General features: G+C 49.1%; 3 protein-coding genes and 2 pseudogenes across 3 annotated transcripts; 4 read left to right on the top strand and 1 right to left on the bottom strand.

Moving 5' to 3' along the window:
• The first annotated feature begins 355 nt into the window (after positions 1–355).
• On the top strand, positions 356–2,084 carry LOC149369564 (uncharacterized). Its single transcript, XM_089574922.1, has 2 exons — positions 356–1,348; positions 1,496–2,084. The coding sequence occupies exons 1-2, from the start codon at positions 366–368 to the stop codon at positions 2,082–2,084; spliced, it is 1,572 nt and encodes a 523-aa protein (XP_089431048.1). The 5' UTR covers positions 356–365.
• Positions 2,085–35,711: 33,627 nt separating this feature from the next.
• LOC149369563 (4-vinylphenol methyltransferase 2-like) lies at positions 35,712–49,447 on the top strand. Its single transcript, XM_089574889.1, has 4 exons — positions 35,712–36,032; positions 41,925–42,182; positions 43,926–44,094; positions 49,251–49,447. Exons 1-4 carry the CDS (start codon positions 35,712–35,714, stop codon positions 49,445–49,447), a joined length of 945 nt encoding a protein of 314 aa, XP_089431015.1.
• Positions 49,448–51,278: 1,831 nt separating this feature from the next.
• LOC149369562 (uncharacterized) lies at positions 51,279–60,648 on the top strand (annotated as a pseudogene).
• Positions 60,649–60,681: 33 nt separating this feature from the next.
• Positions 60,682–61,809, top strand: LOC149369561 (uncharacterized; annotated as a pseudogene).
• A 4,951-nt stretch (positions 61,810–66,760) lies between these two features.
• On the bottom strand, positions 66,761–70,591 carry LOC149369560 (uncharacterized). Its single transcript, XM_089575909.1, has 2 exons — positions 69,669–70,591; positions 66,761–66,791 (listed from the first exon to the last, which is right to left on the bottom strand). Exons 1-2 carry the CDS (start codon positions 70,589–70,591, stop codon positions 66,761–66,763), a joined length of 954 nt encoding a protein of 317 aa, XP_089432035.1.
• Between the last annotated feature and the right edge of the window lie 855 nt (positions 70,592–71,446).

Here is a 71,446-nt window from a genome sequence, read left to right as displayed (position 1 = left end):
GCGAACGCATGGCGCCGGGCATCACATCAGGCGACGCTGCGGCGCCGGCAACCAGCACTACCGCCGAACTCCCAGCCGTCGAGACCTTGACAAAATCTCGAACACGGGCGCTGTCGGACGCTAACGAAGAACGAGCCACTTTTCCACCTGCCGGAGAGACCAGAAGGATCTCAGTTCGTTTAGATCGGGAACCGATAATTGGCGATGGTCGTGCAGCAACTGACTCCACAGGAAGGCCTCGGCCAGCGAGAATAAAGTCCAGGCGGCAATCTGTTTTTGACCAAGGATACAGTGCCACCGGAGCAGTCGATGCAACCATGCAGTCCACTACAAGAGCTCGGCGTAAGTCCGGAAGCGCGTCTGAGATGGATCGCGCCGCCAGCAACTCGAAGTCACGGTCGCCAATCAACCGCCCACAGAAGCTTCAGCGTCAGACCTTTGCTGCAATTGCCTCCATGCTGAAGTCTGGCCTGTCCACTGGCAGTACCGCTGCACAGTCCATCGCCAGTTCTCGTCGGCAGTCCGTCAGCAGTAAACGTCGACAGTCTATGGCCGGTTCTGCTGCGAACGAGACCACCGGCTCTAACGTATCCCAGACGTCACCACGCCGCTCGCCCCCAGCGCAGCCATCCAGCGGTAGCGCTCAACGGCAGGCCATAGACAGCGTAGGCATGAGTGACGTCTATGGCAGTACCACTTCACGGAGGTCAGGACGCCTAAAGCGGCGGCAATCCTTCGCCGCTGTTGCAGACAAAGCGACAGTCCTGCCATCAGATAGCAATGCTCGGCGGAAGTCAATCTTCGGGGCAGGCACGGATGGCGTCCCCAGTGATAGCCCATTCCAGAAATCACCAGCCCAGACGCGACGGCAATTGACCGCTTCCAACAGCGTAAGGCGGCGCCAATCAATTGGTGCCTCACTTAACACTGAGGCCGCCGACACCCCCCGGAAGTCAATTGGCCGCTCGCGGCAGCAGTCTGTGGGTATGATTGGAGAGACTGCGTCAGCTCCGCCAGCAAACGAAAAAGCTCGGCAAATCACCGGGAGCGCTAGCGCAATTGACACCTCGGGAGCTGAAGCTCACCGGATGTCACCACCCCCGCCGCGTCGGCACTCTGTAGCCACTCTCGGCTCCTTAGGAGCGGCGCCGCCGTCAAGGGTGAGTACGCGGCGCCACTCCACTGGCTATGGGGGTGGCAGAGAAGTTTCCGGGAGTACTTCTCGCAGGACACCACACCCGTCGTTACGACCATCTGACTCCAATCTTGGCGCCACAGGAAGAGCCCAGCGGCAGTCCCTTGGTGGAAGAGGTGTCAGTGAGACCTATGGAAGCGTCAGTGACCGGAAGTCATCACTCACGGCGCGGCGCCAGTCCACCATCACCGCCGGTGCTATAGGAGAAGCCACACCACCAAAGCGAAGCGCTCGAAGGCAGCCCGCCGCCACCGCCGGTGCTGCAGGACCAGCCACACCGCCAAGACCAAGGTCTCGGAGGCAGTCCATCGTCACCGCCGGCGCTGCAGGACCAGCCACACCGCCAAGACCAAGCTCTCGGAGGCAGTCCATCGCCACCGCCGCTGCTACAGGACCGGCCACACCACCAAGACCAAGGTCTCGGAGGCAGTCCATCGCCACCGCCAGTGCTGCAGGACCGTCCACACAACCAAGACAAAGGTCTCGAAGGCAGTCCATCGCCACCGCCGGTGCTGCTAGACCGGCCAAACCGCCAAGACCAAGCTCTCAGAGGCAGTCCATGGCCACCGCCGGTGCTGCAGGACCGGCCACACCGCCAAGACCAAGCTCTCGGAGGCAGTCCATCGCCACAGCCGGTGCTGCAAGACCGGCGACACCACCAAGGCCAAGCTCTGGGCGGCACTCCATTGGAAGCGCAAGTAGCAGTAAGGTTTCTGGGAGTGGCATTATCCAGAAGTCAGCGAAGTCGTCGCGAAGACAGTCCGAAGCCGTCAGCTTAACGGCAACGGCACATCCACCATATGAGGAGGAACAGCGGCCCTCTGATGATGGTTCAAGCGCCAGCGAAACATCCTCGCCGCAAAAGCCGACCGACCAGAAACAGGTGTAACACGGGGACACAGAGTACGACGCACCAACTTTAACCAGCGAAAGACTGCGTAATATCGTTGCATATTACTTCGTATGCGCTCAATGATATCGCAGTACTCTTAAGGTCGCATGTCAGTGATAAGTAGAGTAGTGCGAAAAATTTGCAACGTACCCACTGGATTTTGTTAGGGGTCTGTATTATGCTTCGTAGCAGGGACCCCTAATATTTTAAACCAGAAATATTTTACATGGATGATTTGGAGCCAGGCCTTTCAACTCGCAGTTTACCCTCTAAGAAAAGGTTGATGCGTCATTACCACTTGATCGGTAAATATACGTGGTTTTTGCCTTGCATCTTTCCAGGCATTAATAATGTGCGCCGAACGCAGGCTCGACAAACAGCCCTCCTATGGTGGTTGTGAAGCTTAAGTTTCTGAGCTTTGCTTTCATTGTAAAATGAGCTCTGACAGAATAGCGCCAGCCCGCTGACTCTTGGCAGTCACATATTTGCCTTATATGTCGTTATAAAGAGCACGAACGAAAAAAAAAACACAAAACATATGCAGGCGTATGTCCCTTCGTTCTGTTCTGGGCGTTTACGGACCGTGGGTTTTAGTACCAAGCATTACATCTTAGCTTTTTTCGTCTTAATAAAGCAGTGTGTATGTTTAAAGGATTGGTTTGTCAATGTTTATTACGGCTTTAGCATGATTGTCACCGATATCGATTCAGTCTCTTTTAGGACAGGCGAAAGCTACTCCCAAACATTTGGTGCTAACATTGTGGTGGTCAGGGCACGACCACTCCATTAAAGTTGTGGGGCGCCACAGACTGCAGACCAATTACATTCTTAGCCATTCTAGACTAAATATCATCACTGGCGACGGATAAGACCCTGTCTCTTAATTGCGACCACGGAGTGCTCGCCACTCGGTCACTCATCTTCTGGGGATGCGAGGGTAACCCGCCTCCACAAACATTACCTCCAACTCCCTCCGCGGAGGATTGGAGCCATCTTCTCGCAAGACCAGACAAGAAGACACAAATGGCACTCGTCTCGTGGGCCCCGCACCTGGCCCACCCTCCATAACCTAATGTTGAAGTGACAAATAAGGTAGTTTCTCTCTTTTTCTCTCTTTGGGAGTTGTACCACGCGGCTGAGAGGGGGTGTGAAAGACCGAGGTCGGGGATAGAATGATGACGATATGCTGAGACCTTCGCAGCAGGCAGCACGGGTGCGGTAACAAGTTGCAGCTGGCGCAAATGTATGTGTTTATGCAGTAAACGGCTCGTCTTCGAGGTTGTGGTGTATCGTTATTTAACATAGAGAGCACTGAAGTCACCAGTTAAGAGGGGAGAGTGAGATGGAAGCAGATTAGATGCATATTGGAAGATGGCATCTGTGATATGACAGGTTTTAGGGGCGTTGTAGACGTTGAGCGTATAAATCGCTCTGGCAGCAGGTTAGATAGACGGCAACCGTCGCTTGATGTTCTTGTAGTGTGTGGAGAATTTGAGGAGCCCCAAATTTGAGGTCTCTGCGAGCGGAAGTTGAGGTTAGTCGGCACTGATCCGAGGAGCTGGCGTGAACTGCGCGGCAACAAGGCAGTTTTGCAGCTTCGCAGGTTTCTGGTAGGAGTATACAAATGTGGAGAGGGGAGACCTATGGCGTAATGAGGCTTTAGCGGTTTTGAAACTGTGGCATTTCCATTAAAGAATGATAACCTACCGTGGGGAGAGGGATGGGATTGGGATTCTTTATGGGAGGAGCAGAGGGGGCTACCAGAACAGTTTGGCAATTTAGCTTAGTAAACGGGAAGCCTGAGGTGCTGCCATTTGCTTATTGACGGCTTCGATTAAACGAGTGAGAATATATGCCTGTGCGGGTAGTTGATGTTCTATGCTTTCTTCTTGGCGCAGAACTGAATTATAAAGACCCGTGAGAGAGTTAGCGCGCTGTTCAAAAGCCTAGAGATCCGATTCAATCTGAGAGAGTTGAGTAGTAAGGGTAAGGAGAATGGGCTCAGCTGGCTGGCGTTAGGTGAGCGGAGAGCGGTTTGCCTGAGATGCAGGCTGAGACCTCGGTTGGGGATCCGGGTACGTGGAAAGAAACAGGAAGGCTTCTATGGTTCGACATGGCGCACTTGGAGCTTCTCCTTACGCACGGTGCGAGGAAGGCTGGTGTGCGAGAGCCGAAGAGTGGTGAGGGGTAAGCTTGTCGCTCGTAAAAGGTATTGAGGTTGATAATTTTATGACCACAGGCACGTGATCACTTCTCAGTGGTCGTTTAAAACAATCTGTTTAAAACCGTGAAAACTGAGCTGAACTAAAACAAGGCAGCTAGTTTTCCCCAGGTTGGGCAACAGTAAGTTCTATTTCCGGTGTTCAGTAATCGTGCATTGTTGGAGGGTATCAAAAACTTTTTGTCCCCTTGTATCAGCCTGCTTGCATCTCCAAAAAGAGGCTAAAGAGCAAAGAAATTCCCGACTGTAGTATAGTTCAGGCAACTGTTCAATCCAGTCATCTATAGCGTGAATTCTTATTGTATGGTGTGGCGGTACACTCTAATCATAGCAATCTTAACAAAGGTGCACATTTTCACATTTTGGTTCACCTATAATTTAAACATTACAGCGATGTAGTATTTACACTTATAACCTTTATAAAGGTTACAATTCTAAAGGATACTTCTGATTTATATAAGTTACATGTTTTTTTTAGGAATGTAACCTACAGAAAGATATACAGCCTTCAGAAGGAAATAGGTTACTTGTTCCGACATGTGTAATCATTGTATAAAGTGTCCTTTCTTTAAAAATGTCCTATGTGCTGCTAAAGGTCGGAAAACACAGAAATCTTCTGGACTGCGATTTGAAGTCTACCAGTATTAACCAACCAGCAAAAGCGTATTGAAACAAAAAAATATCACTGGTATATTAATATATTCAAAAAGGCTCATTGACTTCGATGTCTTCGAGAATAGATATAAATGCGCAAAGAAGCTCAGCTTGCTAAGAAATAATACGCTTTGTGGATATGTACACGCAAAGCGGATTATTTCTATTTGGCGGGTAAGGGCACTAACCGGAACAGCTGAAATTTTGTTTTTACTTCTGTTTCTTGTGCAGGGATACCGATTCCTATAATTATTGCGATATTCCCTGAAAGTATATTAGGCGGCCTCCGTTATTGACGGAAGCTTTTATATTGCTGTAAATATGCACGAGTTGCGGGCCTACATCGTTTACTTAGGGCACGTTGCGGGTAACATTAATTATAGCATATCTAATATCAGTGTAAATATTCAGTAGGCTATGTCAGTCTCGTGGTACTGCAACAGCCGTATTAATCCTTTTTAGGTTTTCTGACTTTTCCCGCTCCCTAAAGCTGTTGCCGCCCTTGCAGCGGAGCCGTGCTGGGGGTTAAGTCTATCGCCTCACTGGTGGCGCTGGATGTCCGCGGATAAGCTGCTGGTGGAGGAGTTTCAGTGCTCCCCCGAAGTGAAGCTTTCTTTTGGGTCGGGAACCTGGGGACTAGAGGCTCTGAGAAATGGCTTTGGCCTTCACTGCCTCTGCCTGGAGCGTGGATAGCCCTACCGGAGACTTATGGAACCTGGCCTACACAAGTGGGGGAGTCCGGTGTGTGGCATCACCACAGTGCACTTAATGAGTAGATGTTGCTTTGGCAATGAATTTAAATGCGCTGGTTAATGAGAATGCGTTCTTAGTCGGCGAGATTTGTCTTTGTTCCTCTTAAAAGATGTGTTCTTTAGTCTTGACCGTTGTGATCTCACTCTCATTCTTGGAGGTTGCAGACTACCTGTAGTGCTCCTCTTCGCAGTTTGCGCATTGCGATGCAGCATCGCAGTGGACGCGGCCACCAAACATGTTCTAAACTAATCATCTTCTAAACTAAACTAATCATGTTCTAAACTAAACTAATCACGCAGTCCGACTACCACTTCTTAAATCCGCTAAACAAACAGGCAGGACGCTTTTACCTACTTCCCAAAATCCATAAGGTTTCCGCAGAAGACTTGTTTACCGCAGATATCCCCGGCAGACCTATCGTTTCAAACAGTAACACGCCCACAGAGAACTTATCAATTTTCCTGAACAACTATCTTGCAGATATTCCTACCCACCTCCCTTCCTTTGTCGAGGATACACCGCACTTTCTCCGCATAATAGAGTCTCTGAATGACGCTTCCATTATCCCAGCAGATAGCATACTTGTCACACTTGACGTCGCCGCTTTATACACAAATATTCCCATAAATGAAGGTATCGACGCACTCTCCAAAATTCTAACTCAAAGTCCTCACCCGCACGAAACTGAAGTGTACCTCACGCTACTTGAATTGGTACTAACACTCAACTACTTTGAATTCGATTCTTCTTACTACCTTCAAGTATTTGGAACAAGCATGGGCACTCCCTTCGCACCCACTTACGCGAACATTTTTATGGGGCTACTAGAATCTAAACTTCTAAATTCATTTCTAAAAAAACCACTTATATACCTGCGTTACATAGACGACATTTTCATGATATGGGAGCATGGGGCTGAGACCCTGAAGACATTCGTCACACATTTCAATTCATTCCACCCCAGCATTAAATTCACCTTCAACTCCTCGAAAACGCAAGTCAATTTCCTTGACACCACTGTCCATTTAGAAAATAGCAAGCTCAAAACCACACTTTACAGGAAGCCCACTGACCGACAACAATATTAGATTTCACTAGCCATCATCCAAGACACTGCAAACAAGGTATATTCGTAGGACAGGCAACGAGACTAAGAAGAATATGTAGCGACGACGATGACTACCTGAAACACCTCCACTCGCTAAAAAACACACTAATCACCAGAAACCATCCACAGACAACCCTCAATAATGCGTTCCAACGAGCAACCACTTTGAAACGAGATGTAGTTCTTTAAAAACGAACAAAGCTAACAGTCAACGACCTCCTGCACTTATAACGAAATACTCAAACGCACTTCCAAACATAAACAATGTCCTGCGGAATTACCACCCCATTTTAACTAGTAACGACCATCTCAAGAAAATATTTCCCGACGCACCAAGGGTAACATACAGACGCAACACAAACCTGAAGGATATCCTGGTGCATGCTAGGCTCGGTAAGAAACCACCACCGACAGTAACTTCATGCTCTCGACCTAGATGCAAGACATGCAAACATTTACGAAGGGACACTACGGTTAAAAGTACGGCAAGCGATTTCAGTTTCGATATAAAGACTAGTTTTGACTGCACATCGTCCAATATTATCTACATGCTCCAGTGCTCCTTCTGCCAGAAACAATATATCGGAGAAACCGGGCAAACAATGAGTGCCAGATTAAACGGGCACCGGGCTGACACAACACGGAATGAACAGAAGGCAGTGTCGACCCATTTTAATCAACGCCATCACAAATTCGACGAACTCAAATTGTTCATTCTTCAGTCAGGCTTCAAATCGACTAGGGACAGAAAATACAGAGAAGCATTCCTAATCCACAAATTTAAAACACTGTATCCAACAGGGATTAACATGTCTAGAGGAAACCTGGAATCTCTCAGGTACATTCCAGGGTTAGCATAATTTTAAATTAACAAATGTCTTGCACGTGCTCAGACCATTTCCTAGAACCTCGCATAAGTATATTATCTTCTCAGGAGGACACAGGGGCGGGATGGGGGGCGCGGGCGTGGAAGTGGACAGGGAGAAGGGCTTGTCACTGTCTGCTTCTATGTCCGTGTCTTTTGTTGCGCCCCTGTGTCCTCCTGAAAAGTTATGAACCAACACGCCCAAATACAAGTACTTCTGAGTATACTATCGCTCTTTGCACCCTTCCCACGTCATATCTTCCACCACATTTCCGGCCTTCTCACCCTCTCCCTTTGTTCACCTCTTTTTTTTTGTTTCCTTTCTTTCTCCTAAACCCCTACTACCAGTTCTCGGAAAACATGACATTCCTGTTACCCCCTCCGCCCCCACCTTTTGGCTTTCTCTGAACTCGAGCCATTCCCCCCCCCCCCCCCTGCCTTTTCCTTCCTTGGAAATGCCCCCCCCCCCCCCCCTTTTTCTTTCTCTTTCCAGGGTCAGCCTATTTTGTTTGCCTTGTTCTCATTTCCCTGTACCACGCTGACTAATCCTCTTATCTCAGTTTTTCAGGTCCATCCAGCGCCAACCCCCCGTCGCAGCCCCTTCAAAGCCTTTGTTCATTACACACCCCGTGGATATAAGTTTTTCCGCTATTTCAGCTTAACGAATCAGGATTCACCTCCCTCCCCTTTCTGACACACATCCCCTCTCACACCACTTTCCTTCCCCACTCCCGGGGCCTTCCTCCTCGGAGCTAAGGCCCTATATAATCCCTGCCGATGATGAACGCTTTGCCCAGACGAAGACAAGTCCCCTTGTCGAAACGTTGGCTCTAGCAAACTGAGGTTTTCCCCTCCCTTGTTCATTTTGTGATCGCAAAGGACCATCTACCCCACCCTCTCTCCACCATGCCACCCAGGAAGTGAAAACTGTAACTTGTTTTTTTTTTTTTTGAGAAAAAAATGGTGCGGTAACTATCCTTCTTCTCGGTGCACACGAGCCCATCGTCAAAGAAGGAACGATGCAGAGAGTGAAAGAAGGGGGAGAGAAATAGGAACCATAGTGGAGAGCTCCGGGAAAACTTCAATCGCCATGGGCCACTATAGAATTAATGAAATAGGTCAATCCTTAATTCCATCCTATATAGAAAACGTGTAAGCAAATGGTAGTTAATGACCATAGTTCATCAACATTAAAACCTCTTTTTTATGAGCATCATTTTAAGCCCATTTACTCTTTAATATGATAAACAGTATTTATTCTATAACATAACACGTTACCTTAACATTCTGTAAGAAAATAAAATATGCATAGAAGAAATCTCACGCAATCAGTTGCTGCCCGCCACGTGCATTTTTGAATGTTTTGTGGCGTCATTGTAGATAACTGTGGTTTATTCTAATGCATGTCGTTTTTTTATTTTTATGTATGTCTACTTTCTTCTGCTGTGTGCGCGGTGAGTGTTACACAGTTTGTTTTTCTCGCGTTCCTTTTTTCTAGTTAGATATTATGTTGTACTCAAGCCTGCTGTATGCTAATATACTGCTGTCGATCTGTACCTGGGACACCATGTGCTGCTTCAAGCTGTGTTAGGCAGCTTTTTGCCCCGTGTCCCCACCCCCCTTTCTAACTGTAATGTGTGTTAGAGAAATTTTCACCTTTCACCGGGGGATCTTTAGCGTGCAATGAAATCACACAGCACACGGGCGCCTTTTGCCTTTCGCATCTGTCGAAGCGGGACCGCCGCGGTCAAGTTCGGACCGGGGTAATCCGGCTCCCCGACTCATGTCACGGCAGGAAGGTGACGAGCTTGCGGGAGTGGAGCATGGAGTGCACAAGAGAAATGAAGGGTCAGGTACCTAAATATGACACTGCCATGAGCTCTCAGTCGACAAATGACCGGATTGAAAAAAAAACGTCAAAATATGCTACTCTCTAGCTCCATAGAATGACTACAGCTGCCAATGCTGTCAAAGCCAATAAATAAGTGCAAGATAAGACATAGGAGGTATAGTATAGAGAGAATCGAGCAGTCCCCTAAAGAAGGTAGCTTGAAGCAGTCAAGAGAAAATTATCCATTGCCAAAAAAATCAGACGTACACCTTAGAAGACCAGGAGGTCATTGGCATTAAGTAGCATGCACTAGCTAAAATAGCCGAAGAATTGTACAAAGATATCCGGTGTAGTCGAAATCATCAGGGCACTAATGATGAAGCCAGTAGGCTGGAGGAATCGGACGTCTCGCCGGTAACAAAAGAGGAAGTGAAGAAACTCTTACATGCGATGCAAAGCTACTGGTGAGGAAGAGGCTATAGCAGATTGGCTGAATGATGGTGAGCACATTATGCGAGACAAATTTTCCGCCCTAAAAGCGCAGTGCCATAGGCGCCGAGTTAGAAATGAGGACAGCCCATCCATTTCATTAGAGGCAAGATGAGGCAAAAAAACAGCTGTCTGCGCCATTTAGAGCAATTTGATGTGCCGAAAAATATTCTTTAAGTCACCGAAAACACCGAACACTGAAAATAAAAACAAACTACGGAAAGTAAACAATAACATATCAAGCCTCTGCCATCGTAAATTAATTTGAAGGAATCCTAAATTTTCAACGCACATCGAATAGATTTGAACGCCATGTAAGGGCGTTTTTGTTGTCCTCTGGATTGGAATACTCTAATAATTGAACACTGTTTGCCTTTCGAATTTTCCTGTTTTTGTCACCAAATAAGAAAAACTAAAGAAGAAAATGTGTAACGCAGAAAATGAAGTCTTACTTCTCGTCTTTCGCCCCTTTTATGGCGTTCATAGGTGTTGTTTTGATCAGTGCAAAGCATCGTTTCTTATTATATGTGCTGTGTTATAATTTTATCTTGTGATGTGTGCATGTAATTATAAGATGGGGACCGGACAGCAGGACTCGTGGCGCCACTTCTCGGCGCTTCTCTCGTCGCCGGAATGGGCCGCGGTGCAAGACGGCGCATTGGAGTGCGCAGTCTGTCGTAGGTTCCTGTGGTGTTTGCTTCGGTACTCTTGATTTAGGTGGTGCTGTGCGTGATTATGTCTGCTGAAACGAAGTCTAGGCAGACGTGTTGTGTTGCTGGCTACGCTAACAGTTACGCAGACTTGTCGGATGCATCTAATCTGATTGATTTTTTCCACATTTTGGATCGCATTTTGCATACACACTTAAACACAATCTATCACTTTTGCTTGCGAAACGCTCACTGATCAAAATACAAGCTACGCTTTTTTTTCTGCAATAAAAAGTTGCAAGTATGTGCACTCTAGGCCCTCAAAGCCCATGTTCTCGTAGAAGTCTTAATATGAACAGCGAAAATCTCAAAAACTTTGCAACAGAAATCCCGATCGCACCATTCATGTGTGAAACTGAGGGAAACTCTTTAGAATATAAGAAAGGACCTCCACGCATTATTAATGCGAAAGCATTTCTTTTGTCATGAGTGGCGTGTGAAAGACCTGTCATCAGTCGGTGTCGGCAGTGTGTGTCATCGGAGAAGGTCTGCATGAACTGTCAATTATCTATTATCGGAATAATTAATAAAATAGTTGATAAAATAAACGCTTATCCCGCATGAATAACTGGTCCACTAAGGGGATTAACTTGAAGGTTAAATAATTATGCTAGTAAAGTAATAATTAGATGAATTAATGAATTGCTTAACAAATTAAGCGGTGATTTTTCGAACCTGTGAATAGCTTGTTTACTGCTTAATGAAATATACAATTAAGTACATTCCGTTAAGTCACCAAAATGCTTAATTAACAGGGTAATTAAATTATTGACCGAATTAGCAAAAATTGTAAATCATCATCATCATCAGCCTGACTACACCCACTGCAGGGCAAAGGCCTCTTCCATGTCTCTCCAATTAACCCTGTCCTTTGTGAGTTGACGCCACTGTATCCCCACAAACTTCGTATTCTCATCCGCCCACCTAACTTTCTGCCGTCCCCTGCTACGTTTGCTTTCTTTTCGAACTAGATTGTCGAACCATCCTACCACCTACTTCTGCGGCGCACTCTGTAACGATAGCTGTAAGATTATCATTCATTGTTTCAGCACTACGGTCGTCTTCTTCAGTTAAAGCGGAAAATCTGTTTTGCCGCGACATTATGAATTCCTCTACCTTCCCTCTTAATGCTAACTCGTTAATAGCTTTTCGCTTCACCAGTTTCCTCTGTTCCCTCTTCAAATCTAAGCTAACAACAGACCTTACCATTCTGTGGTCGCTACAACGGACCTTACCGAGGACCTCACAGTAAGAAGTCTATTTCATTTTTAGTCTCACCATTGGGACTCTTCCAAGTCCACTTCCTGTTTGCTCGTTTGCGGAAGAAGGTATTCATAATCCGTAAATTATTTCTATCTGCGAACTCTACTAATCACTCTTCCCTACTGTTCCTAGAACCATAGTCACCTACCGCCTTGTCGCCAGCCTGCTTTTTACCTACCTTTGCATTAAAGTCGCCCATCAATACAGTGTACTGTAATTTTACATTGGTCATTGCCGATTCCACATCCTCATAGAAGCTTTCAACTACCTGGTCATCATGGCTTGATGTAGGCGCGTAGGCCTGCGCCACCTTCAGCTTGTACCTCTTATTAAGCCTAATTACGATAGCTGCCACTCTCTCGTTAATACTGTAAAACTCCTCGATGTTGCCAGCTGTATCCTGATCACGCCTTATCACGCCTAGTAAATCACGGCTTACATTAATCCGTAATTTAATCAAATTGCTGATTTAATTAACTAACTAGTTGTCTAAACTACTAACTAATCAATTAGTGATTTGCTGTGCTTATTAGACGCTCTAGCAACGGGACCCACGTCTTCGGATGCGGTAGAACCAAAGTTAGAACTTAGAAACGGCAAGGGCATAAAGTAACGAACACGCAGCAACATAATCGGCAGAAGTAATAGAAATGCGTTCGCATTACTTCACCTAAGCAGACTTTAATGCTTCCTTGGAATTTTTTTCAAGGAACAGCAAGTTTGGCACCGCGCACAGTTCAGCCATACAAGTCAGCCAAAGGGACTGCCTTTCCGCATGAAGCAATTGCTTACTGTCAAGCGGTGTTTATTCTAGAAACTCAATCCGGTGGCTGTTGTGAACACCCTCGTATTACCATGGAACTTGCCTCGAATCTGCCGTAAGCAATGTGGTTACGTACCATCGTCCCATGAGCACAGCTTTTTTCCTTTCGAGTAAATATTCTTAGAAGGCGCCCCCCCCCAACTTCGACTGGCGCTCGTGCTCGACGCCGTTTCTTCATCAACATCGAATGCGAGCTCTGCAGCATGCTTGCATCGGGCGTCCACGCTGGCTTTGCAGGAACATTTCGCTGCAATCATGTTCTTTAGATGCATCCAACTGCATGCAGGCAGTATGTACGGCATGCAAAATCCTTTTTGTGTATTACAACGATTACCCGAAGGAATGAAGTTGCGCTTACTACCAGGTTCGCATCCTATAGCTTGGCGCATTCAGCTTTGTGGTATGCCCTTACCAAATATGTGCATGACCATACCTTGACACTCACGCATGTCGTACACATGGCTTGCCTCGTAAAGGCAAGCCATGATTGACTGATGTAAAAAAAAACTGCGTGCGATTATTTAAGCTTTGAAAGCTGCACCGCAGAACGACGGGTAGAACCATTTTAGCCGAGCGCGACCGGCTCATGCAGGCATTGCGGAATCAGGGTGTGGAAGAGTGTTATGTGAAAATATTGGAAGATATCTATAATGATTGCACAGCTACTGTGGCTCTCCATAAAGTCAGCAATAAAATTCCAATACGGAAAGGTGTCAGGCAGGGAGACACGATCTCGCCAATGCTCTTCACTGCCTGCTTACAGGAGGCATTCCGGGGACTGGAATGAGAAAAGTTGGGGATAAGAGTTAATGGAGAATGCCTGAGTAATTTGCGATTCACTGATGACACTGCCTTGCTAAGTCACTCAGGACAAGAACTGCAAAGCATGATCAATCAGTTAGACAGGCCGAGCAGAACGGTGGGGCTAAAAATTAACATGCAGAAAACCAAAGTAATGTTCAACAGCCTACCGAGGTACTGGAAGTAGTAAGAGAATATGTCTACTTAGGGCGGGTAGGGACCGCAGATCCGGATCATGAGAGGGAAATAACTAGAAGAATAAGAGTGGGGTGGGGCGCATATGGCAGGTTCTCTCAGATCATGAATGGTAGCTTACCAATATCCCTGAAGAGAAGAGTATACAACAGCTGTATCTTACCGGTACTCACCTATGGGGCAGAAACGTGGAGGCTAACAAAGAAGGTTCAGCTTAAGAACAACGAAGCGAGGTATGGAAAGGAAAATGATAGGTGTAACGTTAAGAGATCGGAAGAGGGTGGAGCGGGTGAGGGAACAAACGCGGATTAATGACATCTTAGTTGAAATCAAGAGGAAGAAATGAGCTTGGGAAGGGCATGTAATGCGAAGGCAAGATAACCGCTGGTCCTTAAGGGTAACGGAGTGGATTCCAAGAGAAGGCAAACGTAGCAGGGGACGGCAGGAAGTTAGATGGGCGGATGAGATTAAGAAGTTTGCGGGGATACAGTGGCCGCAACTGACAAAGGACCGGGTTAATTGGAGAGACATGGGAGAGGCCTTTGCCCTGCAGTGGATGTAGTCAGGCTGATGATGATGATGATGATGATGAACCGGCTACGCCGCTCAATCCTCATTCCTCTGACGAGCGTTTTGCCACGGGCGGCACGGTTCCGCTGAGGCGACGGTTGTGCCATACAACGGTCGCCCGGTCCCTATAGCGTCAAGCAATGTGTAATTTGCGGCTGTGTGTGTTATAGTGATAGTATGCTCATATCACACTAGTATAGTGTCAAATGTCGCGTTTTCATATCATGTTCAATTGCAGGAAGCAAAACTCTTCCGCTTTGTAAATGCTATCTGATATGTGTTTGTAGCAGTACTGCTGCGAACTGCGTAGGGTCAGAGGCCTCGTCAGGCGCCAACAGCCTTTAGCTTCTGTACCTGCATCACGATCTGGACATTGCCTGCTGCTGAAAGTGAAATAATTAAAAATAAATAAATACTACCGCGGACGTGATATCTCAAAGCAAGAACCATCTACTCCTCGATACCATTTCCCACGCGTGTGTATGCGCACGCACCCACACAACACTAGCATGAACAATCACCCACAAACGTTATGCTCGCTCCAGACTGGACGCATCCACATGGCGCATGCTACGAACCAGTCCGTACGTCAACCTACACCGCCACGTTTTAGCCATGTCCGATACCCAGGAGGCTGCGGCGACGCCCCTAAATTCTGCCATCTCACATGGACGTGCCCACACTCCCCTGCTACTGAACTCATCCCCACACACACCGATGCGGGCTGCAAGGCGGAACTGACCGGTAAATCTATAGGTTCAGCGGAGGCTTATCTTGAGGGGTTGGTCGAGAGACCGCCCCTGCGTCCGAAAAATGCTCTTCCTGAGCCGCCTCTCACGATTTATTGAGCTGCTGCCTCACACGGTGGGCAGGTGAGCAGCCTGTCATAAACCGGCTTCGGACAAACAGGCATACAGACAGAGAAACATACAAACATGCCAAAGTTATATGCGAGAAATGGCCGCAATAAGTGCTAGCGCACTACAATGAAACCCGAAAACGAAGATGCGCACAGCAAAACGTGAGTGCAAAGGAACGTTTTCGTCTCATGTCTCTGCTTTAATGCATTTAATACTGTCCTGGGAGATATCTCATGCAGTTGTAGAGAGTATGCTTTGTTGCCTTGCCTGAAAGTTCTCTTAATGATTGTGACGAATAATTATAAAGACTATCTCAACCGACTTCAAAGTCCACCTAAGCTTCTCACGCACGATGCTAACTTGCAGGTTTCCTATAGCGCTTACTGATTTCCTTCGGTAGTGCTCACACTTTCTGACGGCACAAACGGCACTAATTTCCTGCCATACGCACAGAATCCTAATTTTTCTGGCATCAAGAGGCTTTCCTGGCCCATCATACCCAACAATTATGGACAGAAGAATTTATCAGCGGGAAACCGTTTATGAACGCAATTTTTCCATGTAATGTAAAATTTTCCTATAACAATCAATATATTTGCAGATCACCCGACGGCAGTTTTGCATTTTTTTTCTGCTATCAGCGTTTTCGTTATCAGAAAAAGCGTTCTTCATTGATTTTCTACGGCAGTCTTAACCATTCTATGCGATCGATGGAAACACTTTAAAACAAATATTTTTCTACATATGAGAAGAAAAGATCGTTGCCTTCAATACTTTCATTACAGTACCTCAGAATTTTCTAATTTTCAAAATGTTTATCCTAGAATGCTGGACATGTTCTGGAAACCCCTACCAAAAGCACAACTATAAGTTTACGAGAATTTGACCTGCATTTAAATAAAACCCCTTTGCTTGCTGAAAGCAGAGCGAACGTTTTACCTATGCGTTTTAGAAATCTTATCTCAAGGCAAATTACCTTCAAATACCTACGAGTAGGGAAACATTCTGGCTAGCATGGATGAGGTCTGCAGAAATTGCGTTAGGTAGGAAGCGCATCAATGTTTTCACCTATTAAAGAGACTGAAAAGCGAAAACAGCTTGCGAAATTTTTTATGACATTCTTTCATTGCCTAATTAAAATTGAACTACGTACAGTAAGCGAGGAGTATTAGCGTGACAGTTATCCCTATCAAAAAGCACAACAAATTATTTCGTCAACATATTTTCCTGTAGTATTTTGTGACCTGACGACAGGAATTGTCGTGATAACAGGATTCTCTGCAGTATTGTGAAGTGACCTGTAGTAAAGACAGTGCCAGTTCTGTCGCGACAAAGTACAACTCCACAATACTACAGAATATGATGTAACAGAATAAGATGAGAAGGAAATAACAAGAACAAGAATGTGGTGGAGCGCATATGGAAGGCGCTCTAAGATCATGAGGGCAGTTTACCATTATCCCTCAACCGGTACTTACCTATGGGGCAGAAACGTGGAGGCTAACAAGGAGGGTTCAGCTTAAGTTAAGAACAACGCAGCGAGCTATGGAGAGGAAAACGATAGGTGTAACGTTAAGAGATCGGAAGCGGGCGGAGCGGGTGAGAGAACAAACGCGCGTTAATGACGTCCTAGTCGAAATCAACACGATAAAATGGGCTTGAACAGGGCATGTAATGCGAAGGCAAGATAACCGCTGGTACTTAAGGGTAACGGAGTGGATTCCAAGAGAAAGCAAGCTTATAGCAGGGGGCAGCAGAAAGTTAGGTGGGCGGTTGAGATTAAGAAATTTGCGGCAATACGGTGGCCGCAACTGGCGAAGGACAGGGTTAATGGGAGAGACATAGGAGAGGCCTTTGCTCTGCAGTGGGCGTAGTCAGGCTGATGATGACGATGATGATGATGATGATGATGATGACGATGCAACAACTGGATGACAAAAATTTTGCCGTATTTCGGGACTGGCTCTGTCATATTTCAAATGGGATACCTTTTAACAGAAACCATCTAGTGATAACAAAGGGATGAAATATGGTCTGCAGTATGTGTTTAATTTCTAAGGCAAGGACGAAATGATGCAACACGGAATGGTGCATTCATATTGCGAGACGCGAAAGTTCTTGCATTAAACTTTTAAATTTATGCTGGTATTTCTTTTAATTCAATAAGAATGTTTTCAAATGTTCAATTCTGACTGATTTCAAGCCGCAAAAAACACCCGTTCGCTGGCGGTACCGAAAAAGCATCTTGGAATGCTAAAGAAAAGTTTCAGAGTAACATGCTCCCTCCATGCCTCCTTTAATTTTACAGAAAAGCTATTCTTCGGAACGCGCAGTTTTGGAGAAATGCTGGTGATATTTTCGATGCAGACAACAGAGTGCGAGCGCCCCAGGGACGTAACGGCGCGTGACTGCAGCGTTGCGACAGCTGACCCTATAACAGGTTGCTTTTGACGTGTGCCTGACATCGTGAACAAACGCGCCGAATCCGGCAAGAGCCAGCGCTAGGTGCAGCCGAAGCAACACGCATGAGAGTGTGAATTTAAGATCCAGTTGTAGAGTACGTGTAGCCGATATCGACACCAAACGACGCAGACGACAAGATTCAGCACTGCGGCGCTGAAATTTGCTTCCCAGCTAGTAACCAACCTGTGAGAGTTTTAGCGGTGTTTCCGTTGCGGACATCTTAGGATGACTCATTGCCTGTGAAGAATTTAACCACCTTACTCCTTGGCACGTTAGCTCCCCTGTTCGCTACAGAAGGCTAGCGCATCAAGTGGGGTGGCTCTAACGACAACCCGTTCACACGCTTCAAAGGAAAGAGTCACAATACTGCCTCCCTTCGAAGCTAATATTAGTAGTAGTGGCAACAGGGTTGTTTATTCTGACTAACACCTTGCATCCGTTCTGAAGACTTCCTCTTTTTGCGGTCCGCAACGTCTAGGCTGCCAAAACGTTGCAGGGCTACCTGCCTGTTGCGGGTGTTGTGACCACAGCAGGTGAACGACTGTGCGTCGGACCTTCATCAACCATTCATTTGCGGTCGAGTCACTATGTAATATAAGTGGAAAGAATTCCATGCACTCCTTGACGCTAATTCTCAACAACCACTCACTATTTAAATCAAGGTACATCTGAAGGATGCGAGGCAAGTTTACGAAACATGCACATATTTATTTCATGCATGTTTTATGTGGTTACAGAAACTCAAATACCATGTACTATCGCGCTCAATATGAGTTGCAACGCGCGGTCATCGACCGGGGCTCGTTTCGTGGTGTGCCTCCTCCAAACAGTCGCTCGGAATTCTGGGAGAAATTTTTTCCTGTGCGGGGGTGCTGTTGTTTCCTGGAACAGCAGTTTCTCCCAGAATTCCGGGCGACTGTTTGGAGGAGGCAGAACACGGAACGAGCCCCGGTCGATGACCGCGCGTTGCAACTCATATTGAGCGCGATAGTACACTCATTTTCTAATAAACTAATAAGTGGCCGCTGCAATAAAAAAAGAAAGAAATATTGTCATTATTCGTTCTCGCAGCCGGCGCAAGATAATGTTAAATCATTATGGGATGAATAAGGCAATAAGAATGTCTCCTCACAAATGTGTAGCTTCTGGTCTCATGATTGTATACCAAGTATCACAGTTCTCAATGGTATTAATTCCTTCGGTTTAGAAGAGGCAGGTGAATAGAAAACTTCGCTGAAGTATCACGCATGACTGATAACAAAATGTCCGGCTATCACACTATCACAATTATAGTTCTGTAAAGATACTCTTTTATTATGACTTGACAGAAGGCAGATATTTCGATTTATTAAATACAGGAAGTGTTTGTTCGATGGAAAAAAGGAAGATATAAATATCACGCAGTTGTAGCCCAATATCTGTTGCGGGCATTAACAATGCAGCTTTTCGCAGAATCGCCGATTACCTACTAAAACACCTTAATGTATTAATATATGCCATCCAAGGACAGAATTATAATGTTTAGGTTGGCATCTTCAGGCATCATGGAACTATCTAAAACCGTCCACGCTTGTTTACAGAATGCTGAAATGGTAGAAAATGAATTTGTAACATCCAAGAAAACTTTTGGGTCTGTAATACTTTGATTTAAACGAATCCTTGAAGTCATTTCTGCGCCTCGTGAAACGGAATAATCCATATCAAAGATGTAGACACTGCATGCAGCAGTAGAATGCTTTATTATTTTTCAGCGGCGGAAGAAAAATCTATTTTCTTCATCTCGGCGCAGAATTGCCCAGATGCGACCGCGATAGGTCGCATCTGGTCAACTTGTTTTCGTATGCAGGTACTTTTCATTCCGACCAGCCCAGGTAGCTGAAATAATCAAATGATGCATCCATGTGTAGGCGGTTTAGTTCGGAGCAAAAACACCTGGGCTGCAGTTTTATTTTATTTGCAACTTTTTTAAGCAGACACGCTCAGAAAAGTTACTAATAAGGAAGCCACGCTCGAATCCAAGCATGGCGCGCTCTTTGCTGCAGCAGTTGATTTACGACTACGGCGTAGGTGGAGCAAATCGATTGCGCCCCGTCCACTATTTTTATTATTCTCAGGCCTAATAAGACCACTTACACTATTTTTCGCTTCAAAACCAGATGACCGCGTGGAGGCACAGGTCACCCTTTACTTGTCAAGACTTTACAGTGCGCTTTTGTTCTGCTCAGAACAAAATTAAATGGCCTTCAGCTGTTAGTCAGAGTGCAAAAGCCGCGGTATTTTTCTATGGAAACTTGTCTCTTATCAGAAACCAGAGAGCATGCTGTCTGCAAACACAAACACATTACTGTCTTTTCTGCGCACCGAACAGCTGCCTTAAACGTGTCGTCTCGGGAGCAACGTACTGAAGCGATGTGCCTGCGCTTTAAACAAGTGGTAAGCAAACTGAATGCCATGAACTCGACCCAAGAGGTTAAATTGCAGCAAGGTTAAACAAACCCATGGGCAGTGTGACATATGTTAGAAATGGCTTTAAAAAAGAAAGAAAAATAAAAGTGCCCGTGTGACAGTGCGCGCAGTAAATTTCCACATGTGCTTTTCTCTGCTTATTACGGGTGCTAAATTTGGATGCAGCAGAAGAGAAGCAGTCGGGCGCTAGGCAAGAGAACGATCACAATGCAGAGGGAATTTTCGGAAGATTACTAGATTGTTGTTTCGCGAGCCGCACGTGACAGTATACTTACCGAAACGTGGCTTCATAAAAAAAATCAACGGCAAAAGCGCAGTGCCAGGGTCGCACACCATCTGTAAAAGCGAAAGGCGACCCGTGGCGGGTGCGTAGCCGCCATGTAAAGAACCATATACAAGCATGAGCAATAAACTTGGGGAAAGTTGGTCCATCTAGAAATATTTCTAAAGGCCCCATCAAATTTTAGAAGCAGGCCCGCCCCAGAAAATGTATTACGGTAGATTATTGAGGATTGGATGGTGAATTGAGGTGGGAGGGTGGTCGGGTTAGTATATCTCCGCATGATAATCCATTAGAAGTGCTTGAACATTCTAGTCCTCATATTTTCAAATTCGGCGGTGCTGATCACCTGACGACACTCTTGAGCATTCAGGGATGTTCGTTACGGTGAAACTGGTGGTTTTAGCAGGACGACAACCTAGCAAAACTGGCGCTAGCGGAGTAGCGAAATCGCACCGCGCGGGTGGCACAACGCCTCGGTTTGCGAACTCGGCTGGCGCTCTTGTGGTAGGCGCGTTCTTAACCGCAGCGTCGAGCGTCGTCTCCTGCCTCTCCGGTGTCTTTGTGCTAGTCTTACTTGCTCACGCCTGTATGCGCTACGTTACTATAACAAACAGAACACCATAAAAGCCAGTGCTTTCAAAAAAACTGTGACGAGAAATTTTTGTGCCATTGGCAGCGTGTCGCTGTCCTCTTTCGATTAACGATTTGTTCCCTAAAACGCAGCATGACTCAATAAGCACTCAACAACTAAGTAATAAATAGCGGCGATTTTATTATGTCCACCATTGATTGGTCGAGTACGCCATCCTGTCCACGTCATGACGACATTGTCTTCGGAACTGTGTTAGGCTGCTGCTTGACTCAAGCAATCAACATACAATAATCCTCCTCTTCTCTTGACCTTGTGTTCACAACGGGTCGGTCTCTAATGTAAATGTGTCGGTTGAGGATGGATTATGTAATCATACGTCTGTACTCTTTTCATGCAGTTTGACCAAAGGCCCGAGTGGTCCAAAGAGGAAGATTGTTAATAGGAGGGCTAACGATACCTCGAATGAGTACTTCGAATTTGCGTGAGATAATTTTACGGAAACGGCGTTGACATTTTATAGGAGAGAATTAAATCTATTTCTTTTATCCTGCATCGAATAATCTGTATCAAGTCAAAACAAGTGTGTGCCCCGTAATAAATCATGGTTTGGCCGTGACAATTTCTTCTGTGCGTAAAACGAAATTTTATATCACATTTTAGCCAAATGTTAGACAGCATATTCTAAACATTGTAATTTAAATGTAAGGACAATAACGCGATCCTTTTATACTCAAAGAATGCGTCTGCAAAAAAAATTTGTACCACCAAACAGCTTCAATATGTATTCCTTTAATATAGTTCCTCAGGACTGAGAATGTGAAACTTTGCCGGCGCCTGAGCTCTCACGGGCGCAGAACAATAGTTGTTGGCAAGATTGGCGAAAAATGGTTACTGGCAGGCAACAACTACACAGAAATTTTTATTTTCTTTCAGTCCGTATTTTCAGGCGCCATTCGCCACTACATTTCGTGCAACAGCAATACCGAAGGGAGGTATGCATAACCTTCGTCAGTCAAACTAACGTTGCCCTTTGGCAGCTGCGGCCCCTTATTCCCGCAGACTGTCGTACATCCGCCCACCTCCCTTTCTGCGACCACCTGCTATACTTGCCCTCTCTTGGAATCCAATCTTTCAACTTTAACGACCACTGTTGACCTTGCCCTTGGACTACATGTCCTGCATAAACCCATCTATTAGTGATTTCGACTAGAATATTATTAACTCGCGTTTCTTCTCTGACCCATTCTGCTGTCTTCCTGTCTCTTAAAGTTACACATTCCATTTTGATTTCCAAAGCTCGCTCTGTTGTCCTCAACCTAATTTCACGCCTTTCGTTAGCCGCCAGGCAAGCGATCCATTGGTGAGTACTGGCCAGGTACAACTGCTGTACACTTCTTCTTGAGGGCGACTGGCCAGGTGGCATTCATTACCTGAGTGTGCCTGCCAAATGCACTCCACCACATTTTTATTCGCTTAGTTATTCCGGTCTCGTGGCCCGAGTCAGCGGGCACTTCCTTCCATGAGTACATGAGCTCCCTGACAACTTCCAGTGCCTGCCTGGTAACCGTAAACTGTCGTGAACCTCTGAAACTTTTAAACATGACTTTAGTTTTCTCTATATTAATGTTAGGCCCACCATTCTTCATTAGCTGCCAAGGTTCTCGATCATGTTTTGCAATTCGTCCTCTGCGTTTCTAGCAAAGCAATGTCATCAGCGATTCCGACCGACCGACCGACCGACCGACCGACCGACCGACCGACCGACCGACCGACCGACCGACCGACCGACCGACCGACCGACCGACCGACCGACCGACCGACCGACCGACCGACCGACCGACCGACCGACCGACCGACCGACCGACCGACCGACCGACCGACCGACCGACCGACCGACCGACCGACCGACCGACCGACCGACCGACCGACCGACCGACCCGACCCGACCCGACCCGACCTGACCCGACCCGACCGACTGACCGCTCACCCACTGGGTTACAGACATATAATGGGAATCCGAAGTAGATCCGGATATCATAAACTACTGACTCTAGGAGTGATTGATCGACGCCCTTGAAAATGAACAACCACTCGCTAAAGGGACAGCATGAAAGATTCTTGGCTTGTCCGAGCAGGAAAATGTGAGATCATCGACATAAAATAATACGTTAAGCTCCCTACCCAAAATACGAAAACTATGCATGGCACAACAATTCAGGATGTTCATACACAGCTTTTCTAAATGGACAGCGAACAGTAGTGGTGATAACGGGACTAATTTTGTTAAAGCAAGTGTAAAGACAGGTTCCAAAGAAAACCATTAATAATCAAACGAATGGAAAATTATCGTCCAAAAATTCGAAGACCCGCTGCGGTGGCTCAGTGGTTACGGCACTCGGCTGCTGACCCGAAAAACGCGAGTTCGATCCCGGCTGCGGCGGCCGAATTTCGATGAAGGCGAAATTCTAGAGGCCCGTGTACTGTGCAATATCAGTGCACGTTAAAGAACCCCAGGTGGTCGAAATTTTCGGAGCCTTTAACTACGGCGTCCCTCATAGCCTGAGTTGCTTTGTGCCGTTAAACCCCAAGAAACCAAACCAAACCAAAACTAAACCAAAAAATGGCTGAGGCTTAGCTAAGGTTAAGCCTAGTCAGATGCGAAGCATATTGATGGCTAGGCTTGGTAATACATGGCTTTCCTTGGTTGACGTTCATCCCGCTCTTCATCGGTCTCTGTGGCACGCTGAAGCTTTCGCTTTTCGTTCAAATCAGCCCTGCTTCTAGGCGGCATCCCAACACCTGGCCGCCTCGTAAGTGCCCGGAGAGCGAGGCAAGCTCAGCTTTATACCACTGCTGTAGCGTCACGTGGTCAGCTGCAGCGCCTCTGATGTGGAGCCTCCACCGCCGCGGCCGACCGCGCGAGCCGGCAGCCCATCTCTCCTCTGCTGTGACGTCATGGTGTCACGTGGTCAGCCGCCGCGCCTCTGATGTGGAGCCTCCACCGCCGCGGCCGACCGCGCGAGCCGGCAGCCCCTCTCTCCTGTGCTGTGACGTCATGTTGTCACTTAGTGTCACGTGGTCACGCTAAAGGTCAATGGTAGCTCCAGCGCCGCGCTCGACGGGCTGCAGTGTAGCTCTAGTAATATGCTTCGCATAAAAATTGGAAGACTCTTAAGCTTCGTCATAAGGAGTGCAACGCGACAGCGTGTTGCAGCGCTACCAGGGAGTTCACGGAACGCCATCGCCCGTTCAGCCCGACGCCATGCTCGTCGGAAACAGCTTTGAACGCAACGCATTTTCGAGGCGAGGAACTTAAGTAATACACTAACATCTCGGTGGACACCCGAACACCGCTGTAAGGAAAGGGAGGTAGGTGGGAGTCAAATAAGAGAGAGAAAGAGAGAAAGAGGTGCCGCAATGAAGGAAGCGAAAATTGGATTTGAGGCAATAGTGGTGGTGAAAATCATTTATGGGCAATTAAATTTTTTACAGAAAGGTTATTGGGGTAGGACCCTATTGGCCCTTTCCCTTGCAATACCAGGTGGAGCCCCTATTCCGGTGCCTAATTGGCAAGCAACGCCGCCCGCGTCCGTTGAACCAAGGCCTGTTGACTTTTTAGGTCTTGACAGCCGAGCAGGGCCGCCTCCCAGTCCTCTCTGTTGGGGTTGGGGTGAGGGGGGATAGATGGGTTTGATTGACCCGCCCAGACCATGTGGAAGGTGTCAGCCACCTCCCCACAGAACTGGCACGCGCCATCAAAGGATGTATTGAAATGTTTAGGCACCGCCGGGCACAGTACAGTGTTAGTAAGAATTTTGATGAGGAGGCGGTCGTCAGCGCCATCCAGACCCTTACAAGGGACCGGGTAGCACCGGTGCTCCTCCTTGTAGTAATCGGTGATTCGTTTGAATGTATAAGGGCCAGATTGTCTGATTGGGAGTACCCTTCCAAGGACAGGGAGATATCCCGGGGAGAGAGTGCGCGGGCGGCCTGATCGGCCTGTTCGTTTCCCTGGAGTCCCTGGTGACCGGGGGCCCAAATCAGGTTGCGTGGAGTTGGATCTTCACATCGACAGCTATATTCCAGTATGCGCCAGGCAAGCGGGGGAGCCCAGCCCAACTCGTAGTTCCGACAGGCCCCTCGCGAGTCGGTGATGATGTGTTTTGACTTGGTATTCGTGAGAGCCAAAGCAATGGAGGCAATGAAGTTACAGTAACTGTCTCACACATCTCGGTGGACCCCCGCAGCCCCGATTATAGGTCGCCGGTTCGAATTCCTGCCGCAAGATCTCTAACTTGAGTTGCACGTTTAAGCTGCTCAAAATGCTGAATGGTATTACACCATCTGGAACATTCTGCGGCAAACGGTTGGCATGATAGACTTTTTTCCGACGCGCGGTGCCGGCAACTACAACTACGACGCCGACGGCTTTTCGACCGAACGATCTAATTACGTGAACGACTATGTGTGGGATACTGAAAAGAGTGACAGATAAGAGGTCGCGCTCATATTCTCAACCACAACATATCGCATTAACAGCTGTCGCTGAATATCGCCTTGACACGTGGTCACCGTCATGTCAATTGTTAGGCATCACACACGAGCGTGGAAGTGCCAGCCTTCGGTCGCAAGGGTGGAGATGAGCAGTGGGAGTAGAAATTAAAACATGGCCGGGGCACTCACGCGTGCTTTACATCATGGCGCAGGGGCGCGAGTGTGTGAAAGCAACTGGTTGAAGCAGTAGTGTGTCAAGTCTGCTTGCAACGCTCCTCCCCCCCCCCCCCCCCCCTCTGCCATTATGCGTGGAAACTTGCAGGGGCACCCGGCGAACGCGGTAGCCGGATTTCGGTACCGACGAAAGCCTGCATGACAAGTTTTGTATACGACAGGACGTCCTGGTAGTCAATACAATAGATCAGTTAAAACCTTGTAGGCTAATAATGCTTCTGGGATATTGCGCTCACGGCCAACGCCGCCGACGACGACACCCGCTTTTCTGCGACACGGGGCCCCTAACGCGTAGGGTATTAATAATCACGCAAGTGGGTAGTTATCGTAAAAAAGCGCACGGCATCAATGTGTTGGCCAGACTTCAGAGGTGGTAATGTCCACACGTGTGAGGTTTCTGCTTTGTTCTGCGGGGGGGGGGGGGGGGGGGGGGGGGGGGGGGTTCTGCAGCGCGATAGGCAGCGGTGGCGGCCGAATTCTTTGAGCCACCGGGATTCGAAGCCGCTGTCTTTTCGCCGACGGTGCTTCGAACGCCGCTCGGGGTTGAGTTGTTTTTTTATGCTCGTGCTCGATACCATTGTCATGACGATACGGAACTCAAATGTGTTTTCTTCCAGTCAGTACGGGAGGAACTGGCACTGACGTCTGTGTTAGCTGGAGAATGCTGTATGTATATAGAAGTTTCCTGTCCCTGGTATCATCATCATGATCAGCCTGACTACGCCCACGGCAGGGCAAGGGCCTCTCCCATGTCTTTCCAATTAACCCTGTCCTCTGGCAGCTGCGGCCACCGTATCCCCGCAAACTTCTGAATCTCATCCGCCCTCCTATCTTTCTGCCGCCCACTGCTACGCTTGCCTTCGCCTGCAATCCACTCCGTTACCCTTAAGGACCAGCGGTCATCTTGCCTTCGCATTACATGCCCTTCCCAAGCCCATGTCTTCCTCTTGATTTCGACTAACTTCGACCCCTGGGTTAACACGCACCGGGAGCTCAGGGTGCCCTTGAAGAAATATAGACACTTAATTTTGGTAGCATATGTTATTCAGCAGCCTGATGTTGAAGACACTACTGTGGATGAATCAGCATGTGGCACTCGCCTTCGACCACTAAATAATTTCTAATCAAATTTTTCTGTCACGCTGTTTCGGTTTCGGTTTCAACAACCGAATGGTGGCTGTGACTTCAATGTCTGGTTGCACGTCACGTGAGGCATGAAAAAACGTCTATATAAACGCTGCTTCATCGTTTTAATTCACTACAGTGCTGAAGCCAGACCTACTCAAGGGTCGGAATAACAATGCATGTAGCAGCAACAATTACATTGAAGTTTTTTCATGACTCACGTGGCCAATGACTACACTTGAACGTCACAGTAATCGGGACGCCGTAGTGAAGGGTTCCGGAAATTTCGACAACCTAGGGTTCTTAACGTGCACTGACATCGCACAGTACACGGACTTCTAGACTCTCGTCTCCATCAAAATTCTACCGCCGCGGCCGAGATCAAACTCTCGTGGAAATGGAATACGTCTACGTAGGGCAGGTAGTGACCGCTGATGCGGATCATGAGAAGGAAATAACTAGAAGAATAGGGATGCGGTGGAGCGCATTGGCAGGTTCTCTCAGATCATTAATGGCAGCTTAGCAATATAAAGCTGTATTTTACCGGTACTCACCGACGGGGCAGAAACGTGGAGGCTGACAAACTGGGTTCAGCTTAGGTTAAGGACAACGCAGCGAGCTATGGAAAGGAAAATGATAGGTGTAACGTTAAGACACCGGAAGCGGGCGGAGTGGGTGAGGAAATAAACCCGGGTTAATTGGAGCCTAATCCAAAATCAAGCGGACGAAATGGGCTTGGGCAGGGCATGTAATGCAAAGACATTCATTTATTGTTTATTTGCAGAATTTCTTTCAAAACACAAAACAGTTGCTGGGCCCACAGTCATTGGTAGTAGTGGGTCCAGTGATGATACATGATACAAATTCTAACACAGCAGATGAGGAAAGAATTAACAAATAAAAAAATAATTTTTGACGCACACAGCATAGGCAATGCAATAATATTTAGTCACAATTTCATTTAAACAATAGTTTTCAAAAAGGTATTATTTTAGAGCTGAACTAAAGTTATAGGCTTGTTTGATGTGGGAAAATAAATCCAGAACAGGGCTCTGTTAAATTACCATTATGAGGTGGAGGCACCTCGCATAATCGTTGGTCCTTAAGGGAAGGGAGTGGATTCCAAGAGAAGGCAAGCGTAGCAGGGGGCGGCAGAAATTTAGGTGGCGGATGAGATTAAGAAGTTTGCGGGGACACGGTGGCCGCAGCTGGCAAAGGAGAGGATTAATTGGAGAGGCCTTTGCCCTGCAGTAGGTGTAGTCAGGCTTTTGATGACCACCGCGACCGGGTTCGAACTCTGGCCTCATTAGCCGTACGCTTTAACCACTGAACCACCGCGGCAGGCAGAACAACCTCTGTGACAGGCGTCTTGCTAACTAATTACAGGCTTGTGTTGCTATGTTCCTTCCATCGAGGTGATTGCAAGGGGAGCGCCCAGCCACGTGACAATTTTAAATCCGGCTTTTGAAGAAAGCAGGTTAATTTGCATAATTTGCATTGATAATGTTGCGCCAAAAGTTCGCGATATACAGTTACCTAATTTGTTGTTACTAAATAAGAAAACAGGAGCGTTTAAAAAATATACTAACCCGGTCAACATCACTGCTTGCGAACCTGATCTAGCCTACTCTTCATAGGGTCCGTGGTCTTGTTTTATTAATTGGCCCAATTGCACCGAAACCGCTTGTAGGCTTACTTAAAGCAAATGAACCAGACCAAAATGTGGGTAAGAGTTTTTTAATTAGTTGCTGCACATTTAGGCAAATATGCAAAATAATACAAATGCAATGGGAAAAGATTAACTTCACCTTCACTGACGTGGTGTCATTAAACTTCCTGAGACATGCCAGCATTAAGATTACTGTTACCCACTCGGCTTGTTCACTCTGCGTCTCGTATGCATCCCGTATATATACGGTGCCTTCGATAAATTGTTTCCGCACGGACGGTGCATTCGCATACACGTGGCATGCTGCCACTCCCTTCTTTGAAATGCTGTAGAGGTCGAGCTTTTGTAACAGGTTCACAAGTAATGATGTGAATATTTTTTAGGCGGAACGCAAGCTGAATACAGTGGTATATTACACAGAGTAAGGCGTCAGTTTTGTTTCGGGGGACTACGTCTACAACGGCATAAAAGGCGTGACCCGCCCCGCACACCCCTTTCACTCTACTGTTGGCAACAGCAGTGTTGCCTACCCTTGAAAATGCAGTGAATAATGGGGCAAGTGTTTATTTTCGATAAAGGGATTGCTGGGACTGTTTTGCAGTGTAAGCTAACCAGATGTCACGTAGTGGTGACTGCATTCCTGTAAACAGGAAAACAGCGAGAATGGCTCCTAAACGAAACTCTTTATTTGAGCTGACTTGCGCCCGCAAAGAAATGAATCACTCGGAGGCGGCGTAGCAACAAGCGTGCTCGGCAGTCGTCGAACAGAATGCCCGCCGCTCTCGGCTGTGCTCTCTTTAAAGCTGATAGCGAACTTTCGAGAGTAAGCTTGGAAACATGAGGATCCATAGCGCACAAAATTGAAGGGACACAACACAAGCGCTAAACTTCCACTGAACAATCTTTTTTTGGCGCGGGCAACCTTATGGTTGTGCGCTATGGATCCTCATGTTAACTACCCACTAGCCCGAACCCTGACCCTTCTAAGCTTGGAAAGTTACTAGAACACTCCTGAACAACGTAGAATCGGCTCCACCTGGATGCGATTAATCGAGAGAAATCTAGGCGCGTCTTGCATCACAAACGAAGCGATAAAGCGGCGTGCCGGGAACTTTGAAGAATGAACAAACACTACAAATATTCGCGGCATTACTCCACTCTCAAAGAAGCATCGACCCTATGCTTTAGTACATAATGCGGCCACAAGCAGCTAAAACGGATTGTGTAAAAATAAACACCAAGGGTGTAAGCACAACATGCTTTAGCGCGCATAATAGGGCTTTAGGCGGACGACATGGACAACTTCTGGTCGTACGCGGCGTCGCTGGGATGCAGTCATTTCATTAGGTACGACTTCATAGTCCAATTCACCTAGCTGACGAAGAACCTTGTACGGGCCGAAATAGCGGCGTAAAAGTTTTTCACTCAATCCGCGGCGCCGAATGGGCGTAAGCGAGACTCGGTCTCTGGCTTGTATTCCGCATTGCGTCTTCGTAGGTTGTAGCGTGTGGTGTCGGTCCGATGTTGGTCTTTGATCCGTAATCGGGCAAGCCTTCGGGCTTCTTATGCGCGTTGTAGGTAGGCGACGACGTCGACGTTATCTTCCTCGGTAACGTTCGGCAGCATGGCGTCCAGAGTGGTCGTGGCCTCTCTGCCATGGACGAGCCTAAAAGGCGTCCCCTGGGTGGCCTCCTGCACTGCGGAGCTGTAGGCGAAGACTACGTAAGGCAGGATGACGTCCCAGGTCTTGTGTTCGGCATCGACATACATGGCGAGCATATCGGCGATGGTTTTGTTCAGCCGCTCGGTCAATCAGTTGGTTTGCGGATGGTATGCAGTTGTCCTGCGATGGCTGGTTTGGCTGTAACGCAGGATGGCTTGCGTCAGTTTCGCCGTGAATGCTGTTCTTCTGTCCGTGATGAGCACATTGGGGGCGCGTGTGTCGCAGAAAAAATGCACTCCACGAAAAATTTGGCGACTTCTGCTGCTGTTTCGTTCGGTAGGGCTTTTGCCTCGGCGTAGCGGGTCAGGTGGTCAGTCGCTATAATGATCCACTTATTTTCACATGTTGACTTCGGCAAATGGCCAAGCAAGTCCATGCCGATCTGCTGAAAGGGCCTTGACGGGGGTTCAGTGGGATTCAAAAATCCTGCTGGTCGGGTTGGAGGGGTCTATCGCGCTCACAATCTCGGCAGGTTTTCATATAATGTGCGACATCATCAGACACTCGTGGCCAGTAATCCTTGTCGTGAATGCGGCGGAGGGTGCGAGAAAATCCGAGATGTCCAGCTGTCGGCTCGCCGTGTGAAGCCTGAAGAACTTCTGCGCGCAGACTTGCAAGTACAACAGACGGTAGGCTGTTTTATTCGCTGCAGAGTTCTTCACGAGGGTATCATTCTGTAAACAGAACGAAGACAATCCTCTCTTGAGCGAGGCGGGAGGTGATGAAACTTTGCTTTCCAAGTACTCAATGAGGCATTTTAGGTCGGGGTCGAGCGTTGCTGTTGTGCAAAATAGCTTGAGCTGATGGGTCCCAGGAAGACGTCCTCATTGTCGTCCGGCGGCGGTGCATCTACCTGGGCTCGTGACAGGCAGTCGGCAACAGTGCTTGGGTCCGGACTTGTAAACGACGGTGACGTCAAACTCCTGGAGACGCAGACTTCATCGAGCGAGGCGGCCGGAGGGTTCCTTCAAACTGGCAAGCCAGAACAGCGCGTGGTGATCGCTGGCCGCCTTTAATGGTCGTCCGCACAGGTAGGGGCGGAATTTTGAAGTAGCCCAGATGATGCTTACACTGCAAAACAGATCACTGACATATTATAATATCGTTCATCCAGAATATTGGTACACGTGAGTCTATAAGGCATGGCGTATAGATTGTGCCAAGAATTTCATGCTAAATGCCTCCTCCATCGTTCAGCAAATCGACAGACACTTGATCCTGTCGAGCCACTTTTCCCTCCGCATCGCTTGCATAGCTTTGTTTACATTGCTTTTTCAACGCGTTAGGATTTATATGTTGCACCTGAAAGTGCATTTACGCTACAAGCCGCATAATTATTCTCGCTGATCGACAAATTGGTGGAGCACTCGTCTGCTAGTCTATCTTACCTAAATGACCATTCGCAATCCGCACCTGCAATTACATGCTGCTGGGAATAATAGTGTGAGTACGCGTAAGCTGGAAGCAAATCCGATAGCTGCGTTATTATCTCATGGTTCGTACAAGTGATAAATTAGACGCCCGTGTTCTAATAGGTGGTACTTCTTACAAGGGCTCGTGGTCAGATCCTTCGGGGTCAATCATGCTGTGTGACTGGTTATGGACCGCCGGAGTTCAAGATCTATTGAAGGTGCGAGGAGCTCCCGTCCTCATCCCTTTGAAATTTAGGACTTCCCTGGATGTCGCAAAAGCATCACTACATGGATTGTGAGCAAATTCATTGGGGCTCATATTTTTTACAAGAGCTGTGCGATCCCGCTGTAGGACATTCTTATGGCTATGAGCGACGATCTTCCTTGCGGCGCCTTTGAGAAGCTCGGGGTAGTGCTATAGATATCTTTTTACAGAGATATCGGGACCTCCGTGCCGATGAAACATACGCGAACCGCGGTTCAGGATGGTCGGCGGTGTAATCTTGGCATTCGAGTCAATACCGCACAAATGGTAGATTCGACTTTGTTCAGAGTAGCGGTAAGGCGTACGACGTTCCCCAGACAAACGATTTCTGCGAAGTCCCGTATATATTTTTGGGGTGCCATATGATTTCACTAACGCTGGAGGTAGTACGAACGGATGATGCAGGATATAGTGAGGGAGAGAAAACGTTATTTCGGCGCAATGCTAAGCGCGCAGAAGGTGCACCAGGCTGCCTCGAACCATCCGCACGGGTGCTTGAGGAGGCGCCCTATGGGGGGGCCTGGACATTTCCCTTTAGTTAATCGCAGAAGAGGCAATTAATAATAAATCCGACCAAAAAAGAAAGGGCCACACTGTGAAGCTAGTGCTGCTCACCACGCACTCCAAAGCAAACGAGTTCCCGAAGCAGCAAGTGTTGCTGGAAGGTAAACGTCTCCTTCGAGGATATATCCTCTTTTTGCCGGTAGTATGTAGTAGACCACAAATGAAGCACGTCCTCCATAGTTGCGGCAGCAGTAAAATACTCGACGGTTGGTTTCGGAAGCTTCGCACGAGATTGAAAACCAGTTGTTCTTTCACTTCAAAAATCAAATAGTGGAACTAATTACTTTTCTACATGAGAGCTGAAGCAAATCTTCGACAAAGGTGTGTTCGTCTTGGGAGCGCGTAATGCGGTTCATTTTTCAGTTATTTTCCGAAGATATGCGCTTAGTTACGTCTTTGGCGGCTAGAAGGGGAACCCATGCCACTGCGACTGCACCTCATGATCGTTTTAGGTAGCTCTCAGAAGTTGCAATGCATTTCAAAGGCGCTCGCAGTTCGCTGGTACAACCCATTAAGTAACAGAGCAAGAAAAATATACGCTCAGGACAGCATCTCTTCGGTTTCCCATTACCTACATGCACCATCCTCTAGCCTCAGGTTGACGTCACCAACTCGCTTAAACGTATATTCTTGCCGTTTCTCACTTTGCTGCCTCGCCGTCCTGTTCGAAGGTGCAGCAAGGCAACAAGGAATCAAGTGGGGTGACACTTTGTTTCGTAAAAAATTGTACTGTGATAGAGAATTTCTTGCCTTTCATAAAACTTATTGCACTACGTAGTCGCGATTTTGAAAGGGCTTTTTGGTGCTGTTACTGTCGCCACGTCGACCGGAAAAGTGAGGTCTCTTCGTTTCGAATACCTACATGAATTGATTGCTCTGAAGATTTTCATCAGAAACACAAGTTTTAGTTTCGGTTTGAAATTTGGCTTTGTTCTCAGTAGATTTTTCAGCCACTAGGGCTCCTCCTGTAGCTCTTATGTCAAGAGAAGCTTTGACGGATAACACAGTTTTCAGAAATTTTATTAGCGTTTTTGACAAAACTAGATTTTCGGTGTTTAGTGTACCTTTTTCTCAAGAAATATAAGGCACAGGCAAACAAAATTTACAGATGTTAATCAATATCATTTACATAGATGGTACCAGAATCATTAGCTTAAGTTCATTTGTACTTTGCAGACTACAAAAATCACAATGGGGCAGTTTTATTGCATCGACAAAGAAAAAACATAATATATGTAGTGTTTACTCCTAGCGCCCAATTTTGGTATCAGATGTGTAAATCCCCTGTTGCTACTCTCACGCAAAATATCAACATTCTGCAGATAGCAGATTTGGAGAGATAGATACAGTAGTAGAAAAATAAAAATAAAAATACTAGACAAAATTTTAATCCAGTTTTTAGCTTGAATGCAAGCTCCGTCTATCTTTAGGATTCCTTGCAAATTTTATTGCCGTAGCTTTCATTACATCTGGTCAGAATCCAAACTTTTGAAAACCAAGTCTCACCCCACCTCAACAGGTATCGGAAGTCTTCCAACAAACTTGTCGCTACTATGGCAGTACCTGAGTGCATTAGGCAAAGTTTTTGTTTTTCATATGTTTCTTATAGTTCGATGCCACTTTCTTTTAAAGAAATATAAGATCAGGAAGCAGCCCCCAATGCTCCAGCTGGCACGACAGACAAACATGTGGGCTTGCATGTGGCAACAGGGATGGCGGTTTAAGAACATGCTGTGGGTTACTGCATAGTATAGTTAGCTTCCAGAATTGAAATGAAATACAGGCATTAAAATAACTGCAATTAACCAATTGACAGATAAATGGTTTTTATAGTATAGTGGAGATGAATCTGGGTAGTCTTTGCCAGACAACTGTCTGTCAAATAATGTCAAGTTTGTGAGACAAGACAAGGCTAAAAAATGTTTGACTGGTATCGTGAATTTTTTCTCTGATAATGAGCTTTGTCTTTTACAGGCAGATAAGGTCACTGGTTTTGTTGTCATGGCTAGAGCCATGTTTAATGAGAAAGCTTTGCAAGCAGTGAAGAAAAATTTCGTGGCAGTGAAAAAACGGGACACCCAGATTAAAGGCAAATTCGCGGATTTTTGTAAGCGTTTAGAACTACTGCCGCTTGCTAAAGCGATCACAAGTAGTGAAAGTCGTGGGTTACAGGTGTTTTTCACTGTGAAGACCCATAACCCTGATGCGTCGGTCCGTACAATTGTAAGCGAAAGGGGAACGTGGCAAATTAATATCAGCAGATTCCTTCAAAGAGTGTTGAATGAACTCGAGATTAATGATCCTTTTATAGCGAGGAGTTCTATGGATGTAATTCACTTCCTAAAGGACAACCAAGATATAAGATATGCTTTTTCAGTTGACGTCGGTGCTGTGTTCGTCCTTCTTCACTTCCTGCTTCTTTTCTTTGAACGTGTGCCGTCGCGCTGAAAAACTATGAGTTTAAATCAAGTATACCAACTAGCCCAAGGACTAACTCTACTGAAGTTCTCATGATACACATCTCCATATGTAAAGTGCTGCATCTTGGTCTCTGCTACCATGAAACACGTCACCTGCACGAGCGGCATACGAGCGTTACATAGCAAGAACGGCATCACAGCCCTGCAAATTGTCTTCCGGTGAAAAACGCCCTTTTAGAGAAATGTTTTATCAAGACTTATACCATTATTCTCAGGGTGTTAGAAATCACACGAATAAACTCCCACAGTTACTTGCACACTGTCGTAGTCTTGTCTGCGCTCCTTGCAACTGCTGAGGGAACCCTTAGAAAGTGGCAAATGCATCCGTAACGCGGACAATGACTGAAAGCAGACATCTTTATTCGGCCGCAGGAGCATATCTTGTTTTTCCATTTGAGTACACACTTCGGGCATAGCGGGATTTTTTACCAATTCTGTCCTTCCATGCAGAACGCGGAACATAACAAAATTTGCGAGTTGCCATGGTGGGGGAAGAGAATGAAACAAGAATGTTTGAGTTTAGCTGCATTTTGACACGCAAATTATGACGCTGTCAGAGCAGGGGTTCACAGATTAGGTCGCACGGTTGCGGCCTTCCATCACAGCTGCCGTAGCGGTGCGTGGGATAAAAAAAAATAACGAGGCAATAAGTAGCTCAGTTCTCGCGGACCCCACACAGACGACCGCGACGGGCTCCTACTGGAAAGAGACATGGGACTCCTGGACACCTGTACCCTGGCCAGCCCCATCCCCAAGGGTGATGTTGAGGAGCCCGGTTGCCGCAAGGAGCGCATGGATCCGGTCTCCTACGGCCGACATGAGTCCTATTTGTGGCAGCTGGACCGGGCGGCTCTTGACAGGACCACGTTCCTGGGGGAGCCGCATATCGACCACCAGCACCTGGACGTGGGCTGCGGGATCGGCGGCTTTACGAGAAATGTTCTCCTGCCGCTGGCCGGGTCAGCCACGAGGATCGTGGCCGCAGACATATCACCGTCCATGCTGGAGTTCGCACGCAGGAACAACGCCCAGGTGACAGCATGGTGTTTGTCTAAGCATATAGAGAGACAGTTGATCGATCCCATTGCCAACTTGCGCGCTTTAGTGGGGCTCATTTCTCGATAGCAGCGCACCGCTAGCATTACACTAGAATGCCATGCTTGTAGGGCGATCGTTCGGGACCTTTTCTCACAGGAAAGTGTTAAGGCTCTGGTTCTGCAGAGATCCTGGCGCCATCGGCGCCGTCGTAAGCGTTTTGAAGAAAAATCTCCAGAGCAGCAACCTAGGGTGGTCACCTAGGTCACGCGACCCTGTGGTGTCCTCACCTACTGCCCACCGGATTGCATGTAACCTGACCACTGTGGAAGGTGCGAGTTGAATGAATGATTGGTCGCGTGAAGTTGCCTCGGAAGAGCAACCTGAGTCGCACAAGACCCACAGGTTGCAGCACCTGCCATCGCAGGGCAGTGGCGTATTGCTTAGCGGCTGCATCACTGAACCAGGACCTGTATGAGAGTTCCCAGGGATCTGAGGATGTAAATTCGAGAATAACCAATTCCGCATATATGGGCATACCCAATTAGCGCTTTGGCTTCATACCGTTAGTTTTTTTCTGTCTTGCACACTTGAGATCTCATTAGAGAATGAATAGTTTAGGGCCACAGACGTGAATACCACGTCGATCAAAACATTCCGAACTGCCATTGGGCGGTTCTTTCCCTCCTTAGCACGGTGGCTATTCAGTCTCAGGCTTAATGATTTTCCTGTTGTCCCGATATATTTTTTTCCTGATAGGAGGAGGATTGCAGCATGTAGATATAATTTCAGATGACAATCATTTCAAGCCGATTGTTACGACGAAGATGAAATCACGTACCGTGCTTCTCACCACGGTGTTTCTTTGTAACTATTTACAGTCCTTACATCTGCATTGAGAGCATGAGCTTATTGTTGGCGGGGGAGTCTTAACTAGCCTAGTCTGCACAGGGGTATCTCTTCAATGTTCGCGTTTCGTCTGTGTGTCACAATTGAATCGTCGGTAAATAGGGTCTTGACACGGTCAATGTTAGCATATGGTGGTTTTTACGCAGATTTTTTTCATTTAAGGAAGAAGGTTTTAGTCTCTCGTGAAAAAGCAGGTGGAAGCTCAGCGTTAGCTCTTGTTCGTTTTTTAGGCAGGAAGTTAAGGGGATAGTTTCTACCAAGTAGGTCATATTGTCACGTTGTAGTTATGGCAGTCCAGCGTTCAGGAAGTCAGCAACAAAGACTTTCAAACGAAGCTCTTTATTTGGGCTGACTTGCGCCCTTAAAAGAACTGAATCACTCGGCGGCGGCGTAAGCAACAGGCGTGCTCGGCGGTCGTCGAACTACGAATACCCGCTGCTAGCGGCATCGTTCAATTTAAAGCCGGCAAGGAAACTTCGAGATAACAGGTCGAGATCATCTAGAGTAATCTGGAAACATGTAGATGCAGCTGTTCATGGCTGTGAAAAATCGAGATTAGACCGGTCGCTTCTCGCGTCATGAACAAAAATGATAACACCCCTTTTCTGCGGCTTTGCGCGAACTAACGGACGCTACAATGATACGCGGCATTACCCCCCTTCCAAAGAAGCATCGCCTCGATGCTTTAAAATGAAATTAAACACGGAGAATGCTTCGAGAACTTAGAGTCCTTTAGCGTTCCTAATAGGTGTAAGGGCAGCGGTAAAAGCTTCAAGTCTGGCCGCGTCGTCGTCGTCGTAGGGATCGTCTTCGTCGTAGGGGTCGTCGTCGTCGTAGGGGTCGTCGTCGTCGTCGTAGGGGTCGTCGTCGTCGTCGTAGGGGTCGTCGTCGTCGTAGGGGTCGTCGTCGTCGTAGGGGGCATGGTCTTCTGTTTTCGTCGATGGAGGATCTTAGTTCTTGCGCTCAGAAGCAACCTCACCTCCAGAGGCTGCTTTATTCAGTTTAACCTTCGGGCGCTGGGGAAGCGTCCACGCACTACGTAGCCTCGGCTAGGAGACACTTAGCGCGGTGACGATGGCGACGGAGAAAGCGATAGGCGGCTCGGCGATGAGTATCCTTCGCGACGCAAAAAATCCTCGATTTCGGCTGGTCGCTGGCCGGGTCGGGGTCGTGGGGCGTCGTAAGGGAACCCTCGGATGCCCATTCTCCTGTATGGGTAGTACCGGAGAATGAGACCGGCTTCTCCGCAGTGGAAGCATTGTGGGCGGCGCTGGTCGGGTGTTCTCCACTCGACGCATTTCCTCGGCCGTGTACGACGCTCGTAGGACGGGCGAGTTGGGGCGAGAGGGCGGCGCTCCAGCGCAGCTGGCTAAGGGCGATAGGGACGTGGGTCCCGTCGTCGAGGTACAGGACGGCGCACTGCTGCGGCGTAAGTCATGGCTGGAGGCTCCAGAGGCTGCGTGGTAGACTGGAGTCAGGTCTTCCGGCGAATAATTCAAAGGGCTGGCGTCACGACTTGCAGGGGTTGTCCGGTACCTGGAAGGCTACCCCGCACCTCCACCAGATGTCACGTTGTAGTGACGGCAGTCCAGCGTTCAGGAAGACAGCAACAAAGACTTTCAAACGAAGCTCTTTATTTGGGCTGACTTGCGCCCTTAAAAGAACTGAATCACTCGGCGGCGGCGTAAGCAACAGGCGTGCTCGGCGGTCGTCGAACTACGAATACCCGCTGCTAGCGGCATCGTTCAATTTAAAGCCGGCAAGGAAACTTCGAGATAACAGGTCGAGATCATCTAGAGTAATCTGGAAACATGTAGATGCAGCTGTTCATGGCTGTGAAAAATCGAGATTAGACCGGTCGCTTCTCGCGTCATGAACAAAAATGATAACACCCCTTTTCTGCGGCTTTGCGCGAACTAACGGACGCTACAATGATACGCGGCAATATTTTCCTGAGTTGAGGCGTTTCTAATAGTCGCCGTTGCTCCTGCATTTTATTCTCACTCGCGTTGCCCGGCCTATAGCTGCCCCTTGGGCAAATTGTCTTTGACCATGATTAATTAGGTCTTCTTATTGCTGTCGGCCTATAAGCTCCTGTAGAGCTTTTTTTAAGTTGACGATTGTGTAAACAAACAGTTCCCCTTTGCCTGTACAGCAGCATTTTCAGTTTCATGCTCATCAACTTATAACCCTGTCGACTTCACATACTCACCCCGCTAACTGGTATTCTTCGTTGAAGTGGAAACCCTATTGAGCCTATGCCAATGATGAGCCCACCTGCCCAAACGAAGAACAGTCGAGTTGTAGAAATGTTGGCTAGCGGCCTTAGGCTTCCTCTCCAACCTTGCTCGTTTTGCTTCGTGTTATCACGAATCCCTTCATAATGCCTTCACTTTATCTGGAATCCTTATTTCTCCTTTACTTGTACAGAGGGCAAAACGCATGCCTAGAAGAACCAAACTGTGTGTTCCGGAGCTCCCAAAGGCGCTGCGACCAAGAAAGCCAAAAATGACGATGAAATTCTATGAGTTTAATAGCACATGTTTACATGCAGACCATTTTTAACCAAATCTTATGGCTAGTTATCGCGTGTTACGCCCGAAACACGCTCAGAGCGTGTTCTAGACATGCGTTTTGCCCTGTGTACATTCCTGGCCTGTGTATATCGCCCATTAAGGAGGACCATCTTTATTTCGCCGCCTTGTGCAAACACATTAGCTATGAAACTTTGCCCAAAAGCTGTCTTCGCGCCATTATAATCAAATCATCATTCTCTCTTGCTCAAGAGCTCTGACTTGTTGGGGGCCTCCAGCGTACCTCCACAACAGATGAAGCGCGAAATATTTATTTTTAAACTCGGCAGTAAAAATTTCTCCAACTGGAGACTCATTTCTCTGTTTCGCATTGTTTATAGACGATTCGGGAAAATTATCTTTATGCAAGGTAAACCATTTGAATCAAGAACACTATTTTATATCAGGGTCTCAATTTGATTTTTTGAATAGGACAACCTGGTGACCAATAAAAAAAAGCAATGCCTAGGTTTTTCAAGGCGAATATTTTCTTAATGGGCAACTTTTTCAGCCTTTTGAAAGCCATATGTTTTTTTGCGTCCCAAGCACTTTTGGTACAGTCACATAACAATACTGAGCCTCTTGAAGCCGTTGTTAATAGCAGATAACAATTCAACCATATATGGATGCCTTGCATCGGCATAGCAGCGCTCGCCACACTGGCACTTGATAAGGCTATTACTGCCATTTTATTGTTATTGAACTTGTTTGTTATGCATATTGCTACGAATATGGTTGAAAATAGGCGGATAATCTGTCACTCGGAATAAATCCTGTATTAAAGACTGCGCAATTCCATATATAAATCACTTCTGTCTGTTTGAGATGACTTCTGCTCCTCAGTGTACAGGCGATCGCGCGCTTACACTTTACTTAAATGTGCAGAAAAAAGCGCTAACGTCTCCTGGCATGCACCATCACAGCTCATTTTCTCAAACATACAGGACTCTACCCTACCACTCCGGCGACTAGCTGCCCCTAATACACCAGCTAATGTGCAACTAAATAATATACCAACTAATGTACACCTAAGCCGCCGCGGTGGCTCAGTGGCTATGGTGCTCGGCTGCTGGCCCGAAAGACGCGGGTTCGACCCCGGCCGCGGCGGTTGAATTTCTTTGGAGGAGAAATTCTAGAGGCCCGTGTACTGTGCGATGTCAGTGCACGTTAAAGAACCCCAGGTGGTTGAAATTTCCGGAGCCCTCCACTACGGCGTCTCTCATAGCCTCAGTCGCTTTGGGACGTTAAACCGCATAAACCAGCCAACCTAATGTACACCTAATCCAGCCACCTCTTTATAGGCCGTGATTCTGGAGTTTATAACAATACACTCCTCGTCTAGACAAAGAAAGCCCTGCACAAGCTGAGCTGTCACCGCAAACCCGACACTAGATTTGTTCTTTTTTACGCACCTCTATATATTGTGCAGGCTAGAGGAACAGATATCTGCTTCCGGTCGAATTATTTCCCGAGTTATTATTGCGCCAAGTTGTAAAGAAGTAAAAATAAATTATTTCGTTGCCTTTACTGAAATCATGGAGGTAATTGTTGCTTGGTGTGTTGATGCATTTTGTGGACTTCACGTCGTTCCTTTTTCTTTTGTAATGGTGTATTTATTAGAGCACTCAGTTTCGTGAAACACTGTCGGCCGCATTTGGTAAAGGTAGTATCTTGATCACAGTTCGCATGAAAGCAGGTGGCTTCGCGTCCTGTCAACTCATTCGTACTTGACCGCGAGAAACCAGTGTACGTGCGTAATATGTCACACACATACTCAATGACATACTGCATATGTATACACCGGTTCCTCGTGGCCCCTTTAGTAAGTGCTATAAGGGAGTAATTACTCATTGACATCCACCCGAGCGCAGCCGTACGGCTACAAAGGGAAGCTGTACAGCTTTCTCAGAAACTTCGTAGTTAAAGAAAAATTCGTCCTGGTCTGGGGTTCGAACCCGGCAAAACCGCTTCTCCGGAGCAGTCGCTCTACCAATTGAGCTAACCGGGACGGCAAGCTTATGGTAGGGAGAGAGCGAATTGATCAATAACTCCCAGTGGGAACTGTGTTGGTCAAATGTTTTAGGGGAATCCCCCAAGGTGGAGTAGATTTGTAATAAGGGAGTACATACTCTTCCCCGAAACATTTGACCAATTTAGTAAGTGCTGATGGTTGGCTACTCCAGGTGCCGCCGTCTTCACGCGAACTGTGGTTAAAACAGTACAACATTCCTATAACACTGCAATATGGGGAACACTCTTAGCCATCCGAACTAAATTTCTTTTCTGTGAAATGCGAAAAAAAAATAATACACCACTTGAGCTCGTGTGAGGCAGCTGATGTAAATGCTCCGGCGTCCTCTTGTCCGGCTACCCACTGCCAGCCCATTTTACTATTCCAACCACGCAGGACCGCATTGTATACGACCACTTGGACATCGACTCAGACCTGGAAGCGTCCGCCTGCGTCGCCAAGTACGGCCAATTTGCGCGTGTCTACTCTTTTCTGTGCTTCCATCTGGTGTCGGACCAGACGGCATCCTTCCGGAACATAGGCCGCCTGTTGTCAACGGACGGCGAGTGCCTCGTCACGGCATGCGTGACCAACCCGGCTCTGGATGCCTGGCTGGATGTGCACAGAATGCCTGAGTGGAAAAATCTGGTTCCAGTAAGTCTAACCAATGACATCCGCGAGTTCTTCGACAACAACCTAGCCTAGGGTTGATTTCTTTGTACAATACTCTTCCCGGTATCTTTTTTGGTCCTATCTGTCACTATTGATCACCTCCACGCTGTGGCGCCAGAACTAACAGCTGGGACACAACTAAAGACTTCTGACCTTGCCATGCAAGGTGTTGCTCACTACAATTTAAATTATGAAGAATCAATCTGGGGGACAACTGTTATAATATGCAACTCCTGCGTTCGCTAGAAAAAAAGAGACACTTCACTGCATAACAATGAAGTTTGTTCTAACAATGACCTACTCGCATTCGTGCGAGATAATTGAACATTTTTTTCCCAGGGAGGAGGAAGACCTCAGCGCTAAGAGATTGAACTGGAAACTGCCTCGATTTCAATATTTAGCCGTAAGTGCCCGGGATTCGTGTCTATTGTAATGCTATTGTATTGTGCGCGCGTTTTTAAGATTGGAAGTCTGACCAACTAGCCGCCGAAAAAGTACTTCATTTGAATAGAAACATCGCATTAGACGGAACCAACAAGAGAGAACAAACAGACACAGGCGCTGACTGTCAACTGAAAGAAGTTTATTGCAGCAACGGCAATATGTAGAACCCATATCTCCCCCACATGATAAAAAACATGAAAACATTAAAACTAGGTTACAAGTTTCATCGCAATCGGCCATCGAGAAATCTGATTTCTTTTCTTTTCAAGTTAATGGAAGGAGTGCTGACGCACTTCTCTCCTCGTTTATCAATTACATATGCTTCAAATATTTCACGCCTGTGTCTGTATGTTCTCTCTTTTTGGTCCCGTCTAATGCGCTGTTTCTATTCAAATGATGTTCCAACTAGCCCGGCTTATTCCTGTCTTGGAAAAAGTACTGCCCGTTATTCACTGGTCCGCATAATGAATGACGTCTGTTAGTGCGGGATTGGCTGAAAAGAGCACCGACAAATGTCATTATATTTAGTCACGCTTTGTGGCGCTTTCTTAAACAGCGCAGAAATAGCAGCATAGCAACTTTCTGACGAGAGACAAAGCTATTTCGGCTATTCGAAATTGCACCGTGTCTTTTTATGCTGATCTTGTTCATAAGGCTCGTGGACCGTCCATCAAGAACTTAGCGCAACCGATGTCTTGTTCAGTTTGCAAGCCAAGCACGTAAAGTGGCAAAAACACTTCGGCTGTTCTTGTCCCGTCGCATCTTGCAGCGTAATGCCAAGTAACCTCCTGTGGGTCTTTAATGCCCGAGAGGAAAGCTACGCCTGCCACAAAAGGTTCGTAACTTGCGCTTTAATCATATTTTCTGATGGAGACAAAATCTCAAATCGAATGTTAATGTCGGTGACATTCTTCTTTTTGTCCACAGACTCTTGCGGCTGGGTGAAGACATTCAGTGACCCTTGTTATTTGTTTTCATTTTTCTGTTACATCACTTTTTCTTCGGGGTAATGTGGTCATTATGACCACAAGTATGCAGTGAAGAATGTATAGCCTTTTGGTCAGTGCTGACGCATTCAGTCGACATGTTAATGAACGTCAGTAAGGCGCTAGTGTTGCCCGCGACACATTAACTCAACGTTGATTGGTTGACGGGTCGATGAGTCAACTGGACCGACTGATCGGCCCATTGGGATGATAGTCATGTGAAAAATGTCCATGCAGTTTATGGGCGGCGTTCATGACGGTACGACTTGGTTCCTTCGCGTGGTCCCTCCTGCAGGACCCAAGGACTGTGCTGCCTTCGTCGGCGGTCCACTTCCACTACACGGGCACCGAGGCGCAAATCGAAGATGAGACGCGAGTGTCCGTCACCAACGCCGGGCTCGAGTGCATCGCCTGCGAAGTCCTACAGTGCCCCTGGCTCGCACCCGATATCGGACACTTTTGCGGTGAGAGAGCGTCTTGGCAGAAACAAATGCATAGGGGACGTTAGCGTGATTGTTTGGTGTCATATGGGCATGTGCCGCGTGCGTCAGATCAAACGCGAAAAGTATTGCGCGTTAAGCAGCTGCACACCAGCAATAAGCCTTTCGTTTTACCACAGCAAAGCCCATAACGACTGCTAGGAGAAAATAACCATCTCAAACTGCGCCACTATCACCATTGCCGCGTGTAGACAGAAACGAGTGGAAAGAAATGGAAATGGAAAGAAATCGAAAGAAAAGGTGCTGTTGTCCACGCTTGCGCACGCTTGGAGTGTCCGTGTTTTGCTCTCCGAGTGTGGTAGTTTGTTGTGTCTGTGTGGCTCATCGCGTGAATAAAATCACTGCAAATAATCTTGAACATTGAATAGCATGCATGCGCGGGACTAGGGTATCTGTTACGGCTGGCGTGGTCACTTGGGTGGACGCGGTTTTTGCGATGCGCGTCTGTTCTTTCAATCTATCACATCTTTCAACTCGCCTCTGTCTGCGCGTGGCAGCGGTTATAGCTCAGCTCGAGCCAGTAGGCAGGCCCGTGCACTTTCCTTCGCATCAGTCCTTCAGTCACAGCAATAATAATAGCACGCTTGCATTCCTTTAGTGGGCTAATCTAAGTGGAGCATGAATTAGAGCGCAACTTTGTCCTTAGCGAGCTATGGAAACAAGAATGTTAGGTGTAACGTTAAGAGACCAAAAACGGACACAGTGGGTGAGGGAGCAAACGCGGGTTAATGACATCCTAGTCGAAATCAAAGGGAAGAAATGGGCTTGGGCAGGGCATGTAAAGCGAGGCAAGATAACCGTTGCTCCTTAAGTGACGGAGCGGATTCCACGAAAAGCAAGCCTCGAAGGGGCGGCAGAAAGTTAGATGGGCGGATGATATTAGGAAGTTTGCGGGGATACGGTGTCCGCAGATGGCAAAGGAAACGGTTAATCGGAGAAACATGGGAGAGGTCTTTTTCCTGCACTGGGCGTAGTCAGGATGAGATGAGGATTATGAGCACGCAATTACATGTCATACTTGTGCGACTGCAGATTTGTCTACAGAGTGTATATTGCCTGTTGTGGTCACCCTTCTGTTTTCTTTCGCACTCTAGACAGCCGTAGCCTCCCCTTACCTAGACAGCTTATGTAATGCCCTCGGACCTGTAGCATAATTAATAAAATTAAATGCCATTAAATTACGAGATAAAGAATCGGCTGCCGCCAATAAAAGTTAGTGTTTGAGGGCGATTGCACGTTCGCGATCATTTTCAGCGACGTACTAATGCGTGCTGACAATTTCACAAAGCCAACCACAAGTGAAATGTTAAGTAGGAAGAAGACCTTCAGCAAGGACCCGCAACTTCCTGTTCGTAAATGGAAGTTGTTGTTGTTGTGACTGAGGGAAGAATGGAAGAAAATTGCACGGGCCTGCCCGCTGGCTCGAGCTGATCCACAATCGCTGCCACGTGCAGACAGAGGAGAGTTGAAAGATGCGAAAGGAAAGTCTGACGACGCAGGTCAATGAACTCTCTTTCCGCGTTGAAAGTGCTCATCGGGCTCGGGAAGTCGCAAATGCCTTCGCGGTTTCCAACCCCAAACGCCGAACTGTCGTCACCGATTCGAGACTGTCCTGTGAAATTTATATGCGCGGTGAGATTGGCACACTAGCTCACCAGTTGCTATATAATGATGTCCAGCACACACAACCCCAGCCTAGTCGTATCTTGTGGGCGCCAACCCATGAGGGGCTCCCGGAGAACGAAGCAGGAAATGCCGCTTCACGCGCGCTTATCTTCTGGGCACTCGCCCTCCGATCCCCCGATGAAGATCTAGGTCGACCGCTGTTGCGGTTCCCAGAATTCATAGACGACTGCAAAGCTCGGCACTTACGGTACCCTGCTCCTGCAAAAGGCCTGAAGACGGCCGACGGACGCGTTCTGCGGCAGCTCCACACCAACGCCTTCTGGTGTCCGGCCCAGGCCGCTCGCTACGAACCGACCGTGAAGCCCGACTGTACGCGCTGCAAAGAGAGCCGTTGCTCCCTATCCCACATGTTGTGGGCATTCCACTCTAGTCCCCACCTCCCTTCCCATTCCACCCCCACTAAAGAGGCTTGGGAGTCCTTCCTCTTCGGGTGCTTGACGGACGGCGCTCAAGCGGCCCTTGCCCGCCGTGCTCGCGAGGCGGCTGGCACTTGCGGCGGCCCGGACTATGGCTCTGACAAACTGAGGCCGGCATTCACCTGCCCGCGTTCCCTTTGTGTCAATAAAGATGCTTCCCAAGCAAGCCGGTTTTAAGAACAGGTATCAATAGGAGGAAAAATGTACGGGGGCGTTTATAGGAAATAATACACAGAAAACAGCACACACAAGTAAAGTTAAAAGTATATTTTAAATGTAGAAACGCCTGCATGCTGCACAGTGTAAAACTGCTCGTCATTCGTCTAAACATTGCACTTTTTTGTTGGCGAGTGTTGAAGGCGGAGAACTTAAGCACGTGTCGGGCATTCCAGGCTTCATGCTGTGTGCCGCTAATATCGTCCTTTAGGCCTCACGTGCGCCCCAGCGGCAACTTCCGTTCTTTCAAACAGGTTTGCACTTACACCTTGAGCAGTGCAAAGGCAAATGACTGTACGCTGTGGTTTTTTGCGAAAGTTTGTGTTATCTTGTCGCTTTTCATTGATGCAGCGTCCGGTCCGCATCAGTACTATTTACTGCAGCGCGCACAGCACATGCTTGACTGCACATTGTGCACGGCTAAATCCAGCACAGAACTTTGCACCTACGAATGTCAGCTTTCTCCCCTAGCGCTGCATGTCACTAGCTTGATCGCTGAAAACTCGAAAAAAAGTCATGTCCGCGGCCCCTAACGGACGCGCACGTGCACGCGATGGTCTTGACAGTTGCAGTGCGCTGGGAAAAGGCGCGGTAAGCGACTTAAGCAGGCGCTCACATGGCCCACCTTATTTTGTCGCCAAGTACGCATCAAACAGAGCACGCTGTAGTCCTCAAATTCACCCGTCATGGTGCTTTCATGTAAATGTAATCTATATTGTATAAAGAAACATGGCGAGTTTATAAATAATGCTGTTAAATTTGATAGATTCCTTCGAGAAATATAAAGAAAAAGGCATAAAGAGCATGGTGGCACGTGCCACCATCCCGATTCAAAAGGCACGTTCCTAACATTCATCCATTCAACGCTCGACTGCCGATTTGAAGGCCGCGGGTTCGATTCCTACCCCGGCGGCTGTATTTCGACGGACGCCAAATACGCAAACGCCCGTGCGGCGTGCAATGTCAGCGCTTGTTTGAGAACCTCAGGTGGCTTCATTTATTTCCGCGGCCTCTACTACGATGTCCCTGTTACCATATATGTCCCTTCGGGACGTTGAATTGCCTGCACTGTACAATATTGTGAAATTCCACAAACACGCTTTCCACAAAGCAAGCGCGTGGCAGTGTGGTAGGGCACCACCTCTACCTTTGCAGCACCTGCCAGTTCGGTCAAAATGGCGCCATCTATTCCTCTCACGAAACTTTATGATCTATCAGGTCCCGTATATGCTACACAACAAACAATGCGCCTTCTTAGGAAGGCCGAGTAGAGTGAGGTGTAAGCAAGCAAAGCTGCTCGATTTGTGCCGGTATTGGTACGAACAACGCTCACATTCAGTTTTTCTGCTCACTAACATATGAGTGGAAACTTCGGCTTTGGAAGCTCTCAGCCGAAGCGTATCTGGGCCCGAGACAAATAGCATCCGCTAATGAGACGGATTCTCGGCTCAAGTGGCTGTGCAAGCTGTGCCCAAGTAACCGAATACTTGGTGAAGGTGACTTTAATGTACGATAGTAACGATGGGATTGCCATGTCGTCCCACTCACGGCGTCTGAACGAGAAGGCAGTGGCGGCCGGTTTATCAGTGGCGAACAATCCCGCGCCACCAAGGCCTGCCCGCAGGGCAAAGACACACAGCCCGACCTCCGTACCTGGACTGTAGCCAGCCTCGTGAGGGACTGAAGGTGTGGAGCTCATTGTATGAACACTGTCCATTATCCTATCCGGCTTGAGTCGCACACCGGTACATGTGCGCACATCATGGGTCGCTCCCTGTGGGACTTCGTCTGCGAAGCCGGCCTGCTGGGCGGGATATAACAGGCACTTCGTTAACACCCAGCCTTTTCTCTGTATATGCGAAAGTGGCATACCTGTATATAAGGATGTCTGTTCTAATTTATCTTGGCATGAAGGGACATTAATATAGCGTACGCAAAGGTATTGCGTAGGCAATGAAATAAAGGTTCCATCGTGCGCATGCACATCACGCTATATCAGGAGCACAGGGGCTAAAGTAGGTACACAATTTTCTAGGGTTTGCGTTGCGGCACTTGCCGGGCTTGGAGTGGATAACATGGTGGCGTCCTGGCAACCAGGTTTAGTCCAACTGCAGAGTCACCTTTATCGTTTTTACGCGATGCGTCAATCCAAAATGGAGGAGTTCGATTTAAGGTCATGCATTCTCACCCAACCGTTATTAAGAAACAATTATTCATTGATTTTTCGACAGCTTGACGAGTTTCAGGCTTGTAAATATACTATACACTGTGTATGTTGGTGCCATTGCAATGGCACAGGGAAAAATTGTGTTCTTGCTTTATGTCGCCTTTTCGCATCTTTCTTTTTGTAATCGTTTCCGTCTTATCGCAGTCGCAACTGCCATACAAAGTTGTCCCGGCCATGTCCGAAGTGCTTTCACTCACTATTATGAAAGGGCATCACAAACTTTTCACCCCTTGCCACGCTGCGTTTGGCTCACTCAAAGCTGTCTTGATATGTGCTCTACAGCTGTGCCTGCAACAGCTTTGGTTGGAGAAACACATATGAACGCTATGCTATGGTACAGCCCTGCGTAGTTTTACGTACTCTCTGCGTTGGCTCGTCTACAAAGTTGAAGGATGAGTAGGAATCTCAGTAGCAGATAGAGTCGAGCTGTGCTGGTGTAGGTTCCAATAAAGCAGTCGAGTAGCGGCGACCGATGAGCGTGGACTCCAGGGCTTGTTGTCTGAGTGATTGGCGCCAGACGCATGTGCCAGGAGTTCATTGGTGCTGATACTCTGCGACTTTCCTCCCGATGGCAGATATGTACACGGAGTGCTTTTTGGTGGACGCCAATGTGCCAGCGGCTGACCGGGGCGCCTTGAAAGAAGTCTTCATCGAGTGTCTACGACCGCGGGTGAAGCAGACAACCTCTGGCTGGGAGATGCTCGTGGGAATCTACAGGGTCCACGCCAGGCCATGTTCGCCGGCTGCTGCTGAGCCCAGCGCCGCGGCTTAGCTCACCGGACAACTAATTTCATTCTCATGATATCAGTGATCTTGTTTTCTGCTAGATGGTGGTGGCGGTTATGTACACATATTACTGTGTGTGTATCGCCTCTGTGATCTATCGCTCAGAGTCGCTTAACTGAATGAAGGTGTCTCTACCAATGTCCCATACGGGCATGCAGTGTCCTCTGAAAATATCAAGGATATTTTAATCACTGCTCGCTGCTCATTTCGTAAGCCCTCGGGGCAGACAACGCGACAGACGTCGTCCGGCGAATCAAAAGTTCATTCAGCTCTGATTCTTTGCAAAAGTTCCCAGGGCACTTAGTTTTTCTTCTTAGCTTCGCAGATCACGCCTACTAGCTTCCCTGGCACTTAAAGGCCCTGAGGGTTTGATGGACGGGAATAGGAGGTAAAAGGGGGAAGGGAGCCACTTTATTTCAACTTTCAAAGACCAGATGCCCGAGATATTTTGCGAATCGCTCTGTAGGGCCCAGTGCCGAAGCTCGTGCCTTGGGAAGTCACTTGAAGCTTGAGACACAAGTTTCACGACATGAAAACGATACCATCCTTAGATTCAGTGGAATGGTTTACAGTGGGTCTTATGTATCAGTCAAAAGATACGGCTTAGCGCTATTTCGGTTCTGTTCCGGCATGTTTTGCAAAAATATACATGAAATAAGAAGCATGTGTGCCGAATGCAGGAAAGCATGAAGTGCCTTGGTAACTAATACCCATGCCACACGGGCAAATTTATTGCCGTTAAGTGCTTACTGCTTTAGGTTTTAATGGCATTCGCGCGGTATTAGCGTTACTGCCATTCGCGACCTACAGAGTTCACCCACAACTCATTCTCCCGAGCAGTGAGTACTCTTTTCCCATTCCACACGCAGAAAAGCTTGCAACTGTATTAATAAGAACTTCCTAACCAGTTTGAAATAGTTCATTCATAACTTTCAGTCAGATGAGGCACTGCAGTTTTGATCCGAAGGGAACCATTTTTAGCAGCACTTCTGACAGGTATTCCCAGTTTGTGTGCTGGAACACGAGTTCATTGCTGCTTTTCGACTTGTCAACCAAGAACAGCGGTATATTCCACAAAATCTTCTTTATATTACATGTGAACAGCGTTACCTAGACCTAGCCCTGTTTATATTCAGGTGAAATTTCTCACTGCCTTGCAGGCGTTATCGTCATTGTGTCTCTCCCATGCACACAATAAATGTGGACGCTCAGCACCAACTATGAAAATAATTACATTAGCAAACTGAACGCCTTAAGCATTTACTGGCATTTCTTGTGCACATGTAGCACGGGTGTAACACTTGAAGAAAACATTTGATATATTGCCGATAGAGCCGTTAGTACAGCGCGTGCATACAGGGAACTATTGCGAGAAGAGGCATAACATAAAGAAAACGAGATGTGCTTTTACGAAGAGTTGATGACGCCAAAAAAGCCTAAAAGATGACATTCCCGAATTCTACCGCAATTAACATACATATAAAAAAACACTAATGATAGAAATCTCGCATCTGTGTTAACTCTATTGTATTTGTGTATTCTCTTCATTTCAATTCCTTTCCGTTATTAGATCGTATTTTTTACCGTAGTTCTTGAGGGATCGTCGCAGCCTTTCGCGGGAGCGTCGGAGCAATGCTATAACCGGAAGGTGATTGCCTCGGGTACCGGTTCCAGTTCTTCCACAAGAATGAGCGATGATGACGCCGCTCTTAAACACGCCACTCTAGTAGAGGTTTAGCGACGCCGACGTCAGGATGCAGCTGTGCGCTCGGTCGAAGCAGAAGCGACTATACAAACGCGACGCAAAAGCTGCCGCGATGACGACGTACGCGCACCCGCTGGCGAATGCAGCGACAGTCGCGCCTGATGAAGCGGGCAGTGCGAATAAACTTCAAAACCGACAGACGACTGTATAAGCGCGGAGCAAAAACGCGTCACAGTACATCCGGCTGGTTCCTATACCGCAATGAGTAAGGTAGGCGCAGTTACGCAATTAATTGATTAGTACTTTGGTGTGCAGCCGGAAAAGCCTAACCAGCCGTATTTGAGCTGGAGTAGCAGCGGCATCGCTTAGTCATTGTTCGTTATCCTCACCCTGCATGCGCCAGTGCAGCCCGAATTCGCACTGCTTGACAAGTTTGTTTTGCGAGGTTAGACCCTCGAAACGTTTTCGCCTAAACTTAGACCTGTTGTAAACTGTACCTGTTTTGTAATTTTGAATTTATCTGAGTGAGTTGGCACTGTTCTTTTGTTGTTGTTTTTATGATTTTTTTGTTTTTTTTATCAGTGTTGGATTTTTCTCTTCCTTGCATATTTGTACTCCAGTGTCTGTTGTCGATTTTGCAAAAGATTTTCACTTTGCTAGTATTAGTTGCGTTGTATTTTTTCTGGTTAGACAGTTCGGCTGTAGCAGTGTCATGTTTCTGTTTTTTGTAAAGATTTTAGGAATGTCTTTCTATTATGTTTTTGCGATTAGGCTTGCTACCCTAAAGTATGCTGTTCTTTTCTTGTAAGGTGTTTTTTTATTGCATATGTGATTTGCCATTTAGTCACCTGTGTCCTGATGTGTGTCCTGATGTGTCTTGTGTCCATGGTGTAGGCCTCGTCAGGAGGCATGCTTTGTCTGCCTCTTTTTGCCTCTCCCCGGGGGCATATTGGAAATATGGCCGAATAAACTTTTCAAACTTTCAAACGAACTTCTATCTGCTTGTCCAGCAAGCTGCTTGTCTTGAAATGACTCCAGTGCAACCCTTTATTGTTAAAGACCTACAGACGTAGTAACAGCTTTTATAGGTATATATTCGTTTCGTTTGCAGCATGTGCTAATATATCGTGGACTCATCTTGGGTTTTTTAATCTTTATTAGCTCCATTGTCTTCTCTATTCTTTCAGGAGCAGGCAGGCGCTGTGCGTCTTGTGCTTCCAGCCGGCAGCCTGTTCCTTATCTCTATTCGATCCTTTTTATCTTTCTTAACGTTAGCGAATTAGATATATAGTAGTAGTAATAATAATAATAATAATAATAATAATAATGAGATGCCCATCTCGTATTATTCGCCTATTGTACTAGTATTCTTTTCCTACTTTTAAGGTGTCACTCGTTCTGTACAGGCCAATAATCATCTTACGGGATTGGTTGACTTCTAAGTCTGTTCACATATTTGCCGTTATGCATGCCTACCTGTTTCATCACACTACCACTTCAGCCCTTCACCGTGGTTATGCGCCTCCAAATCACGTGATACATGATGTCACACCACGTGACACGATGATGTCACGACAGTAGAGAAACGGGTGCCCACCTCGCACCATCGCTGTGGTTGTGCGCCTCCAAATCACGTGATACATGACGTCACACCACGTGACATGATGACGTCACGACAGTGGAGAAACGGGCGCCCACCTCGCGCCGTCGCTGTGGTTGTGCGCCTCCAAATAACGTGATACATGACGTCGCACCACGTGACACGATGATGTCACGGCAGTGGAGAAACGGGGGCCTACCTCGCGCCGTCGCTGTGGTTGTGCGCCTCCAAATTACGCAACACGATGATGCTTCGCATTCTCCAGGCTTAACCAAGTTAAGCCTCAGCCATTTTTTTACCGCGGATTCAGAATGGTAGCCCTTCCACTGTAATGACGAGAAACTAGCACTAAAATACGTGAACAAAATTCGGCAGGTCGCAGCTCTATGCTTCATTCCTACGAATACATCGCCTGAAAGTTGGGCACAAGCTTGAGCCTCGAAGTTTGCCGCGGATACATCGTCGAATGGTGTGCGTGCCGTGTGTCGAGTAGACATGCAGTGACGCTACAGGCATGCTGTACTCGTGGCATTGCTTGAATATCACAGAATCGGGAACACGTTGCAAACATTCTTGGAAAAACAAGCAGGTGCCTTGCGCGCACAAGCGTAATCAATCTCTCGAAACGAACCAAAAGTGATAAGACTTTCGCAAGCGGTGATGTTCAAAAACATTGAAAAAAAAAAGCAAAGTAAGGATGCAAGCAGCGAACGCCTTTCAATGGAGTATACGCTCGTCCCATATTTCACTCCCTTTTTCCAGAATTTACGCCCTCGTCTTAAGCCTCTATGCCTTCTGCTATGAATATTTAGAAAAACAACTACATAGGGGCCGATCGTGGAACTGAACCGCGCCACTTTGGATTAGGAGCCGGACGCGCTACCTGTCAGTCACTGCAGTCTTCTTTTTCAGCAGCTGGGGTGGATGAGTTAAGAGGAGACTTGTTGAAGGACGGAGGAGAGATTGTGCTCGAAATACTAGCCAACCTGTATACGCAATGCCTTATGACCTCGATCGTACCAGAAGCTCAGAAGAACGCTAATATTATCCTAATTCATCAGAAAGGGGACGTCCAGGACTTGAAAAATTACACACGGATCAGCGTACTGTCCGTTGCCTACAAGGTATTTACTAAGGTAATCACCAATAGAATCAGGACAATCTTAGACTTCAATCAGCCAAATGATCAGACAGGCTCTCGTGAAAGATACTCGACAATAGACCACATTCACACTATCAATCAGGGGACAGAGAAATGTGTAGTATATAACTAACACCTATTTATAGCGTTCATTGATTACCAGAAAACATTTGACTCAGTGGCAACCTCAGTAGTCATGCAGGCATTGCAGAATCAGGTTGTAGAAGAGTCTTATGTGAAAATGCTGGAAGATATCTGCAACGACTGCACAGCTGCCGTAGTCCTTCATAAAGTCAGTAATGAAATTACAATAAGGAAAGGTGTCAGGCAGGCAGACACGGTCTCGCCGATGCTATTCACCGCCTGCTTACAGGAGGTAGAGGTACTCCGAGGCCAGAATTGGGAAGATTTTGTGATAAGAGTTGGGCTGCTGCTTTTGTCAAGTACTGGAGAACATTGTCGACGCACTCTTGATATGGTATCTTGAAGATCGCTACCTTTCGACCCTCACGCACTACGCATTTTGTCCCGGGCTATTCATACAAGACCAGTCGTTCTATCTCAAAGAGGATGTCTTCCACTATAATTCGGTGCATCCAAGGGCTCTTGTCGGAGTGGACATACGCAAGGCCTTTCATGGCGTCTACCGCAACAATGCATCATGACCAAAGCACGCACCCTTGGACCTATAGTAAAAGTGTGCAACTTCATAGCGGGTTTTCAAGAAGGACGAAGCCACAAATTCCAAGTGGGTCAAGACACCAGCGCTGCAGGGCTCGGCGGTATCCCTCACTATCTTTAATATTGCTACGGCGAAGAGGAAGTGGAAGTCGAAGTGGTCTCTCGCGTGAAAGGGTCGCACGAAGAAGAAGAGGTTGCTGGTGCTTCCTGCTGGCGTTGGTGCTTCCTTATGCTCGCCGCTAGGAACTATTCACCGATTGCTTGTAAATAAATGTAAATAGTATTTCCCCGTAACATCTTGGTGGAGGTGCGGCAAGACGGAACTACGCAGCGGACGCTACCTTCCACCCCCGACGTACCTTTCACGCCGCCGCTACCTTCCACGGCTTACAATGACGGAAGCCGCTCCTTCAGATTCGGCAGCATCAGTGTCCTCGGTGGTCCTCACTCACCCTCGGGATCCTGGGCCCTTCTCTGGGGACGACGACGCTGACGTTGAGACCTGGCTTCACAAGTATGAACGGTGCAGCGCTAACAACCGGTGGGACCAAACTTTCATGCTTGCGAACGTGGTTTTTTACCTTAAGGGCACGGCGCTGAAGTGGTATGATAGTAACGAAGAGACATTAACCAGTTGGGATGACTGTAAGCAGAAACTTATGGACCTTTTCGGCAAACCACTCGGCCGGCAGCTTGCCGCTAAAAGAGATCTTGCCAGTCGCGCCCAGTCATCCACGGAGTCCTACGTGTCCTATATTCAGGATGTGTTGACTTTGTGCTACACGGTCGATAAGGAGATGAGCGAGGCTGACAAAGTCGGACATGTGCTGAAGGGCATTGCAGACGATGCCTTCAATCTGCTCGTTTATAAGAACTGCGACAAGATTGCAGACATCGTAAAAGAATGCCGCCGCTTCGAGGACGCCAAAAGCCGACGGATCACCCAGCATATCGCACGCCTGCCCAACACGGCTGCGTCTTCGTCCTGCCAAGATCTTTGCCCACGGAACCAGCCGACCTCACCAGAGAACGTGACCCGTATCGTACGCCGTGAGCTTGAAGCCATTGCTCCGGCCTCCTTAGCAACACCTGCAGCCAACCAGCCCCTGCCCCTTCCACTTATTCAAGCCGTCGTGCGCCAGGAAATTGCTAACTTGGGTTTGACCTCTGTCGCCGCTCTTCATACCTCCCAAGTGCCCGAAGTCCCTCCACTATACCCTGTCCGGCCTGTTTACGCCGCTCCTCGACCGCGCAACCCCTCCGAGTGGCGTACGCCCGACGACAGGCCTATCTGTTTCAACTGTTCCCGTGTCGGCCACATCGCCCGTCATTGCCGTAGTCGATGGTACTCCTCCCAGCGGACCCGTTACTCGACCCCACCTTATCGCCCCGACGCTGCAGACTCAAGCTCTTTCTCGCGACCCTTGGACACGTCAAGACCCACCACCGACGTCCCGCCGCCCCGCTTCAGCCGCTCACCATCTCCACAGCGCCGCCAGTCCCGTTCGCCGCAACGACCGCGCGCTTCCTCTCCCGGCCCCTACGGACGATCACAGGCGGAAAACTAATTTCTGCAGCGTGCAGAGGTGATGCTGCAGTTACGACCCGGGTCCAAAATACTCGTTTAGTTCTTCGTGCCCCGCGCAATTTACTGACCATACAAGTCGATGGCGTGGCCGTCTCTGCTCTGGTTGACACGGGCGCCCACATTTCTGTGATGAGTTCCGACCTACGACGCCGCCTCCGCAAAGTACTGACGCCTGCTCCTACAGCCGTTGTTCGAGTTGCCGATGGCACAACGTCCCCAGTCCTCGGCCTGTGTGCTGCTCGTGTGACGATTTCTGACCGCCAAACCACCGTGCTCTTTACCGTTCTGAATCAGTGCCCTCATGACATCATACTCGGCCTTGATTTCCTTAGTGAGCACGCAGCCCTTATTGGCTGTGCTACAAGTGTTGTTGAGTTGGACCTACCGTACCTCTCAGAACCACCTGCCCCAGTTGTGCACCGTCTCTGTACTGCCGAGTTCACCCGCTTACCACCTGAAGCCGCTACTTACGTATTGTTTAAATCTGTTCCACCTCTTCCTAACGGCCAGTATATCATCACCCCTGTCCTTGATTTGCCCGTCACAAAGAATGTTGCCCTTGCCCATACGGTTGTCGCAGTCTCGGCAAACAGCGCGTGGTTACCTGTTCTCAATTTCAGTACGCACGTCCAGACGCTTCCTCAAGGCGTGTGCCTCGCCACGCTGTCCCCTACCGATGAATACGTGATCTCTGCAGTCACAAATTGTGTATCGTCCTCTCCGGACGATCATGTCACAGCTCTTTCGAGACCTGACCACTTTGCCAATATTGTCACGTTGTAGTGACGGCAGTCCAGCGGTCAGATCTCTCTGCCGACCAAGCCGAGGCGCTTACCCATCTTCTGACATCTTTTCAGGACATATTTGACTTCAATGACCGCCCTTTAGCTCGTACGACTATTGTGAAGCATCATATCAACACTGGTGACGCCACTCCTCTGCACCGCCGGCCTTATAGGGTGTCCAGTTCCGAACGCCAAGTGATACAACAGGAAGTCGAAAAGATGCTCGCTAAGGACATAATCGAACCGTCGTCCAGTCCTTGGGCCTCTCCAGTCGTCCTTGTTAAAAAGAAAGACGGCAGTTGGCGTTTCTGCGTCGACTACCGCCACCTGAACCGCATAACAAGAAGAGACGTCTACCCACTCCCCAGGATCGATGACGCTCTCGACTGTCTCCACGGATCTCAATACTTTTCTTCCACTGACCTTCGTTCCGGTTATTGGAAAATCGCCGTTGACGAGCAATACCGCGAAAAGACAGCTTTCGTCACACCTGACGGTTTATACCAGTTCAAAGTGATGCCGTTCGGACTTTGTAATGCACCAGCTACTTTCGAACGGATGATGGACTCACTCCTTCGCGGATTTAAGTGGACTACGTGTCTTTGCTACCTTGACGATGTTGTTGTCTTCTCGCCCACATTTGCCTCGCACCTTGAACGTCTCAAGAGTATCCTGACTGTCTTTCGTACGGCTGGGCTCCAGCTCAACTCGTCCAAATGCCAATTCGGCCGCCGGCATCTCACCATTCTGGGACATCTCGTCGATGCCTCCGGTGTACGTCCTGATCCAGCTAAAATTGCAGCGGTGCAACAGTTCCCTCGCCCAAATTCTCAGAAAGACGTGCGCAGTTTTCTTGGGCTGTGCTCCTACTTTCGCCGTTTTATTCAAGATTTTGCCCTTATCGCTCGTCCCCTCACTGACCTCCTGAAGACGGACACAGACTTTACCTGGGGCTCTGATCAACAAAATGCGTTTTCCACGCTTGTCCGGCTGCTGACATCATCCCCGATTCTGGCACATTTTGATCCCGCGGCCCCTACTGAACTCCGCACGGACGCCTGTGGCTACGGGATCGGAGCCGTGCTGGCTCAACGCTCCCGGGGCCCACACCACGTGGTTGCGTATGCTAGCCGTCTGCTTTCACCTGCCGAGCGAAACTACTCCATTACGGAACGTGAGTGCCTCGCTCTAGTTTGGGCTGTAGCTAAAGTCCGGCCATACTTGTTCGGGCGTGTTTTTTCTGTTGTCACGGACCACCACGCCCTATGCTGGCTGTCCTCGCTGAAAGACCCTTCTGGGCGTCTTGGCCGCTGGGCGCTACGCCTTCAGGAATATTCGTACACTGTCGTGTACAAGTCTGGACGTCTCCATCAAGACGCTGATTGCCTGTCTCGGTACCCTGTCGAGCCACCTGCTCTCAGTGACACTGACGATATCCCTTCCCTGTTTGGCATTTCTGATCTACACAACATCGCCGAGGAGCAGCGCAAAGACCCATATTTGCAAACCATCATCGAGGGTCTCAGCTCTGGAAGCTTGAAGCGCTCCCTGCAGCTCTTCGTTACTCAAAATGACATTCTCTATCGCCGCAACTTCCGTCCTGACGGGCCCTCACTCCTTCTAGTCATTCCCCAGCAGCTGCGGTCTTCTATAATTGCAGAACTCCATGACCTGCCTGCAGCTGGCCACCTTGGTGTGGCCCGAACTTACGACCGCATACGGCGCCGTTTCTTTTGGCCTGGATTATACCGTACAGTCCGGCATTACGTCACCAATTGCGACCTTTGTCAGCGCAGAAAGAAGCCTTCGGCACCACCTCCTGGTCTTCTGCATCCTATAGACGTGCCTGTGGAGCCGTTCCACCGTGTAGGGCTCGATCCCCTCGGACCATTCCCGACCTCGGATTCCGGTAATAGGTGGATCGCAGTAGCCACAGACCACTCGGTATGCGATCACCCGTGCGCTGCCTACGAGCTGCGCGACCGATGTCGCTGACTTTCTTTTGCACAGTCTTATTCTACAACATGGTGTCCCTCGTCAATCACTCACAGACCGCGGACGCTATTTCCTGTCCAGAGTTGTCGACGACATCCTGCGTTCGTGTTCTACCAAGCATAAGATTGCCACAGCATACCACCCACAGACAAACGGGCTAACCGAGCGTTTGAATCGAACATTAACAGACATGTTGTCTATGTACGTCTCCCCCGACCACAAAGACTGGGATCTCGCCTTGCCGTATGTGACGTTCGCTTACAACACCTCCAGGCATGACACAACTGGTTACTCTCCGTTCTATCTCTTATACGGCAGACACGCCGTCCTGCCATTGGACACACTCGTGCCATCCGCTGACCGTCCCGTCACCGCCTTCGCCCGGGACGCCATTGCTCAAGCTGAAGACGCTCGCCAAATCGCCCGAACTCGGCTCTAAGCGTCCCAACAAGCGCAGAAGTCATTGTACGATAATCGCCATCGTCATGTCACCTACGAACCGGGGTCGCTCGTTCTTCTGTGGTCTCCTTCCCGTCGCGTCGGTCTCTCTGAAAAACTTTTGTCTCCCTACCATGGTCCTTATCGTGTTGTGCATCAGGTCACCGATGTCACGTATGAAGTTGCTCCTCATACACCTGCATCCTCTTCATGTCCACCACCCACCGACATTTTTCACGTTATGCGCCTCAAGCCCTACCACGCCGCTCCTTTATCACCGGCCTAACGCCGGGACGGCGCTCCTGCCGCCGGGGGTCATGCTACGACGAAGAGGAAGTGGAAGTCGAAGTGGTCTCTCGCGTGAAAGGGTCGCACGAAGAAGAGGTTGCTGGTGCTTCCTGCTGGCGTTGGTGCTTCCTTATGCTCGCCGCTAGGAACTATTCACCGATTGCTTGTAAATAAATGTAAATAGTATTTTCCCGTAACAATATAGCTATGCACCAGCTACCAAGGTGCCTTACAGACGTACCAGGCTTGACGCATGCGGTGTATGGCAGCGACGTCACTGTGTGGACACATCAAGGTTCCATCGGTGAGCAGGAGGCTGTGTTATAAAAAGCTCTTGACATTATTCCCGACTATGCCACGAAGTGTGGCTTACACATCTCCGCAGAAAGAGAAAAAACAGAGTTCAACGTCATTTACTGCGGCCTATCCATCGTTATCAAACAGGAAGAGAAGTGCTCTTTTAAAATTTCCATCGCTAACCTACCCATCACACCGGGCTCGACTATCCGAACCTTCGGTATGTGCGTCGACGAGAACGCCACAGCGAGCACTTGGTTCAAGCGCGTTAAGAAGACTGGAAAAGTTATTCCGGACGCTTTAAGGAGAATCTAACCACACCCACGGAGTAAACGAAAATGAAATGCGCCAATTTGCTCAAGCATTACTCGTCATCCGCATTATGTATGGGCGGCCGTATGATCTCATCGGCCACTTACTTGACGAGGCCAAACGCATCTTCACCGGAACTTAGCGGTACACGCGTCTCTAAACGCACCTCAAGAGCTGTTGCAAGCTCAAAGGCCTGTCCGAGCTCCTCGATATGCACATCACACGCAGGAGACGAGGCTTCACGCCATAATCGCTGGGAGGCCTACCCACGCATGTTCCACGGATAAGACGTCCACGCACCGGCCATTCAGCCCAGCCAAACGCCGCTTGGGTATATCGGCACTCATCGAGGCGTAGCCACTTGCACTACATATAGACCCTCATTACAGAATGCGGCGCTTTGCTTATGCCAACAGACACGCTAAAGCTGCGTTTATTGCACGCGTAGTATATACACAGACGCTGCACCTTCTGCCGACTGCAGCATCACACTTCTTATGTCAATACGTGGTAGAACCAGACTACTAATAATCATAACCGACACCGTCCCCTATCGGAAGAAGCAATGGAAAGCGCCTGAGCCGAGCTAATGGCTATCCTAGACTATTTGGAATGGGCACTCTCATCTTCTGAAACTGACCTCGTTCACCACCGTGTGCACACAGACGCTAGGGCTGAATACCTGTTACGCACTAATGCTCTTTACACTGACCCTATACTAGAGAAGATTCGACATTAGGCATTCATGCTCCGCGAAAGCGGTCACGATGTCACCGTCTTTTGGGCTCCCGCGCATTAGGCTTCCCCGGAAACAAGAAGGCTCACAGACGAGCGCACGATCATTTCTCTACCGTGCTAGCCCCAGCTACCGATATTCCTTTTTGTTCCCTCACCACAAAACCTCAGCTACCAGGTCCGATGGCAGACTGGCATCTGATCAAGCAGCGTCGTGCAGGCTAGCTCAGGGCAGTAGTCTACCCGCTCTCTATGAGTGCGCTTCAAGCCATAGAGCCTTCGTCGCTAGGGCCCGAGCTGCCGCGGAAGCCAGAGGGGTCCCTGACTAAGGACCTGTCCTAGAATTTGTATGGGCTGGCCCGTAAGGCCAGTCCCTACTCACACTTTTAAGCAGCCCTAAATAAACGTCTTCCACCATCATCTCCCAAAGGTACTCAGACGACAAGAATAGGTCCTGCTTCGTAGAATCCAAACAGGCACCCTCCCTACCCGTGTCCTGCCTCACCGTTTACATCAGGGATGTAAAATACCACATGCACCTCAGTGCTGCCCCATGTTCAACTGCTGCTTTGGGATCATCCTCTCTACATCCCAGGTCTGATTTGTGCCCTGACCACCATTAAGTGGCTACCGTGATCTTCTTCCCTCAGTATCTGGGTCAGCCCGGATGCCACGACTCCAGATCGTGCCATGGAGCTCTAGAGGGTGTTCCTCTTGTTCCTTCAGGACCCGGCAGTGCCGCTGATCCAGTGTCTGCTAAAGGACGCGGGCGGCACAACCTAGCTGCCTCTAGGCCGTCCGTTAAATATTCAGCAAGTGGTGTGGTGGTGTGACACTTTTTATTAACTGCCTTTACGTTAGGCGTTCAATAGGTCCTGGGCCAAGGTGACGAGAACGCTTTGCAGGTTCAGGTCCCGGGAGGCAAGCCAGATGGGCCACAGTGGGGGTGGCGGGAAGGGATAGGCGGGGGACTGGAAGGCTGCGTGGCACCGTGTAAGGCAGTGTTCTATGTCTGCATATGTGTGTGGACAGTTTGGGCACTCATGTGTGGAAGTGTGCCGGTACAGATAAAGTTTGGCTGGTGTACGTAGGAGATTAAACTGTATACGGCGAAGAATGCGAGCTTCACGGATTGATAAGGATGGGTGTGGTGGTAGTAAATCAGCTAAGTCCAATTTTTGCTGCGTGTAGTATTCGTCGGCAGTGTGTCTGTAAGCCCTGACCGCGTGCTCCGTCGGTGGGCTCGTCCATGGGATCCCCGGCGCCCGGCGTATAGTTTCTCAGGCAAGCTGGTGAGCCAGCTCATTGGCAGGGATACCCATGTGACCAGGGTTCCACCGAAGGGTCACCGGTCGTGGGCTTAATGCTAAGAGGGCAGCATCTAACGCCGATCGGGTAGTGAAAGGGAGGGCTCTTTCATGGAAGGCACGCAGAGCTGCCTGCGAGTCTGTATAGACAACGTATCGGGGGCGGGGGGTAGGGTGGCAAAGTGTGTGATGGCATCGGCGATCCCGCGTATTTCTAGGGCGAGCGTGGTGGTGGTGGTGAAAAACATTTATGGGAAATTAAGTTTTTTTACAGAAAGGTGATTGGGGTAGGACCCTTGACGCGTGCCGGCGTTCCGTGCGAGGTGAGCGAGACGCGGGCCGGCGTTCCGTGCGAGGTGAGCGAGACGCGGGCCGGCGTTCTGTGCGAGCCGCGTGAGACGCGTGCCGGCGTTTCGTGTGGACCGAGTGAGACGCGTGATGACGCGCCAAGTGACGTCAGGCGTGGCTCTACAAAAGCGAGCACCTGCATGAGTGCCGCGGGAGAACGCATCTCAGCTGTTGCCCAATAAAGTACTACGCAGTGTTCTATCGCTTCTTACTTGCCGGGACCCGCGAACACCACAACCCTATTGACCCTTTCCCTTTGCGATACTGGGTGGAGCCCGTATTCCGGTGCCCCATTGGCAAGCACCGCCGCCCGCGTCCGTTGAACCAAAGCCTTTTGGCTCTTTAGGTCTTGAGAGCCGAGCAGGGCCGCCTCCCAGTCCTCTCTGGTGGGGTTGGGGTAGGGGGGGATAGATAGGTTTGATTGACACGCCCAAACCATGTGGAAGGTGTCAGCCACCTCCCCACAGAACTGGCACGCGCCATCAAAGGGTGTATTGAAATGTTTAAGCACCGCCGGGCACAGTACAGTGTTAGTAAGAGTTTTGATGAGGAGGCGGCGGTGGTGGTGGTGTAAAACATTTATTTATACTATATACAGAGGTATTGCTTGGACCGTGCCTGAAGGGCCCGGCCCTCACAATCACTAGGAGGGATCCCTAGTCCGGGACCCCTGTGGCCTCCGCGGCGGCCCGGGCTCTTGTCACCAGGGCTCGTTGGTCCTGGAGAGTTGAGCAGCCGAGCAGGGCAGCCTCCCAGTCCTCTCGGGTGGGGTGGGGGTGGGGTGGGGGTGGGGTGGGAAAGCAGGATTGGCAGGGCATGCCCACACCATGTGATACGTGTCCGCAAACACTTCCCCACAGTGTGGACACTCGCCCGAAAAGGCGGAATTGAAATATTTGAGCACTGCCGGGCACAGTACCGTGTTGGTGTAGAGGCGAAGTAGCCAACACTCCTCCGCCTTATTGAGGCCTTTACAGGGGGGTGGGTATCGGCCGTGAGCGTTTTGATACAGGAGAGAGATCTCCCGAAAATTAATAGCCGGATTAAAATCAGTAGCCGGATCAGGCGGCGAGAGAGGCGATGCCCGGTGGTTAAGCGCGCGGGCGGTAGTGTCCGCTACCTTATTTCCCTCTATCCCCGCATGTGCTGGGGCCCAGATGATGGTGCGCCGGGTTGGGAAATCCCGGTACTCACAACTGTGTAAAATTTGGAAAGCACGATCTGGAATTTGGCCCTGTTCAAAATTGCGGCAAGCTTCTCTTGAGTCGGTGATAATGACTCGGGACGCTGGATCCGCAGCTGCAAGTGCGATAGCAACTTCCTCCGCGAATGTAATGTTGGGGGCACGGAAGGTGAGGCCCTGAACTGGGTTGTTTTGGTGGACAACGGCAGCCGCGTACCAACCCCCATGGTGTGGACCTGCCGCGTCCGTGTAAAATACCCCTGGTCGAGCACCGTGACGCTCGTCAGCGCGATCCAGACCCTTACAAGGGGCCGGGTAGCGCCGGTGCTCCTCCTTGTAGTAATCGGTGATTTGTTTGAATGTAACGGCCAGATTGTCTGATTGGGAGTACCCTATCAAGGACAGGGAGATAGCCCGGGGAGAGAGTGCGCGGGCGGCCTGATCGGCCTGTTCGTTTCCCTGGAGTCCCTGGTGACCGGGGGCCCAAATCAGGTTGCGTGGAGTTGGATCTTCGCATCGACAGCTATATTCCAGTATGCGGCAGGCAAGCGGGGGAGCCCAGCCCAACTCGTAGTTCCGACAGGCCCCTCGCGAGTCGGTGATGATGTGTTTTGACTTGGGATTCGTGAGAGCCAGAGCAATGGCAATCTCCTCCGCGTGTGTTGCGTTGTAGGCTTTGAAAGTGAGCCCGTTAACTGTGTTTGTGTTGTGTACGACTGCGGCCGTGTAACACCTCCCGTGGTGTGGGCCAGCAACGTCCACGTAATACACGTGTTCTTGGTTACCATAGTATCGCGCCAACGCTTCCGCGCGCGCCTGGCGACGACCGCTATGGTCTTCTCTGGACATGTTGCGGGGAAGGGGTCGGACCCGGAGGGCGCGTCTCCAGGGTTCTGGCACTCTCTTCCTTTCCTCAATGTGGTAGTCATGTTTGATGTGTAGCCGGTCCAAGAGGCGGCGACTGGACGTGGTCTGTGCAAGACGCGTGTATTGGTTGACTAAGTGGGCTTCTCGAAGCTCCCGAAATGTGTTCACCACTCCCAAGTCCACAAGCCTCTGGTTGGACGTGGTGACCGGGTGGTGGTGGTGAAAAACATTTATAACGCAATAAATATTTACAGAGAGGTGATTGGGGTAGGCCCTATTGGCCCTTTCCCCTAACAATACTAGGTGGAGCCCCTATTCCGGGGCCCCATTATCAAGCAACGCCGCCCGCGTCCGGTGAACCAAGGCCTTTTGGGTCTTTAGGTCCTGACAGCCGAGCAGGGCCGCCTCCTAGTCCTCTCTGGTGGGGTTGGGGTTGGGGGGGATAGATGGGTTGGATTGACACGCCCAAACCATGTGGAAGGTGTCAGCCACCTCCCCACAGAACTGGCAGGTGCCATCAAAGGATGGTGACCGGGAGATCGAGAGCCCGCTTGATGACTTTCCGCAGGATGACCTCCAGTTGGTCATCATCGTGTTTGCGCAGGTGCAAGTAGGGAGTTGAGTAGAGGATTCTACTCGTTACGATAGCATGGTCAAGCCGCAGTGCATCCTTGCTTCGTAATCCGCCCCGCTTGTTGGAGACCCGGCGGACCATGCGGCCCACCTGGTCTCCCACCTTGCGAAGTTTGGCTAGGGTGGTGTCGACTCTGCGTTGGTGGTGTATGAAGAGGCCAAGGACGCGGATCTCGGCCTCCCGGATCGGTCCCGAGGGGAGACTGATGCGAAGCGGTGTTGTGTCCCGAGGGGAGGGACATATGTGCACAAATTCTGATTTAGCTGGGGCGCACTGGAGTCCGCAGTAAGCCGCGTAGTCGTCGACTAGGGTCGCCGCTGCTTGCAGGCAGGACTCCATGTGGCCCAGGTTACCTTGCGTGGCCCAGATTGTAATACCATCCGCATGAAGAGCGTGATGTATCCCGGGCAGAAAAGACAATGGATGGGGAGGTGTGTGGGCCGATTGTGTGAGTGCTGGTAGTAGAGAGGGAAGGGTGGAGGAAGAAGGCTGCTGTGGAGCCCGCGGTTTCCGCGAGACAGGCGTCTGTGTAAGCCACCGCCGCAGCGTCCAAGGATGACTTGTGGTTGTATGCGTATGCCTGGCGGCGGCCTGCGTGTGTGTGGGCGGACATGTTGCGTGGAATGGGTGCAAGGCGGAGGTTAGGGGCAAAGATACTTAAGGCTGCTACGTGTGAGTGCGAAAGCGTTTAATTACTGAGTCATGCTACGTTGCAGAATGAATATCAGTCATGAATATGACTGCTAAGGGTGACCATGCCTAATGTTTGTACAAGCTTTATGCACCTTACATTACGTCACTTGTAAATTGATGAGTCATGCTACATAGCAGAATGATTGAGTCATGACTATGACTGCGCGTCATGACTACGCTTAATTTGTACAAACCCTATACACCCTGCATTACATTACTTCTAAACCGCTGAGTCATGATGCGTCTGAGAACGACTACGAGTCATGACTTTCATAGGTCATAGTTACGTTTCATTAATCATGGCTATACATCCTCACTTCCAGGTGTGACATCGTACAACGGCGTTCTGACATCCTCCGAATTTCGTGGCCGCCGCGGTGGCTCAGTGGCTATGGTGCTCGGCTGCTGGCCCGAAAGATGCGGGTTCGATCCCGGCCGCGGCGGCTGAGTTTCTTTGGAGGAGAAATTCAAGGCCCGTGTACTGTGCGATGTCAGTGCACGTTAAAGAACCCCAGGTGGTCGAAATTTCTGGAGCCCTCCACTACGGCGTCTCTCATAGCCTTAGTCGCTTTGGGATGTTAAACCCCATAAAACCAAAACCAAACCGAATTTCGCGCTATAGATGGTGGACCCCGGCTTTTGTGCTTATGGAGAAAAATTGAAAACTGGTTTTTAGGACAGGAAAATGACGCATTAACTGTCTCACATATCTCGGTGGACACAACGAACCACGCTGCAAGGAATGAATAAAGGGGGGAATGAAAGAAGGAAGAAATAAAGAGGGGCCGTAGTGGACGGCACCGGAATAACTTCGCCGTATAATGCTTTCGCATTATTAAAACGGAGGCAGCCTTGCCCATTTTCTTCATAATACCCGTCTCCTTCCATCGCAGCGTCCTAGGCACATCCCAATATAAATAAGAATAAAGTGTAATGGGTTTTTCGGGTACAACGCACAAAGCACAGCTCGACACAAAGCACAAAGCGCGGAACGGCGTTCACCGACAGGCACTGGTTCCAACGGCACCAACAGGAAGCGCGTGCTCGCCGAGAGCAGTCCCGCTGGCGCGCGGGCACTTCTTCTTCATCACAATGGCCCCCGGCGAAGGAGGAGCCATCCTTGCTACTCACGGCGTGGTACACATCACGGGTTCGTGGTAGGGCTTGAGGCGGCTGATGTGAACGGTTTCACGGCCACGGCGGCGGTGGTCAGAGGAGGGTGTCAAAGGTTCCACAACGTAGTTCACGGGGGAACTCTGACAGACAACACGGTAGGGGCCGTGATATTTGGTGAGGAACTTGGACGACAGGCCAGGAGGACCAGAAGGGACCCAGAGCCAAACAAGGGAGCCGGCGGGTAGGTGGGCAAAGGGTTGACCAGAATCACGCCGTTATTTCTGACGATGTTGGTCGTCAGACGTGAGGGATCGGGCTAGTTGGCGGCGTTCTTCGGCGTACTTGGCGATTTCAGAAGCAGGCGAGCAGTCAGATGCGTCAGGATGGTAGGGGAGAATGGTGTCAATCAAGCAGGTAGGTTCGCGTCCATAAAGGAGGAAGAATGGCGAAAACCCTGTAGTAGACTGGACGGCGGTATTGTAGGCGTACGTCACAAATGGGAGTACGAGGTCCCAGTTAGAGTGGTCGGGAGTGACATACATAGTGAGCATGTCACCGAGCGTCCGATTAAACCTTTCGGTCAGCCCGTTCGTCTGAGGATGGTACGCCGTGCTTGTTCTGTGAACTACGCGACATTCTTGTAGAAGCGCCTGAACAACGTCGGATAAAAACACGCGGCCGCGATCGCTCAGAACCTCGCGGGGAGCACCGTGGCGAAGAACGAGGTTGCGAAGAATGAAGAAAGCGACTTCTCTGGCTGTAGCCGTCGAAAGAGCGGACGTCTCGGCATAGCGCGTAAGATGGTCGACAGCGACGACAATCCAGCGGTGACCAGAAGTAGAAGGCGGCAGAGGCCCATAAAGGTCGATGCCCACACGATCAAACGGACGGGCAGGACAAGGTAAAGGCTGGAATGGCCCGGAAAGGCGCTGCGGTGGTGACTTGCGGCGTTGGCAGTCAAGGCATGAGCGAATATACTTTCGTAGAAAGGTATACATGCCGCGCCAGTAGTACCGGTGCCGAAGGCGCGTGTATGTTTTTAAGAGACCAGCATGGGCGTTCTGGGGTTCGGCATGAAAAGATGCGCAGACTTCAGCACGTAAATGGCGAGGTATGACAAGCAGCCATTTTCGACCATCTGGCATGTAATTCCGGCGATAAAGAAGGCCGTCTTGCAAAGTGAAATGGCGGGCTTGACGTCGAAGCGAGCGGGAAGGCGCTGACGTAGTGCGGCCGGAGAGGAGGTGCACGAGAGAGGTTATCCAGGCGTCTTTGCGCTGCTCCAGATGCATGTTTGGAGGGCGTAGCGAAGAGAGCACGGGGTCAATGCTAGAGATTGTCGCATCGTTGGCAAGTAGCGGTGAGCGGGAGAGGGCATCGGCGTCAGAGTGCTTGCGTCCGGAACGGTAGGTGACTCGAATGTCGTACTCCTGAAGTCGCAGTGCCCAACGACCAAGTCGGCCGGATGGATCCTTCAAGGACGACAGCCAGCATAAAGCATGGTGGTCGGTGACTACGTCGAAGGGGCGGCCGTAGAGATATGGTCGAAATTTGGTTATTGCCCACAAAATGGCCAAACATTCTTTTTCGGACACGGAGTAATTGATCTCGGCTTTAGAAAGTGTGCGGCTGGCATAGGCGACGACATATTCATGAAACCCAGGCTTCCGTTGTGCCAGCACAGCACCAATGCCAATGCCACTAGCATCCGTGTGGACCTCGGTCGGAGCGTCCGGGTCGTAATGGCGAAGTATGGGTGGTGAAGTAAGGAGCCGGCGCATTGTAGCGAAAGCATCATCACATTTGGAGCACCACGACGACAAGGAATTTAGGGCTTGAAGTCGCGTCAAAGGTGAAATGATGGTGGCGAAATTCCGGATGAAGCGGCGAAAATATGAGCATAGACCGATGAAACTCCGCAGTTCTTTGGGCGTGGACGGCTTTGGAAATTCGGCGACCGCACGAAGTTTTGCGGGATCCGGAAGGATGCCGTGTTTAGAGACGACGTGACCGAGGATGGTCAGTTGGCGAGCTCCGAAATGGCACTTTTTCAAATTTAATTGCAGCCCTGCGGTGGTGAGACAAGTGAGCACTTGGCGCAGGCGAGTCAGATGCGTCGAAAAGTCGGCCGAAAACACGACGACGTCGTCAAGGTAGCAGAGGCACGTCTTCCAGCGTAGGCCCCGCAGGACATTGTCCATCATTCTTTCGAATGTAGCAGGGGCATTGCAAAGCCCAAATAGCATGACGTTAAACTCATATAACCCATCAGGCGTGACGAATGCTGTTTTTGCGCGATCATCGTCGGCCATGGGTATTTGCCAATAACCAGATCTCAGATCGAGTGACGAAAAAAACGAAAAAACACGCGACATGTCCGGCAATGCCACAGGCAAAACAAATGGGCCTGTTGTCCCGAGTGCGCCATGGGCGACCGTAGGGGAGGGGGGCCGACGCCATGTGCGGCAACGATGGTGGGGCGGGAACCCGATACGGCCGGACAGGTCGTGGTGCCAAGGGCGGCGGAGCTGCTGTGGCGTCGGAGAAATTGCCCGTGGTATGAGGAGCCGGGCGGGACAGGACGGCGGCGTAGGTAAGCGGGGCAGCCACTGCCTGCTGGAGGACTGGTGGCACGGCATACGCGATCTGCAGGGCGTCTGCGACCTGTGCCTGGATGGTCTGCTGAAAGGCCGGTGGAAGTGCTGGTGACGGAGCTGGGGGCGCATGCACGAGCGCGAGTTGACGTGCAACTTCTTCACGGATAAACCGCTTCACCTCTTGTATGAACTGGGGTTCTCCAGCGACCATGGCATCCGCAGATAGTACCTCGGCCTGCCGCATAGGGCGACGAGCGAGGACGCGTTCCTTGCGCAGCTCTTCGTAGCTCTGGCACAAGCTGATGACGGAGGCAACGGTGTCCGGCTGCCTGGCAAGAAGCATCTGAAAGGCGTCCTCGTCGATGCCTTTCATAATGTGCTGGATCTTATCGGCTTCAGTCATCTCAGAATTGACGCGCTTGCACAGGTCTACGACGTCTTCCACGTAGCTGGTGAACGTCTCACCTGGCTGCTGCGACCGCTCACGCAAGCGCTGCTCAGCGCGGAGCTTGCGCACGCCAGGACGGCCAAATACCTCGGCAAAGCTCGTTTTGAAAGTCGACCAGGTGGTTATGTCTGCTTCATGGTTGCGGAACCACAGGTTGGCGACGTCAGCAAGGTAGAAAATAACGTTGTTAAGCTTCATGGTATCGTCCCAGCGGTTGTGCGTGCTTACCCGCTCGTAGGACGCCAGCCAATCTTCGACATCACTGTCACCTGTGCCGCTGAAGACAGCTGGGTCTCGCTGCCGAGGCATGCCAGCGCAGATAACAGGTGCTGGCGGAACCGATGACGGCGGCGGGGATGTGTTTCTCGGCATTTGGGTGGTAACGGTGCCGTTTCTTAGCTCCAGGACGGGATCAGAGTCCACCTTCACCACTTGTAATGGGTTTTTCGGGTACAACGCACAAAGCACAGCTCGACACAAAGCACAAAGCGCGGAACGGCGTTCACCGACAGGCACTGGTTCCAACGGCACCAACAGGAAGCGCGTGCTCGCCGAGAGCAGTCCCGCTGGCGCGCGGGCACTTCTTCTTCATCACAAAAGACGTATTAAAAAAAGAAAATGGCTGTGGCTTAGCTTGGTTAATAAGCCTGGTAATTGCGAAGCAATACGATAGGTTCTGACGTTGTTTCTACCGAAAACGTTGACCGTTTTCGTCGGGCTGCATATTGAGAACGCCGCTTGGAAAGTCGTTCTTCTCGTTCTTCTGCCGTCTCCGTAGCTCGCTGATGCTTCCTCTTTGCATTCTGCTGAAGTGTCTTGCTTGCTTGAAGCGGCATCTGACAGGTTTGACGAGAAGAGCGAACCGGCGTTGGTGTCTACCAGCCTCGCGCTGCGACGGCGCGAGATGGGGCCCCGTTTTTTTTTTTACACAGATGGTATGACGTCACTCCGTGCGCGGCAACCCTGGTGAGAGGAGCGGGAGTTAGGCCGCCGTTGGTGCCTACCAGCCTCACGCTGCGACGGCACGAGATGGGGCCCCGTTGTTGCACAGATTGCATGACGTCATGCCAAAGGTCATGCGAAAGGTCAAGTGGTGCCTACCACCGCCTCGCGCTGGAACGGGCTGAGGTGGTAGCTAAAGTAGTATTGCTTCGCAATAAAAATTGTCAAAGGCTTACCTTGGTTAAGCCCGGAAGGTTGCGAAAGCAAATTACGAGCAAGTTTAGC

The sequence above is a fragment of the Amblyomma mixtum genome, chromosome 1 (genome assembly GCF_055824585.1).
Source record: "Amblyomma mixtum isolate Tamu chromosome 1, ASM5582458v1, whole genome shotgun sequence".
In the NCBI taxonomy this organism is placed as follows: Eukaryota; Metazoa; Arthropoda; class Arachnida; order Ixodida; family Ixodidae; genus Amblyomma; species Amblyomma mixtum.
This window is presented reverse-complemented; position numbering and strand designations above follow the sequence as displayed.

Coding starts and splice junctions, on each gene's coding strand:
- LOC149369564 (XM_089574922.1), top strand. CDS start 366: ATGGATCGCGCCGCCAGCAACTCGAAGTCACGGTCGCCAATCAACCGC. Junction 1,349..1,495: donor GGAAGCGTCAGTGACCGGAA/GTCATCACTCAC, acceptor AAGGTCTCGGAG/GCAGTCCATCGTCACCGCCG.
- LOC149369563 (XM_089574889.1), top strand. CDS start 35,712: ATGGGACTCCTGGACACCTGTACCCTGGCCAGCCCCATCCCCAAGGGT. Junction 36,033..41,924: donor CACGCAGGAACAACGCCCAG/GTGACAGCATGG, acceptor CCAACCACGCAG/GACCGCATTGTATACGACCA. Junction 44,095..49,250: donor CGATATCGGACACTTTTGCG/GTGAGAGAGCGT, acceptor TCCCGATGGCAG/ATATGTACACGGAGTGCTTT.
- LOC149369560 (XM_089575909.1), bottom strand. CDS start 70,591: ATGCCGAGAAACACATCCCCGCCGCCGTCATCGGTTCCGCCAGCACCT. Junction 66,792..69,668: donor GCACCACGACCTGTCCGGCC/GTATCGGGTTCC, acceptor CATTCCTTGCAG/CGTGGTTCGTTGTGTCCACC.